Raw genomic sequence first — 72,089 nt, forward strand, 5'->3', positions numbered from 1 at the left:
ATACTGTTTTGTATCATTCAGTTATGTAGTTCTACCGTCAAATTACAACAGTGTTTTGGCATTGATGTGGTTAGCTTGTTAAAACTATTTCTTGCTTATAAGGCTTAATGATTCTTCTGCTATTCGCGATGTTTATGGGCAGTTATATCATCTAACTGACAGACTCGGTGGCATTGTATTGTGAGGTATAACTTCCTCTGAGGTCGCGGACCGAATCCCGGGTCGGACATTGTTGCATTGGATTTTTTGCTGCAGATTAGCTCGGAGTCTGGCATTTGTAATATGTGGATAAGACCCTTAATTATAATTTCATCAGAAGGAATACACACAGAGAAATTTGGTTGCACAAGTTGGGTCTCTGTCTACCCCTCCCGGAATAAAGACGTGAGTGTGTCTTACCTACTAGCTTGTTTGTCAACCATTGATTTAAAAAACACTTCTAAATTGTCCAACTTTTAGGCAAACAGATGGAAATATAAGATAAGGGGGAATTCTAGGGAGACCCCCCCCCTCTTGGTAAATGTATGTTTCAGTATTGTTAAGATGGATATAGGAATGAAATATTTTACGTCTTTTATGCATCATGCAAAATGAATACGATTGTTATATGTAGCGGTAATTTGTAAATTTAGACTTTTGTGAAATATCTAGATGTCAAGTATAGAGGCTGAATTGAGACTGTATGGAGAACTAGTAATTTTGAATAGAATGTATAATAATAAATCAAATTTTACCACGTCAGGAGTTTTGTTTCAACTCATCTATTATAGAATGTATTTATAAATCAAGTCCTAACTAGTTAGTGGTGTTGTTTCATCAACCGTAATGCACCTTCACTAAAAAATCGGGACTTAAAATAATAATATGCGCCCTGTATTCTGTTCTACTGGGTATGAGCCTCCTCTACTACTGTCGAATTACGACTTAATCCACCACACTAGTATTGGATTGGCAGACTTCATATACCCGCAAAATTGTTACAGACAACTTCTCAGATACGCAGGTTTCCTCACGATCTGTTCCTCTACCGCAAAAACAAGCGATAATTCACAAAGAATACACACATAAGTTTAGAAAAATCAGAAGTGTTTTTAAGTTTTGAACCTGCAGACATTCGTCTTGGCAGTCTGTTCCACTAAGTCTATCGTCGCCTACTCAAGGCATAATTACGAAAAAACAGACATTTCACACAACACCCGATTCCCTCCCTTCCCACCACATCCCGGTAAACGTCGAAAGGGAACATAAATATAGTTTTACTGCTATTTTTATGAGCTCATTCGCCGTTACGTGTGTCAGTATTAGATATTTTTTGTTAGTATCATAAAACGCGGCATTGTTATGTACGCAACATTTGACGTGCGACATGTTGTGCAACATAGCTGTATAATATATGGGAGATTTTGTAATAGAACTTACTTGAAATAAAAGGGCTACTGAGTATTTTTTTGGTTAAATATGTACCTTGTTTAGAACCATCATAATATAATAATAATACTTTATCAGCCCTGTATTATATACTGTCCCACTGCTGGGCACGGGCCTCCTACTGAGAAGGATTAGGCCTTAGTCCACCACGCTGGCCTAGTGCGGATTGGTAGATTTCACACACCCTCGAAATTCCTATAGAGAACTTCTCAGGTGTGCAGGTTTCCTCACGATGTTTTCGATCACCGTTTAACGGTGCGAGCGATAATTTACAAAGAATACACACATGATTTTAGAAAAGTCAGAGGTGTGTCTTTGTTGTTTAAACCTGCGGACATTCGTCTCGGTTGTTCGTTCCACACCCAACTAGGCTATCGCCGCTTCTAATAATATTATGATCTGTTTATATGACAAATTTCAAGGAAAAAAGAGTTTTCAATTTTATCTTTGAAATGTTGCCATCAGTGTCCAACGTTTTTTCTTTTTTCATTACTTTGAATGACGAGATGAGCTTACCGTTCGCTTGATGGTAAGCGATAAAACCGCCCATAAACAGTAGAAACATCACCCAGCACCTTCAATTACAAAGTATTAAAAAAAAAACAATATAAAAAAACAATAGGTATTGCATTAAAACGATTTTTGTAAGAGTTACTATCTTTATTTGTCAAAGTTCGCCTTAATTTAATTAATTACACATATTTTCTACATTTTATAATTAATAAAATAATACTTATTGCCTGTTTAACTTAGTCCTCACTAATATATTTTATTGCAATAAATTATAATGGAAATACAATAGTTTGTTTATCGCGGTACCATTTGGTTCTTGCAACGAAATTATTGTTCCATTTTCGAATTCAAATTCAAATAATATTTCGACGTCGAAAATAAATTATTATTTACTTTTAATTTGATTTAAATTATAAATAGTAAAATAATTGAGTGAAATCTAAAGAACTTCACAGACAGAGCGTGACCGGCTGTGACATTCGCGTCGCGTGTTAATTGTGCGTGACGGACCTAAATAAATGCAACTTAATTTCGCTCTCAAGTGCAATATCACGTGAGATGCTGTCAAATCGGCATTTTAAGATAGTCGCTATGCAATAAACCCATATAAACATTTCAAAAGATGTTTTGGATTACAATACGTGGCGGATTTTGACAGCTGTCTTTTGTTTATGTAACAGCGACTGAGTTGAGAACACGCTCTTAAACGTCAACTTAAGCTTATTTTGAATAGTTAGTGGTTAAGATTTGATTAAATAGCCGTCAATAACATCACCGGCTTCCTAGTTTAAACCTTATTAAGAGGCAAGATGGCGGGTTTTGACTCACAGCTGATCGAGTAAATTTGTGTTTTAACTTAGCATAGTTTTACGAATTTTTTATAAGTAAGAATGTTAATGTGTACTCAAGATCTCACTTATAGGTGAGATTGATTTATTAATAGACATTAGAAAATGTATCGATGACGTCACAAAGAAACTCCTATATGGAGCTTGTGGTTTGACTCGCACGCGCACATCACGCGACGTGAATATCACGCCTAACCACGCTCCATGTTCGACGAGGATTTTTTTTTGCTTTGAATGACGAGACGAGCTTGCCATTCGCCTGATGGTAAGTGATACGACCGCCAATAAACAGTAGAAACACAAACACCTTGAATTACAAAGTATTGTTTGGTATTCCACTGCGCTCGCCATCCTGAGACATGAGATGTTAAGTCTTATGTCCACTAGTTACACTGGCTACAATGTTCTTCAAACCGGAACACAACAGTGACTACACACTGCTGTGATTGAATGTCCACGTCGCTACTAGTTTAGTCTCGTCCGTACATAGTTAAATCATAAATATAAGTATACAAAGGTATTAAATAAAACTATTTTACGAATTTTATCACGTTTTTTTATATTTTATTTCCCCGACGTTTCGAAGACTGCAACCTTCATGGTCACAGGGGAGACTGACTGACTGAATCCGTCTCGTGACCAATGTAAAATAGTTTTAATTAATGTAAACATAAGATATAATTTTCTAAAAGTACTATAATTAACAGTTCGCCCCGTGACCAACGTAAAATAGTTTTAAATAATGTAAACATAAGAAATATTTTGCTAAAAGTACTATAATTAACAACATATTTACCTAAATACTGCCAACGTAAATTAATGGAATAATAATTGGTTAGGTTATCACGTGTAAATGGTACTTCGATATACAAAGTTTTTATTTAATCAAAATTAAATCTACATTATTTACAATTAATATTTACAATTTTTTACAATATTAAATATTTAAAATGTAACAGAAATTAAATTAATTTGATATATTTGAATTACAATTCTTAATATTTTCTATTAATTAATTGAATCTATTGCACTTTTAATAAAAACAATTTTAATAACATTATATTAAAAAAAAATCAAATTACATTAAAATTGCGCCACATTCCAAAAAGATAATATAAACTTCAGACGAAAAAGATTTTTTTCTTCATTCAATTTCAATTTATACTTCATTAATTTACATACTTTTTTCAAATATGTTTTAACTATAAAATTAGTTATGAATTTAATATTCTAAGACATAATATTTAAAACAAAGAACATGTTCTTTTTTTAAATAAAAACATCCATGCATTTCGAATTGACAAGTCTAGGTATTTCTGTAACCGAAAACATAATAACGAAGTACTTCGTAAACTTGCTACAGTGTGCTATAAACTTTATACCAGGTGTCTTAAAAGTTAACGATAAGCCAAAATGAAGGTTACAAATAAGGTGCGTTATAAATTTTGGATACTCTGTTTATGTAGAATAAGGGTCACACATTTGGGTACAAACTTTAAAACATAATAGGTATTTTTTATCGCAAATTAAATATATTAGTCTAAAAACAACGTCTGAAGTTTTGTTCTCATTTCAAAAAGTAATAAAAATGAGAGTCAAATATATTTTTTAGAACGTCTTTAAAAACCAAAGGAAATATCTGGAGTGACTTCATTAATATTTTAATAAAACCTTGGCGGATAAAATTGAATATACTTTAATCCCTTTGACGAATTACATGATTTTTATATAATGAAGAAGGAATTCTTAAAATTTTTAATACGGAATTCGGAAAGATAATCTTTAATTTTCTCTTTTACACTATACTAGCATTCGCATGCGGCTCAGCCTGCTTGAAAAAGGTTTTCCGGGATAAAAAGTAACCTAAAGCACTTAGGAGTAATGTAGTTTTCTATTAGTAAAAAAAAATCAGAAGCGGTTTAGTAGTTCCTGAGTTTAGCGCGTTCAAAAAAACAAACTCTTCAGCTTTATATATCAGTAAAGAGTATAGATAATACTGGCCATGAATGAGCGTGATTTTAAATAAAGAATAGGAATTTCTTAAATTTAAAGATGGAATTTCGGAATAGGCAATTTCGTATTTTAAAATATATTTTCTTTTTCGTTTCAAATGTAAAAGAATTATTTGTTATTAAATATTATTTGCTAAATGGAAGCATGTTTTTATTTTTATTAATAATATTATTATAATGGGTATTAAAATAATCACAAACCCTGAAAAGTTTTGAAAAGTAAAATGTATGTAATTATTGTTACCTATTTTAAAGGAAGGAAATATAAAATAAGTATGTATGTGCATTTAATAATAAGCTCTGAGCAAGATCACAATGCACCAAGCTGTAATATTGCTCTATCTAAATTGATTTTTATAAGTTGCAGCAACTGTTCATTACTTTAGCAATTAAGTTGATGCAACTGTCAATTTTATAGTAATTTTGATACTGTTTATGGGTAGCCATCAGGCGTCTCGTCATTCAAAAAAACAAAATATAGTACGTGAAAATAGAATCTAAAAAGGATAGCATTAACAAGTCCCGGTTTCAATGTTAGTTTGGTAAGTGTTTGAACAAATATTGGTTCAAACGTTTGTTTGGTTGGTAGATTGAATCACAGGTTATAAAAATAGACGTGAAAAATAGTTGAATGTAGATTATTTTTGATCGAAATGTTATTGCGACATAACTGATATTTTTTTTTATATTTATGTGTTGTTTTATACAGTATTTTTGAGATAAATTTTCAGAAAATAAATTGGAATATAACTGAAAATACATACTATGAGCTTACTGTAATCAAAGTAAAAATCTAGATTTTTGTGACAAATAATTAACCATTAGATACAGTTTTATATATTTTGTTTAATATTAGCTTGCTTCCCTATTCACCCATTTCGTGGCTGTAATTAAAACTAATCCACTAAAATTGACACTAGAATACAACGTGTACACTAGCGAATAATAAAATATACAGAACATTTTAAAACATACGGAATGTTCCAAAAAATAGGGTTCATTGAAAATCTATAAAAATAACATTTAGACTTGCATATTTTGTGATGTTTGGTGGTATACCGATATTTTTTTTATCAATATGATTTTTTATAAAAATTCTAAAATTATATAACTATTACTACGCTAGTAAATAAGATGATAATATTTGAGATGTGCATCATTCCAATGACCTTAAATCATGCCTAATTTACTAATATTATATTTATATTCTGCTATAATTATAACGTAAAAAATTTCACGTTCTCGCAAAATAATACTAGAAATCTTTATTGGAGATGCTTCTAACAGTGTTATATTTATGGATTTCCACTGAACCCTATTTAATAGAGCATCCTGTATAACGAACACATTAATTAACAATAACCTTAACTAGTACGTTGTCTACTCGTTCCTGTATAAAATAGATCCTAGGCAGATGGTACAGTGAGTTGGAAATCTTAAAAGTGTTATAGAAAATCTTTAAATCATTACTTTTTCTAAAAAAGAAACTAAACGTGTACATTTTATTTTACAATTTCTAATTTATTAAAAACAGTAACTTATTGGAGATATAAAATCGCAGTGATTATGGATAAATAGTTATTCCTGAGAAGGTTATGCACTCATAAAAAAAATAAAAAATATTCCTTATTTTACAAGCATATAAATGAACTGCTCTAAACAACAATAAAAAAACAATTGATTTTTTTTCTCCTCTCTTTATCATCTAGTCTTTACTTTAAACTGATTTTGAAAAGAGCAACACCAGAGTTTCTTGCCCGTTCTTCTCTGGTGAGAACTTCCGAACTGGTAGTAGAGTTAATATTGACGGAATCTAAATAATGTATAACATTTTATTCAAATAAATCATTTCATTTCATAATAGAATGGTACGTTAACACAGACCATGTAGAAAGGACAATGTTTTTTACCATACGCGCATGGGAAAGTGACTCCACTACACCTGATGGTAAGTGGAGTGGTCCAATAGTGACTGACTAGAGATGAGCCCTCGGCAGTCACAATAATGCCTGTTGGAACTGGACATACACAGGCTGATCCCGGAACGCGACAAACATAGGCCACTATGGCGGGTTTTAACACCCTGTGTACGGTTGCTATCCGGGCGGATATATAATATATCATATCAGCAAATTGTATCTACATGACCAGGATTATGCTGTATGTTTATCAACTTACTGTATTTTTGAACAAACGGTCCCATTCGCTTTTTTCGATCTGTCGCATAAATGGACCAATCAGAACAAAGTATTTTTGACGTTTACAAATGAGTTATTTTGATTGGTTCTTTGTCGGAATCGGATTAAATATCGAGATGGAGGTTTTATTTAATTGCTAATAATGACGAGATTAGCTTGCCGTTCGCCTGATGGTAAGCGACACAACCGCCCGTAAACAGTAGAAACACCATCCAACACCTTGAATTACAAAGTATTGTTTGGTATTTTGCGTTCGCCATCCTGAGACTTGAGATGTTATGTCTCATTATGTCCAGTAGTTACACTGGCTACAATGTCCTTCAAAGTGGAACACAACAGTGACTATACACTGCTGCTTGGCAGAAATAGACATTGCTATGGTGCCCAGACGGACCTGACGGAGCCTGGAGAATAGATGTAGTTTCTACGGCAGATTTATGTTGTATCCTTCTCTACTTTATGAACTATCCATGACTCGAGACTTGAGCCAACTATGCCAGTTTCTCATTTCGCTGTACAAGTCGATACAAAATGGCGGGAGCTTTCAGTTGAAAACAATAAATGGTGTAAGAGTTTCTATTTACTATTTTATTGCTTATGCTGTTAAAATAACTATAAAATACGTTTTATTCTCAAACTTTAATTGTGAATTTGTTTCTTTTCGTGTTGAGTGGAGTAGAAACATTGTTGCCGTGGTTGCAACGTGGATTTTAAAGCAAAGGTTTTGTGCGGTCCAAAGAACAATCAATGCATTTATTTTCGTTTCAATTCAAACAACATGACCATTTCTGATCTATTGTAACTTGGTTTAGTAATAATAATATCAGCCCTGTATTATGTACTGTCCCACTGTTGGGCACGGGCCTCCTCTACTACTAAGAGGGATGAGGCCTTAGTCCACCACGGTGGATTAGTGTGGATTGATAGACTTCATACACCCTCAAAATTCCAATAGAGAAGTTCTCAGGTACGCAGGTTTGCTCACCATGTTTTCCTTCACTGTTAAAGCGAGCGATAATTATTCAAAAAGAATACACACATAATTTTAGAAAAATCAGAGGTGTGTGCCTTGGAATTTGAACCTGCGGACATTCGTCTCGGCAGTCCGTTTCGCACCCAACTAGGCTATCGCCGCTATTGTTTCGGTTTAATAAGTTTTGTTTATATTATAGCCCGATCAGGAAAACAAAAACCTCGTCATGATGTGGTAAAACAGGGAACTAATTCATTATACTGACGTTAACTTTAAAATTTATAAGCAAAAGTAGTAATACCAAATCAGGTTTATTTTCCTGGTAAATGTATATATTCTACATCTGCAATTGCAATAGATATAATACTCAGTTGCTAGTGGTATGATATTTTATATCCGCCCGTAGCGAGCACCGTACACAAGGTGTTAAAACCCGCCATATTGGCCCACGTAAGTGTGTGGCGTTCCGGGGTCAGCCTCTGTATATCCTTTTATAAATAGGCTGACGTAGTATTCACTAGCCAGGAGTTAAGATCTCGTCTGTCAACATTTCGACCCCACTCTTATTATATAAGTTCAGATAATAATGTAGAAAGTACTATTGTAGGTAGTCAAGACTAAATGAAACTTTAAATTTGTAGTACGAGTGTTATCTTTATGTCAATTTTTAATCATAAAAAGTTTTCTTGTCAATGTTTCTCCTTGGTGATTCCCTTAGGCATATCACTCCACTGCGTCTGATGATAAGAATGGAGTCCAAAAAGAATATCGATTTATGAGAGGTATTCCCTTAGTCGATGATTGTTATTTCTATGGTTGAAGAATTCATTTACCACCATGGGTTCGTAGTCAAGATGGCTTTCTACAACCGTTAATGCTAAAAAATCAAACAATAATGACATATCGTATCGATAAGTCTATCGCTAAAACATACCATCCTCATACATATTGTTAAAGTTAACGATTGTCAAACTGAACCTTTTTATTGCAGCGTCAACGATTGCAAAAAGACTTCTCTTCTACATCCCCAGAACTATTTTCCAGATTAAAAAGACTAACTTTCATCCATAATCACTGCATAATTAGAGTTCAATATCAATTGGTTAATTTTCATCTAAACCCGTCTATCGTGCTTGTGGAGAGAGTTGCTAAGGTGCAATACAGCGAGATGAGGAGGTTGACAGAGAGTGCGCAAGGCGATGCTGTGTTCGCGTTACCGTGCTGCATCGCTGCTGGGTGCTCGCCTGTTGACAAAAACAATCTATTAGATGATGTTAATAATAATAATAATAGGCAGGCGTCCCGTTGTCTCAATCAATAGCCCAGCAACCAGTCCAGCTAGATCCCATCCATAGACCCAGTATAATTCCTATCTTTTCTGCAATAGTCCCTGCACCTTGCAAGGGCTGTCTTTGGCTGTATTTCCTCCATAAGTACAGACAGAGAGAGTACTCGCAAGGTGTATAAACCCCAACTAGAGTAATGTATCTTAAAGGGGCCTCTACGTGTTGGATCCATGTCCCTACGCAAGCCTTCCAAAAGGACCGGCCTTTATGCCGTGATTTCCCGTAGGAAAGATACAACATAATAATAAATTTATTTGTATTAAAACAGACAAATGTTACAAAATTCAGTTGGTGTACAAGTGTTACAGAGTAGTTAATTGCATTAAATTTGTCACGATAAGAAAATGATCTGCTGATACCTATGCTAGGAGAACCTGTGTTATAGGTATCAGTGAAACCTCCAGCAAAAAAACAAAACATAATGTTATTGAAGTACTCCGATTTAGGTAGTGGTACTTGGGTAGTGTTATTACTGATTCTTTGAAGTAACGGTATTGTTTATTATGACTGCCTTGGTGACGTAGCTTCACATATTAAAATTCTGCGCAAGCGATGCGCGTCAGTGTTAAGCAGGGTTCGGGCCAGTGACAACAGGCTCTTAGCCATAATAGTTTACAGGCTGGATTGCGAATAAATTAGTCAGAGGATTAAACTTCACACAACAATAATAATAATATTATAGTATCATACTAATGTAGTTATTTAAGCTTACTAACATTATGGACTATAACTGTCGGTCTGAAATAAATAAATTATTTCAATAGGGAAGATGGTTGGAAGCTTGCACAAGCCTGGTATCCAGTTTTACTTTTAATGAAATCGGAAACCAAAAGACCGGCCGCCATATTTTAAGACACTGTGAGCTCATTCTGCGTAGATCGGACCAGCAAGAGCAAAAAAAATTAAAAAATTATATAATTGTAAAATGTAGGTAGATATTATAACTTTGACTTTACTGGAGTTTTAGTAATTGATTTAACTTCAGTTGCATTCACAGTTTATTGCTCGTATTTCATACACAACATAACTTCCCTAGAGATTTGAAGAGAAATGAATATAATAATAATAATAATATCAGCCCTGTATTATAAACTTGCCCACTGCTGAGCACGGGCCTCCTCTACTACTGAGAGGGATTAGGCCTTAGTCCACCACGCTGGCCTAGTGCGGATTGGTAGACTTCACACACCTTCGAAATTCCTATAGAGAACTTCTCAGGTGTGCAGGTTTCCTCACGATGTTTTCCTTCACCGTTAAAGCGAACGATAAATTCACAAAGAATACACACATAATTTTTTAGAAAAGTCAGAGGTGTGTGCCCTGGGGATTTGAACCTGCGGACACTCGTCTCGGCAGTCCGTTCCACACCCAACTAGGCTATCGCCGCTAGAAATGAATATGCGAGATACAAAACATTGGCAAATTATTTGTTAAAAGAATTCTCAAGCGTTTGTTAAATTCATAATTAGAAATATTAATTAATAATTTTATAGAAAATGTATTTTTAATATTTATTTTACTTTAAGTATGGAAACGATCATGTTATGTTCGTTGTATTGCCATTTTAAATTAAATTTAAGACGGCGTAAAGCCTTTAATAATTATAACATTATGATTATTTTAAATACATTCGAAGTTTTTTATGCTTTTCATAATGTTTTACGAATATGTAGCCACCTAATTGAATCTTCTTTATATGACACAAAGATAACCTCCAAAATTATAACCTGATTTTTTTTAAACTGCCTGCAAAATTGAATCTAAAACATAATATTTCAAGATTTCGAACTCTGTATTTAAATATATTTTTCTATAATAGACACAGAAAAATTTACTAACAAAAAATATTTGGCAGTTCGCTATTTTTATTTAATTTCTGTTATGTCCACGCGAAACACTAGGGAATTATCTTTACAACATTTACAAGACAGACTGTCTGGGTTGATATAGAATGTATATATATCTAGACTATACGAAAGGCTAACAAAAAATAACTTTGTTGGTGCGTTTTCTAAGCTCAGTTTGTCTAGAAGACCAAAAATCTCTTTTTATCTTCCAATGACTTTCAAATGTCCAAGGTCGATAGCGTATGCATTCTCAACGTGTGTAGCCTGTGGTTTGTATTTGACTATTACTTATACCATCAGATGATCCACCTGCTGATCTTTCATTCTAATTTAAAAAATCCACCACCTTCTTTCGGGACTATTGCGAAATAAAACCGTTTGTAAACTATAAGTACACATTTTCAAATTTTGAATTTAATTCTAGAATGCTCTTGAATTTTAATTAAAAACATATCACACGATCTCCACTAAAGTCATTTATTCCAATTTTAAATTTGATTTTAGAATATTCTAGTAAGTTAATTAACAAACATATACCGCAATACGAGATAGCTGATTCGATACTTTTTAACTCAGCATAACGAGTTTTTCGCTCCTCAATCGTGTTCTTTTTCAAACTGCTTTGATGTTCGGTGTTATTTATTTTTCGATCTCGCAAATGCTAGATTTTCGTTTCCTAAGAAACTACAATTCTCGTGTTCGCGTTACATAAAATAACTTTAAATCCAATTTGTAGGAGCTTTGAGTGAGATTGCAAAACTTAACACTGACTTGCGATTTCGTAACACATTTATTTGATCAGCAAATTGTAGTTTATTATAATGATTTATTTTAAACAATTTTACCCGCAGAGTTTTCAGATGTCTGCTTTGTAATACTCCTAAACTAACATTAGAAGAATAATTATGGTTTTCGAGATAAATCCTTTTATTACTATTGTGCGACCTAATACGATTTTCACTTATCTAAAAGGAGTACTTTACAGAAGTAATGCAGTATATTCCCGCTCTGAATGGTTAATTTCTTACTCCTAAAAGTCAGTCAAAATTTTTTGATATGTTAAAATCCCCCTAAATTTAGAGAGAGAACCCCCAACTGGCAAGTGTTTTTACGCGCAAATCATTTCGAATTACAAATCTATGTCCATTAAAAGCAACAAATTAGAACTTGGAATTACATTGCGGGGTATTGCTCCCTATAATAATATTAGAAGTCTCATAATGCAAAGTAATTACGCTGGCTAAGTCTTTCAAATCGAAACACAGTGCTTGGTCAATGTTTCTTGGTGCCAGAAGTTGCGGTGGTATCTTCTTTAGCCTCAATTTTAGTTTTTCGCGCGGAAACTGAGATTATCACTACTGCCCAGCTTCAGGATGACCTAGGTGGTTATATTGAGGTCACCAGTCCTACAACCCAGTAAGCTGTCCGAAAAGAAGTAACTAAATAGGTTTAATATTTATATGAATGTATAGATCGAAATATAAATATTTTCCAGATTTTATAGCAGTTTAACATTCTTTTTTAATTTTCTGTCGAAGTTTCAAAAACTATGCCGGCTTCATGGTCAGGAAGTGGATTCGAAGCGTCGAAAGAAAATTAAAATAAAAAACCGCGTTAAAATCCGAAAACTCTATTACGATAAATAAGTTTTCTAAAAAAAAATATCATACTAAGTCTTTCATCCTTGATGAAATAGTAGTCTATTTCGTCTACTCGACTGTATTGTTGTAGTATATTGAGCAAACAAACCCAACAGTATAGTCGAGTTTTTCTAGTGAATAAAATGTTTTACCATTAATAACATGCACGTTGACCGAAGCCGCTTCGGCCATAGTGGGCACGCAGCTGTAGTTCCCACTGTCTCCCGGCAGCAGCTTGTCTATGGTCAGCCGTGACGTCAGCTGCTCGGTCCACTCCGTCTTCAGTCTGATCCTCGGCTCCTCTATCTCGTTCTCTTCTACTTCTTTATATTCTATTATATTTGATCCTGGAACAATGTTTAGTTATAATCTCTTTGTCTTTACATATTTATTAAGGACGTGTCCAGGGTTGTTTCTTTAGAAATTACTAGATAGCAACAGGGTTTTACTTAGGTATTCTTAGTTGGAATCGCCGACTAACAATATGTGAGTGAAACAATGTTTTCCATACCAAATTTCATAAAAATCCCTTCAGTAGCTTTTGAAAAAATCGATAACATACAGACAGACACTGGACTTTGGTTTATAATATATATGTCAAAATAGTATAAAAAACGTTAAACATCCCCTTGTTAATCGTTAGCATTATGCCGCTAAACATAAAGCCGATAAATCAACAACACAACTTGAAAATAAGCTTAAAGCAAAATCACGTGTACGCAAAAAATAAGTGAAGAATTTAATTATAATGTAAGTTTGAGTTTGAATTTAGAAAATTTATCATAATTAAAATTAATTTGACGCTCAGCAATTTATCAAATTAAATATTTGAACACAATAAAACATAACAGAACAATATTTTGTTAATATAAAATATTATTGCTTAATATAAAGTAATTATAAAATATTATTGCTAATAATTATTATAAATATGAAAGTGAGTGAAGAGGGTTTGGTGTTAGAAGTGAATGCGTAAACCGTTGTTTAAATTTGAACATTAATTAACATTAAAATAGAGGCTAATTTTTATTACCTCACGTATGAAGGAATTAAAATTTCATTTTTATTCTCTTAAATATTTACTTTTACGACAGCAAAACCTGCTTGATACTAAAATAAAGTTTGGATATAATTTCTTGAACTACTGTTCCGACTTTGGAATTTCTTTGTCAAAGAAAAAGCTACTTTATTCCTGAGTGCTATAAGGTTATTATCTCGGTATATTTTTTAATGCAGATATATTTCTAATATTAATTTACTGTCATATAATCTCGAAATGATCCTGGTAAGAAAGTTATAGCATAATTACGCTTATTAATTAATGTTTTCTTCTTATTTTTTTATTAACAGTCTTAATAAGACTGTACTTGACAACAGTTACTACACTGGTGCTTGGTGGCAGAAATAGATTGCGGTGGTACCTACCCAGGCGGACTCTCCAATATGAGAGCTACCATCAATGACTTTGTTTTCTTTAAATGGTTCTTTTTCTTTTTCTTGTTCCTACACTTAGCAATTTGAAGCACATTACTCCTTAAGCATTGTCCGTGGGAACGGTACCCAAAGACGATTTCACCATCTCTCTACCAACCTACGTAATTTTAGTTTTTCAATTAAATATACAGTTTGCTTTATCGCTGTTGAATTATTTACGAGCGGAGAAACTTTAGGAGTTTCCTCGTTGCGTTTTGTCAGGGTTCCGTACACTAAAGCTGGATACCGGACCTTACTATCGCAAATTAACATTAAGGAATTAAAATTACAGACAACTAGTTTTTGAACATGAACAGTTTGAACTCTAAAACTGAGAGATATAAGAGCTACCGCAACAAACATTGATTCAAGTACCAATAATATTAACTATCACTGACAAGGGAACGTTTAAGTATTGGTAGAATATAATAATATCCGCCACGATAGCGATCACCATACTCAAGGTATTAAAACCCGACATAGTGGCTGAGAGCCGAGTTCCGAACACATGCTCTACACACGGCATACCAACTAAAACTCCATGGTAGCTCTCTTCGGCGTATTTAGGACTACGGTCTTCCTCTGACGGAAATGTCTAAGTCGTCATCCGCAGCCGCCCCTGCACGTTGCAGTGAACTTTACTACTTTATCTTCTATTAAATAATAATAAAGATAAAACTGTCGTACTGAACCCTCAACACGCGGCCTCACTCACGCTCGCCCTCTTCAACTTCTCCCAAGTTTTTATTGTGAGCGAGGAAATCATTGGACTCCTTTGTTTTCTTATGCATTTCTTTGACCTGTGTCTTTAAGGTTCATTTTATCGGGAATCTGTTTTTAAGAGCTAACATTTACTGCACTTGCAGTAGCGTTTGAGTTTAACGTTATGAATAATGTCAGATCATTTGCGTTGGCAGCAAGTTTGAACTGAGAACTGTGAGGTTTTGGATTCGATTACTTGGAAAGATGAAATTGGTGTTTCTTTGATTCTAACGCCTTTCTTTACTAAAATTTTGGTCATGAATAAGCTAATGTCGTTTGTGAATAAACTATTTTAAGTAGGATATAATATTTTGTATCCACCTGGAATGCAAGTACCGTCCACGAGGTAGCAAGCCTGTTGTAGTGGCCAACGTGAGCGTTTCAGGATCAACCTTCCTATGACATACAGTGGAGTCGCTTTACTGATCCCTATAGAAAATAATCTAAACCCGAACGCTTAATATGACTAAAATACATACCCTTATACCAAAATATGGTGCCGAGGTCATGCGGACCCTGGCTCAAGATGCAGGTCAGCGCCAACGAGCTGCCGGTTTTCACATACAGGTCTACAGGACCCAAGATGTGCGCCTTCGCTTCTGTTTAAACAAAAACGGTTTTTATATTTAGACACCAAAGTCGGTTATGACAAATTAGGTCAGATGTAACTTCGATACCACTTTGAAAGTCTATATGGATACTGTTGTAAGTAATAGATATATATCGACGGGTGAAAGGCTAATTGTCTTAAGCGATATTTATTACGACACTAAGTTTCATACATATTTAAAATCAGCACTTTTTTATACTTTTTTTTTTTAAATTTGTTGAATTTTTTCGAAAAAATGTCGGTTAAGTCATAACTCTTCAACCGTCGATATGTTCTAAGTTATTAATAAAGTTGAGTAAAAAGATGTGTTATTGACACGAGTGTTTATTTCGAAGTAAGAAGGAACTAAGCAGACAAAACAACAGAACACACAAATGTTTATAAATATAGAACTCATCAAAATTATATCGACGGTCGAAAGGCTTTATGACTTAAGCGACAAGTAATAAAAAAAAAAAAATACTAGTTTAAAAAAACAAAGAAAAAAGTGCTGATTTTAAATATGTATGTAACTTAGTGTCGCCAAAGTATATAGAAAGAAAGAAGAAAGAAAAAGAGCCTTATTATTGGCGCAAAATGCAGTTATAAAAAATTAAGTAATTTTTTACATTTAACATAACGTGCCAACAATGGGCCACTCATTCAGCTTAATACTGCTCCAATACAGCTGCAGCGCTGGTTTTTTAATGAGAAGCCCAAGTATCGCACGAATGTCCATTCGATATACAAACTGGAAGTATAAATACACAAATAAATAAACAATATTTAACACAAACCAAACAAAAAGAAAAAACAGACAAAAACAAAGTTTTGTTCGCTTAAATCAATAATAGTTTTTCAACAGTCTATATAGTCACAACAAAGGTTACAATCTTCAGCAGCTACTATCCTCATAAGTATCTCTTCCCCTTCGTTTTGGGTATGGTTGGATATAAATTACTGCAAGTTCGTTAGTGGTTTTCTCAACGATTCATATCTACTCCACGATTCAATAATCTCCGATCACGTCATGGACCTTTATGTCATGTGCCGCCATCCTTCCATGATTTTATTTATTTATTTAAGGACCTCCAGCGAAGGATACACGGCATATAATAAATACAATGTCGTAAGTATTTGTACAATTAACAATGTGACGTGCCTCTTCAACGATTTTGAAATATGACACATTGTCCATCGTAGGATACTCTCATACGACCATTTTTTTGAAACGATCCAAATCGCAATGTTCAATCCGATCCGAAGAGTAAACCAAAAAAGAAGTCATTTATAAGCAATTAAAAAAATCTTTATTTTGCTTGGTCCATTTTCATGATAGATTGAAACGATTATATAAGTATTTAAAAAATCTGTTCCGATTCGTTTGGTATCGCGATCGACCAAAAAAACTATTAGGATCATTGAAAACGGCGGTTAGGCAGTTAATCTGCCATGAATGTATCACCACGCAAAACTTCAATTACGAAGCAATGTTAAAGAGATTTTGAATATCTATTAGGTATCCGATTTAATTTATCACATAGCAACTCACGATGATGTTTCAAAACAGGGAAATCAATACTAAAACCTTCTAAACATAAGCTTGCTTTGTCCTTGAAGGGTTAGACAGAGGTACAAATAACCGTCCATTTAGTCGAGCATTATATGTATTTCGTGATGCTATGACTATCCGTACGTTTGTAAATTGGTTGATTACGAGCTTATTAAAACAATCTTTCTTTTAATCTTTATAATTCTTCTTTTAAAAGCAATTTCTACGTCATATTGTTCAAAGTAACTAACTCTTCCGTGCACACGCACATAGCCTCTTTCGCTCATCCGTATATCTCTCTCACTCGACTAGGTTCCATATTGCATTCAAAACGTCCTTCTCGTATACCACCATACTAAATTACATATAAAAAATGTCCTACATGGATGTAAGTATGTGCGTGAGCTCAACGCCACATCAGAAAAAAATCAAAGATTTTTTTTTTCGAAATAAAATTTCACAAAAAGTTGTCCGGTATGAAAATCGAACGAAAGCCACGACTCACAATGATGTCACGAAACTAATATACCTTCAGAAACTCAATTTAAAATTCAAATTATCCACCATAATAACAGAAAGGTTGCGCAGAAAGCTCATTATGCCGTGGAATCTTATATCACACACGATAATACCTTGAATACAGAAATATGTTATATATTCTCATTTTTCTGCGTAATTTGGAACGGTTTTCGTTTTTAGGCAACGTGGAGTTTAATAAGGGTATAGGTAATAAGAGTTTAGTTGAAGGTGTTTTTGGTTTGGGATATTAAGGGCTGTAGATGGATAGATTATCAACTTTAGAATCGGTACTTTCATATAAGTTAACGATCGTAAAATCTGTTTCGATTTGTATGTCTACTCGATTTAAGTTTTCTGAGTCAATTTCGGTATATTTGCATCAGTAGTACTAAGCGATTGTTAACTTGTGTCAAGATTACCGTCCAAGGATATCCATTTTAGACTCCGAGCAAAAGGCTTTGAGTATTCACTCCATAAATATTTTGTGCATGAGTTATATCCAGAATATGCACACAATTACAAATAATTTGAATAGACTGATCCCGGAACGCATCACTTACATGATCTACGATGGGTTTGACATCTTGTGTACGACGGTCTATCTAAACAGGATACAACAGGACAAACATGGATGGAGTCCCCAAGGTAAGCGAAAGCGTGGCCGTTTCAAACAAACCTGGCGATGCTCTGTGATCGATGAAGTGGAAACTTGGGAAGACTGGGAATGAAATCAAATACGAAACTCAAGATTGATCGAAATGAGAGTCACTAAGTACTACTAAGCGAGTTACTAATAAGCGGTGATAGCCTAGTTGGTTGTGGAACGGACGGCCGAGACGAATCTCCGCAGGTTTAAATCCCAAGGGCACACATCTCTGACTTTTTAAAAAAAATATGTGTGTATTCTTTGTGAACTAACACTTGCTTTAACGGTGAAGGAAAACATCGTGAGGAAACCTGCATAACTGAGAAGTTCTCTTATAGAAATTTCGAGGGTGTGTGAACTCTACCAATCCGCACTAGGCCGGCGTGGTGGACTAAGGCCTTATCCCTCTCAGTAGTATAGGAGACCCGTGCCCAACAGTGGGACAGTATATAATACAGGGCTGATGATGATGATGATGAGAGTCACTGTGGAAGTGGCCCCGTCCAGGGGATATAGTATGTAATAAATAATGAATGTACGATGTTCGCTATCCGTGCAGATACAAATACCACTGTAAGTGTATCAATCAGTATTTAATTTTCATTAAACAAACAAATCACGCATTTATCAGTATGCAGAGGCGCAACCAGGGCACCCAGTTTTCGCCAAGTGTGTTCCGTCCCATGATGTGATAGCGAGCCTATTGCCATATCGGGCACAAATTTCTGACTCCAGGTTGATACTGATCAGAAAAAAACAAATATCACTTTGCCCGACCCGGGATTCGGACCCAGGACGTCAGAGCGCTGTCGTATCGCGCATGCAGCACAACTACGCCAACGAAGCAGTCATTAATTAATTTTCTTTACGTAAATATTTATAAAGAAAATACATTTAGCTAAATCAGCGTCTAGAAAATTCGACTCGAGATTGTGTAGCGTCTGCTAAAGCCAAACATAGAGATTAAATATGTTTAACTTACATCTTTATATAGAATTTATTTATTTTGGAGTAAAGAAAATAAAACCACCTTCTAAATAAATTAAAAAAAAAGTTCACATAACAGATATATACCGGTTACCAATTTTGGAATCGGTGACTAACTAATTACCCACCTAGAAATATATTCTTTTGATAAAAAAATATTTTCCAATTCTATTCAGAAATGACCGAGTTCTGAGGTAACAAACACTACAAAAAAGTAACACATCCAATTGATACTCTTCTTCTTGTTTTGTAGTCGGTTCAAAATTAAATGGAATACCAAAAAAACTGACTTCAAAAACCACTACAATGAAAAAATAAACTTAACACTGATGTAATATAATCTTCTTTCCAAATCGAGTTTTTATGTTTATATGAAATTAAATATTTTTTCGAGACGGTGTCTGATTAAACTGAACACCATTTTTATATTTTTGTTTATTACTTAGCTTAGTTGATAATTTAACTTCGACGAGGACAGCGCATTGCGCTCTACGTTCGGCACTTTAAATTCTAAAACATTGAATGTTATGTTTCATACTGGCTAATAATAGCTACTATTCCTTCAAACCGGAACATAACAAAGCATGCTAAATGTTGCTGGTAGGATATATTTTATATCAGATAACGACTACCGTACACAAGGTGTACTTGCAACAGTGCCCCACGTAAGTCGCGTTCCGGTATCAGTCTGTGTAGGTCCCAACAGGCCGACAAAATTGTATCGACTGTCGAATGGTAATCATCTCTCGTCAGTCGATATTCCATTGGTCTCCATTAACCATCAGGTGTAGTGGGTCACTTTACCATGCCTCTATAACACAAAATGTATCGATGCTTTCAGCAGGGCTTTTAAATACAAAAAAACATGTGATCAGCCTGTGTATGTCCGGTTCCAACAGGCCGGCACAATTATATTTTTAAGTACAGATCCCGCTGTACTTAAAAATATAATTGTGTAGGTACAATAGCGCTCTGAGGTCCTGGGTTCGAATCCCGGGTCGGGCAAAGTGATATTTGGGTTTTCCTACTCAGTATCAGCCCGGAGTCTGGAATTTGTGCCCGATATGGCGATAGGCTCGCCCCCTATCACATCATGGGACGGAACATACTTGGCGAAAAGTGAGTGGCCCGAGTTGCGACTCTGCATACCCCTTCGGGGATAAATGCGTGATGTTATGTATGTAGATCCCGCTGTCAATACCGAGGGAAACCTGCGAACGGTATACTGGTTCCCCCCCGGCGTAACGACTGCGGGGCCCTGGAGGAAGAGAGGAAGAGGAGAAATAGGGGGGAAAGGAGGGGGAAGGAAGAGGAAGTAATAGGATGGGCGGAGTGAAGAGGAGGGGAAATGTTCAACGAGTCCCTATCCGACCCCCCATGTGAACTTGGCCGGCACAATTGTATCGACTGTCGAAGGGTAATCATCCCTCGTCAGTCGATATTCCATTGGACCCCATTCTACTTACCATCAGGTGCATTGAGTTACTTGGCGGTGCACATATAAAAAAAATGTAGCAATGCTATCAGCAGGACTTTTAAATACGAAAAACATGTTGCTATTTGTCTTTAAGTTCCGTGTCGACATCAGTATAATAGACATGCAATACAAACAGAGCTTTTAAATGGAACTATTTTCAGGATTTTATCTCAGTTTTTCATATTATTTTCATTCTTACGTATTTCAAACGCCTTCATGGCGCAGTTGTTGGCACGATTTGTATCTGGACTCAAGTTTGAACCATGATTTATTTTTATATAATCATGATACAAACAGAGATATTAATTTCGTCTTCTAAAATAACTATAAAACTGAAAGACCACCCAATTGATTTATGTTTAAGTAGCTCTCAACTAATCAGTATTCAACTGGTAATTAGTTAAGTGATTTATCATTTACAATACATATTAAATAGGAGAAGGTACACAAACTTCGCTTAATGATTTTTTATTTTTACGCGAATGTTAGACATTCAAATAAAATTATTTTACGAATTTTATCGCGGTTTTATATAATTTAATTTTCTCCCGACGTTTCAGAGACTATGCAGCCTTCGTGGTCACTGAGGTGTTGGTCATCTAAAAAGTCAAAGTTACAATATATGCCTACATTTAACAATAAATAGTGATGGGTCAAATAGGTATAAGTACCAATCGATAAATAAATAAACCCGAGTCGAATCATTAGCAAAAAAAAAAAAAAAACATTTAACAATACTACATTTTTTTCAGCTGTTGATGGCTCGATCTATCCAAAATGCTTAAAACTGAATGCTTGCAGAAATTTACGCATTTTATCCTCGAAGGGTTAGGTAGAAGGATTACTAGTGTACCTATTTTGCACCATATGTATTCTATCCCATTATGTGATATTGGACAGTTTATCACCATATCGGTCCCAATTTCAGATTCAGTGCTAATACTGAGCAGAAAAACCCAATATCTCTACCTTACTCGAGGTTCAAACCCGAGACTCCAGAATACAGTCGTACCAACAACTGCGCCATCGAGGCATTCAAAATACGTAAGAATGAAAATAGACTGTATTAATATACCAACGATCTCGTTTACGTAACTAGAAACCTGAAAAAACGGTTATTTGCTGAAAGAAACAGCCTTCATACACTGAATATGAAATTATGAAACATAATCTTTATATTTAAACATTGTATGTATGCCAGGGTTTCTCAAAGCGTTGTACGGGAAACCCTAGGGCCTGGGTTCCTAACTTGGGGGTAACTACCCCTGCGGGGGTAAATCAGCTATTTCACGAGATAACAAAGAACCTAATTATAGAATCGTGAAATAAAACAAAAGACCTAACGTAAAAATTGTAAAGCTATTATGCGATTTATAATTAATAAAGATATTTGCTTATTTTGATAACATGAAGGCAGGGTGAAATTAGTTTTTCAACTTAGATCATAGGGGTAACAATATTGAAAGGTTTAGGTACCACTGCCCTAGGGGTTCCCATTGGTAGGGAGTTTTACCTGACAAGTATTACGTATTGGCTTGATGATTAGGCATGTACGGCATACATTCGCGTTCGCGACTATTTATTTCCTCGGAGAAGAGAAGGGGATTGGTTAAATTAGTTAAGGATTCGCTGTTTTCTCGAAAAAAATCATTTATTCATAGGGATTGGAGTCAAAAGTTTGAGCAACCCTGTATTATGCTATCGTCGGTATGGTTCATGCTTTATTACTAGAGTAGGCAGAAAGGGTTGTAGAATTAATTTTCCATAATGGTAGAGGTGATGAGCCTATTGAGGACAAATTCCAGACCCTGTCAATTGGGAGGTCAACAAATTATACCAAAAAATATTATCCGATTTTGCAATCAAACCCACTGGAATTTGTGCCCGATATGGCGATAGGCTCGCCCCCTATCACATCATGGGAGGGAACGTACTTGGCGAAAAGTGGGTGCCCTGGTTGCCTCTCTGCATAATAATATAATATCAGCCCTGTATTATATACTGTCCCACTGTTGGGCACGGGCCTCCTCTACTACTGAGAGGGATTAGTCCTTAGTCCACCACGCTGGCCTAGTGCGGGTTGGTAGAATTGACACACCCTCGAAAATTCCTAATAGAGAATATCTCAGGTATGCAGGTTTCCTCACGATGTTTTCCTTCACCGTTAAAACAAGCGATAATTCACAAAGAATACACACATAATTTTAGAAAAGTCAGAGGCGTGTGCCCTTGGGATTTGAACCTGCTGACATTCGTCTCAGCAGTCCGTTCCACAACCAACTAGACTATTGCTGCCGGCCTCTGCATACCCCTTTAGAGATAATTGCTTGAGGAGGGTTTTCTTTTGGAATCGAAACCAGATCCTTTCAACAAACCCCGTCAAGTGTCATTATACCTATTATATATGCGAGGATATGTGTATGCGACCTCACCCAGATTCAACTACACATTTTTTATTACCGTAAATGGTTTTTGAAGAGTCAATTCTAATCCCATTAGCGTAGAATATGTTTTTGCCCGCCATTAGCTGCTGAATAGCCGTGTATGAAGGCTACGAAATTAGATGTACATTAACAGAAGCTTGTAGTTAAATACTTTATTCATCACACTAACCTTTGAAGCAATTATTAACTTAATTAGCATTTTTAACTATCGAAGGTTGCCAATAATAACAATATTTTACAAACCGGGACAATAAGGTCGTAAATAGTTAGCATTGTTTTTCAAAGAAAAACAACTAGTTAGGAGGTGATATATAGCGGCGATAGCCTAGTTGGGTGTGGAACAGACTGCCAAGACGAATGTCCGCAGGTTCAAATACCAAGGGACACACCTCTGACTTTTCTAAAATCATGTGTGTATTCATTGTGAATTTATCGTTCGCTTTAACGGTGAAGGAAAACATCGTGAGGAAACCTGCACATCTGAGAAGTTCTCTATAGGAATTTCGAAGGTGTGTAAAGTCTACCAATCCGCACTAGGCCAGCGTGGTGGACTAAGGCCTAATCCCTCTCAGTAGTAGAGGAGGCCCGTGCTCAGCAGTGGGCAAGTATATAATACAGGGCTGATATTATTATAGGAGGTGATAAGGGCCGCGTCGCCATATCAGGCATTAATTCCACATTACGAACCGATATTAAACATAACCTATTATTTTTCCCAACCCGGGTTCAAACCCGAGACTCTAAAGCCACAGTCACAAGCACACGCAATACAATTGACCATTCGAAGCCGTCTCGCTATATGCATATTTACGCAAATTATACTCGCTAAGGAGCATTCAAGCAATATTCAATGCGCTTGTAAAGCTTTAGAATTCAATGTAGGTCGCGATACTATTCTTAGTAGACCTTTAACTACAGGCGAGTGATTTGCTCGTATAATTAACCCTGCCAGTACACACTCGCACTCACGCCTTTTATCCTTGAAAAGATAGGTACCGATGTAATTGGTGCACCAAATTTCCGTCGTGTCTGTCCCGTCCCATGATGTTATAGGGGGAGAAGCTATCTGCATAATAATATCAACCCTGTATTATATACTCTTCCCAATGCTGGACAAGGGCCTCCTCTATCACTGAGAGGGATAAGGCATTAGTCCACCACGCTGGCCTAGTGCGGATTGGTAGAATTCACAAACCCTCAAAATTCCTATAGAAAACTTCTCAGGTATGCTAGGTTAATAGGTTTCCTCACGATGTTTTCCTTCACCATTAAAGCAAGCCATAATTTACAAAGAGTACACACATAATTTTAGAAAAGTCAGAGGTGTGTTTGGGTTTTGAACCTGTGGACATTTGTCTCCGCAGTCCATTCCACAAGCAACTAGGCTAACGCTGCTTTTTATCCCCATATCGGGCACAACTTCTAGACTTTTGGCTAAGAATCCAATATTGCTTTCCCGAACCTGGTATTGAACCCGTGACCTCAGCACTGCAGTCATACCACAATGCAACTACGCTACCATGGCAATCCTACTAGTATTTAAATATATTTTTATTTTTAAATATTTTAAAAAAATTGTAGTAAAAACAGAAACCGCTGAACGGATTTCGATAAAATTTGATGCACAGATAGATCATAGCCTGGAATAACACATAGGCTACCTTTTATCCTCTTAATTGGCTCCCATAAAAATGTTGATTATTTTCCGAGTCTTTAACATAGATGGCGTTAGTGTCGCAGAGGCTCTTGGTACAGTGGTTTTAGACGTTTGTAGCAACAAAGGCTTTACACACGACAGAAGCCGCGAGCAACACCTACTTATTATAAAGTTACTTAACCTTACTGTCACTCAATATCCAAGATAAGGGTTGCGACGTCTAAAGTTTAATAAAGCTTAGTAAAATCTTGCGCTCATTAAGGCCTAACTTCCAGTTGCGAAGTTCCAAGTTGCGCAACTAATGCTCCGCCGAGATGAGTTTCAGATTTTTTCTATCGTGTATTCAGAACGTATTTTCTTATTTGGCATCAAGTATTTTATATGTAGTTCGGTAGATAATATGGCAAATTGGTTAGAAGTTTCTAATGTCAAATGACCTATAGAAAAATCATCGTCCCACTGGAAGCAAAGTAAATGTAGATTATGAGGAGGGGTTGTTATATATGGGCACGGAAAAATGATCCCACTAGATTTGATGGTAAGCGAAATGAGGTCTATAGTGTCGATTGACGAGACATTATCCCTCGGCAATCGACACTATGCTATAACCAATCAGTTCCCCATTGCTGCTATAGACTTTTGTCTATAATATACATCTGTCACTCATCTGTTATTTATTTTTTATAGGTGCACGTCAAAGTAACCGTACTGCACCTAATGGTAAGAGGAGTAGAGTCCAATAGAATGTCGACTGACGAGAGATGATTACCCCCCAGTAGTCGACACAATTATGCCGGCCTGTTGGAACCTACACACAGGCTGATTCCGGAACACGACACACATAGGTCACGATGATGGGTTTTAGCACCTTGTTTAGGGTGGTCGCTATCCGGGCGGGTGTCAAATATATCCTACCACCAGCTTTGTATCTTTGAACCACCGGTTTTCGGAGGCTCACTCATTCCACCCGTAAACGGCTCATTCGGAAGTCATTTTTACGTTGAGAATGAATGAGTTTTCATGTTCCCAGTGTTTCTTCGGCGTTAGGAAATGTTCTTCAAATGAGGTTTAAAAAAATTACACAAAAGGCAGCGGCTTCACTGAGGCCCTGGTAAGGCTGACGCCCGTGGACGGTGACCACTTACCATCAGGTGGCGCGTTAACTTGTCTGCCTTTGCAGTTAATAAAAAAGCTTCAAATAATTTTTAACCAACTCTCATTTGACGTCACAGACCTTTTCGTTTTAAAGTAAAATTAATTTTTAAGTATGAGGATTGTGGCTTCACATTTCGTTTGCACAAAGAGAGTAAATAAGTACTTAAATTGTAGAATTATTTATTCATCCTCTAAAACAACAAAGGAGTTAACTTTGTAGCACGTCTTATTTATCCTAATACCAGGTTAATTACCTTTAGTTCTTTATTTTAGTTCAAAGAATGGAGGGTTAGATAATTGTAATTATTATTTATTACTAGCTTCTGTCTCTTTGCTAATGAGAGAAAAGGATAATAAAAGTATAATTTATCTCTAAATACTCGGTGACTCTGTTGTATCGGTACGATATTACTCTGAGATCCCGGGTTCGAATCGTGGGTCGGGCAAAGTGGTTTTGGGTTTTTCTGCTCTGTATTAGCTCGGAGACTGGAAATTGTAAAATGGCGATACGCTGACTCCCTACCACCGTAAGACAGAACATGCACGACGGGAAGCGTATGCCGCAGTTTCAATTTTTCGGTCCGCGTGCCGACGAATATGGTAATGGAGAAATTGTTAGTATGCTTATCCTTAATTGTTAATGTCTTATTTTCTCCCAGTGGCCGTGGTGTGCCGAGGTTCGTAACCCATTAATGGGTTGCCTTCAGCATGTTCACTTAATTTTTCAAGGGTTGCAAGCGCCTATAGCACTGTGTTTGCATAATCTGAAACTTGTTAGGTTAACTAACGTATGTCATGTTAAAAAAAGTGTGAACCTATTTGCAAGTTCTTGCGCAATATACTGCTGCGAGAACTTCCTAGTCTAAACTTAGCTTTACAAAAAGATTATCCACTCGCTTTGTAGTAAGCCGCTGCCTAAACAGTAGTCACGTCAGCTAGAACTTTGAACTACAAAATGTGTCCCGACAACTGGGTATCCTTAATTTTTTAAACGGTTTTCGACTTGAAATGAGTCAACGCGAGCTGTTATTACTTCGTATAACTTCCATATTTATTTATTTATACTTTATACATATGGTATACAGGCGGACTTCATGCCATGGGCATTCTCTCCCAGTCCGTATTCACAAACGTTACTTACCCAAGGACAAAGTAATGGGATGAAATGTCTATTCTGCAGTGCATTCGGCATGATGGCTTTGTAGTATGTAGGTATAGGACAAAACGGCGCTGTGATTGGCTAATATTGAAATACATTGTAGCTAGTGTAACTGGACATAATGACACATCACATGTCTGAGGATGGCGAGCGCAGTGGAATACCAATACTTTCAAGGTATTGGATGGTTTTTCTACTATTTATGGGCGGTCGTATCGCTTACATTCAGGCGAACGGCAAGCTCGTTTCGTTATACAAACAAAACAAAAAAATAAATCTTTACTTATTAGCTGAACAAAGCAAAAGGAATCTATATAATTGTCGACACTGCGGGCGCACTGTGCGACCTCATAGTATTGTTTGTGATAATGGGTGTAAATTGTAATCCAACTCACCAACTACGTTGAGCTGGAAGGCCAAGGACATCTTGGGTTCGGTGTTCACCTGGCACTCGTAGATACCCGCATCCCGTTCCTGGGGGAACTTGATCTGGAGTGTCCAGTTTTCTGACTTCTCTGGTCTGATCACCTGCATAGCAAAAACAAAATAATTGAGTACAGTTGTTGGTAGTATTTATATTAGCCTAGATAGCGACTATACATAAGGCACAAAGCCGCCATAGTTGTCAATGTTAGGTGCGTTCAATCAAACGCGGGATCAAACTGTAACTAGATAAAAACGGGCATAATGAATGTTGCCGCCATCAATATGGAATGCGCGGGCGCAGGTAGGTCGCGGGGGCGCTTTCAAGCCGTTTGACCGGCACCCGCGCGCCTCCTGTCACTCAGCTCTCGGAGTCATAATCGAGCACTTTATTTGTTTTTACTTCAATTATTATAACGGCATTAAACCTATGTACTACAGTCCACATATATTTTATTTGCAAGTCCGATCAATGGCCTAAATAATAAGGAATTGGTTATGTTTAATTTTGTATATTATTGTACACGCCAGATCTTTCGCTGTCGGCTTCACCCGCGCGAAAACGTTTTCCCGGTATAAAAACCTCGCTATATATTTTTCTGTGATAAAAAGTAGTTTATGTTTGTCCCAGAGTCTTAAACTATCTCCGTAACAAATTTCACTGCAATGAATTCGATAATTTTTGAGTTTATCGTGTTCCGGAGACGCGGTGGAGGATTTTGCTTTATAGTTTGGAGTTGGTTAATTGATAACAGATTAAAAAGAAACAATTTTGGAAAACAGCATTTAAATTGGTTTGAAACTAAGGTTGAAATTCATGTTAAAAATATTTCAATGGACAAGAGTCTGCGCATAGTAGCGAATCTCGCTATCTCTATTTTACGTCCGCAACCTTACAATCCGTGACGTCACGCCTGTCTAAGCGCATTTCTTTTCAAGTTTTAACAGTTACCATTGCCATTTGGTATCCAAGAGTTCATTGTGTTTTATTATTAAGTGGATTATGATGATTATTAGTGGGCTATGGTGTGACTATAGTAATGGTTTGATAAAAAATAGTCATTTACCCTGTAATGTCGACTAGCGCGGGGTAATCTCTTGTCAGTTGTTGTTCTATCTGGACGCCATTTTACCATCAGGTGGAAAATCGACATAAAACTAGTTTTCGGATTTATCTCGTTTTTTTAAATTCAATTCATTTTATTATTAGGAAAAAAGGTACAATTGTAAAATGTAGGTAGATATTGTAACATTGACTGCGGATGACCAACCAGCCCTCCCCATGACCACGAAGGCAGTAAAGTCTTCGAAACGGCTGGAGAAAATTATGATATAAAACCATGATAAAACCAGAAAACTAATTTTATTTCGCTGTCCAACATTCGCGTAAATATAATAAATCATTATCACTTGCAATAGTCACTTTGAGTATGGATAAAAAATTTATTTATTTATTTAGCACTTCATATACAAATGTATACAGGAAGACTTAATGCCACAGGCATTCTCTACCAGCCAACCTTAGGGTGGTGCAGAGATCATCATGGTAGGTGCATGAAAGAAAGCTTGAAATTTAAAAATTCATATAAATAAATAAAAATATATATACATATAGATATATTAGATATATAAATAATAAAAAAAATATTACTATACATAAATATATATGTAATATATAAAGAACTAAGGTGGTGATAAAAAAGATAATAGTAAGTTAACGATTTACCTGAAATCTCTGATCGGATGTGTAAGTTAGTATGCCAGCTGTTAGTATGTGCAGGTCTCTCTTCCTTATCCATGATACCTGGAACAAAACAACGGTATAGATTCGGATCAATACACATCACGCCTGTATCACTGAAGAGATAGGTAGAAATGCAAACAGGGTCTCTACGTTTCGCATGTATTAGGGGGCTAGCCTATCACCTTATTAAACAAAAATTCTGTACTCAAGGCTGATAGTGACTAGAAAAACACAGAATCACTTTGGCGACTCAGGATTCGAACCCGTGAATTCAGAACGGTGCCGCATCGCGAACATAATACATCTATGCTTTTGAAGCATCTTGTTTTTACAGGGTGTTGCACAAAAGAGGTATTAATTTAAATAAAGTATTAAGGATATTTTATAGTTTCGTAGCTGCAAAGAAATTTTTATATAGTATATCCCGCTAACTTTTTTAATACCTTTTTGATACTCACGCCTACTACCAGATTTCATTAACTTCTTCTGTTTTAGTATTTATACGCCGTACATATTTTATAAAAGTTATAAATAAAAATAAGTCAAATACCCTATAATGACAACCAAAAGAGTTGCAGTTGACACAATTAAAAGTTTTTATCAAGTGCTAACACAATATGTAACCGTTTTAATAATAAATAAAAAAAACATTCAGAAACAAAGAATAAAACATTAAAATAAAATTAAAATTTCGTTTTCTATTCTCGGAAGCGGGTAATGTTAATTTAAACTTGATAATCAAAAAGTTTTAGTCACTTGTTTGTAACACTCGTAGAAACGTGGGAGGGAGAAACATTCTGTAATTATAATTTATATTCCTCATTTGTTTGCGCTTGAGTTGAAGACGCTATTCAATTATTCTAATTTCATAACTTATACAGCGTCATGTTGACATTGCTTTGCTAAATGTTACCACATACTTATCTATTTGGAAATAACACTTTACAATTAGTTACTTGAGCCATAGATGTAAAATAAAAATGTCTAAGTTTCGAACAAAATATTAATAAAAAGTAATTTTAATTTTACGCGCCCTAATGCCACTACTACTACTCTAAGAGAATTCGTCACAAAGGCAAGTTTCAGTTAGAAATACACTCACTCACACGCCATATTCGCCTTAAACTACAAAATGATCAAAAAATTAGAAAACTAAAACGAGGATTTTTGGTGCAAATATCTTTACCAATGGATAATTTTTCGCACAATGTCAGCAAAGGTGAAGACGAGTATGTTGTTTCATTTAGTGACCCTGTATAAGTTATTTTAGTTAAATATATTAAGAAATTAGCACAATTACCTCAATCTTAGCAGTTTTAATCTCCAATAAGCGATCGCTACCTTATATAATATAGTATTTCATAGCATAAGGCAAAATTCCCCAACAAATGCAAATACGCCAACAACTTCCGATCCAAAAATGAATAAGAAAGCATGCGCGCACCGACCTAGATATCGGGGATATTTAAATTATAACCCAGATATAACCGGACTATTTCCAATGCTAAAATAACTAATGATCAATAGCAGAAACTTGGTCGCCTAACTAGGCCATGCTGCGAATTATTGAAGGAAATAGAGAAATTGTAACGTTGGGATATACAAACAGATGGATATATATCAGTGGGAAAGGTAAAATTATTCAAAAGGGAAACCAACGCAACATATAGGTACTAATATGTGTAAATACCATCTGCAAATCGTTATAATGATAATTAGATTTTATACAAATTACGAAAGGGCTGCCAGTAGAGATCGGGTTAAATAGACCCTTAGCCACGGGTATACACTAAGAGTCATCACGCATTACGTTACTAAAGGAAACCACATACTCGTCTTTACCTTTGCTAACATCGTGACAAAAATTATCCATGAATAATGAGTATATTATGTATTTGCCAAAAACTCCAATGTTGATTTACTACATTTTTGGTTACTATGGTTTCGTCCGTATAAAATGTATTTCTGATTATAAGTGTGATATAGTCACTGAATTCTCTTAAAGTAGTAGTAGTGGGATTAGTTATGGTAACTCATTGTATGCAGTTACTTTTAAGAGGATAAGAATGTCGTTTTATTTATTAAGAGTATGTTAAGATGTTCTCCTATTTCATACTTTTAAAGACAAAAGACAAAAGTACTAGTACTTTACAATTTTTTTCTTAAAAAGAAAAAGAAGTTAAAAGTCATACGATTCTTCAAGCAAGCATTGACGCTTGTAAAAGGTAATTATAAATGGAATTCAATTAATATCCAGTAATGGTATAAATAAAATTTACTAAAATCGTTTGTGGATAAAATACAACCAATTATGCGATTAAGCTTGTTTCTACTTAATTAATTGATAGGTAATGCAATCATAATTTATTAATATGTTTGGTTAAAGCTTTTTGCGTGCTAAAATTAAATATTGTTTGTGAATTATAATAAGCTAATCCTTATTAAATATTATAATAATATAATAATTTTTGGATGAGAAATGTATTTTAATCTGTTACAAAACAATGTTGTTAAAATATCGCAGTATTTTAAACCAAATTAGTAATTTATTATCAAAATAATAAAATGATAATTTAATTTAATTGTCATAAATAATTATTTATATTGCGAATGAACATTGTAAATATTAAACAGTGTGCAAACATTATAAATTCTGTTTTATTCAATTCGAAATTCAAACAGAATAAGTAACGTATTGATAAGTAACCCAGAACATATTTTTTAAAAGGATTTATAATGATACCTCGATTTTGCAACAATCTGTATACAGTTTATTTGCCCTCTTATAATTAATTTATACAATTTTCGACCTGTTAGCAAAAAATAAAATCTTCATTAGTCTACAATACCTAAACATAAATAAGATTTTATACGATTATAGACCTTAATGTAATATAAAAAATGACCTAAATCCCGTTCCAACACGCAAATAGCCACATAACCACATATTAGAAATATCGATTAATGCGGATGCCTAAATCTAGGTCCCAGACAGCCTTGTCGATAATAGAATAGGCCCGGCAGGGAACACTAACGACTTAACACTAAAACGCAAAGGGTACTTCAGACCAGGGCTGATTTAATCACAAAAACCATTATTTTTAAAAAATGATTATTTGGGTTTTCGTTCGCTTTCATCAAACATTCTTATTTTTTATTATTATCAGCCCTGTATTATATACTTACTGTCCTACTGTTGGGCACGGGCCTCCTCTACTACTGAGAGGGATGAGGCCTTAGTCTACCACGCTGGCCCAGTAAACAACAATAAAAAACAAATTGTATTGTTTTTTTCTTCTTAAACTGATTTTAAAAAGAACACCAGTTTTTCTTGCCCGTTCTTTTCTGGTCAGAACTGCTTCCCGAACCGGTGGTAAAGTTAATATTAACATTTAAAAAATGTATAACATTTTACAGGTTCAAATAAATCATTTCATTTAGTGCGAATTGGTAGACTTCACACACCTTCAAAATTCCTATAGAGAACATCTCAGGTATGCAGGTTTCCTCACTATTTTCCTGCACCATTTAAGCGATAATTCAAAAAGAACACACACATTTTAAGAAAAGTCAGAGGTGCGTTGGGTTTTGAACCTGCGCACATTCGTCTCGGCAGTCCGTTCCACAACCAACTAGGCTAGCTTTCAGACATTCTTGCCTAACCTAAAACACTTACCGCTTTATCCCCGAGCTGTTCAACCCTGCAGTGGAGGAACGCGGTCTGTCCGACCACGGTGGTCACGTTCCGCGGTACGTTGTACTCGAAGTATGGGAACGAGCCGACGCTGTCCTCGCCGTAGTGCGCCGTGCCTGAAACAAAGGGTTGATTTGTAACACTGTGACGGGTTAAAAACTATTTTTAAGACGTTTGTTTCTGGGTAGTATATATCTTTTTTCATTTTAAGGGGTAGACGGAGACACACAAACAATTCAAATTAAAATCAAATCATTTATTTGTAAGCATAGGTAATTTACAGGTGTTACTAAAATACATATTGTTCACTAATTCGCCAGCTTTGTTAGGTTCTACGTAATAGGTAGCAATAAGTATATCAGCCCTGTATTATATACCGTCCCACTGCTGCAGACCTCCTCTACTAGGGAAAAGGCCTTAGTCCACCACGCTAGCCTAGTCTATTCCACACCTTACTAGGCTATCGCCTTACTATTGATAGCTTTGTTATTTACTAAAGATAATTTCAGTTTACGGGCTCTTACTTAAAAAAACCCGACTTGCCTGACCCGGCTTCAAACCCGTGAATTCAGTGCGGCAATCGCACCGCCACACATCTACGCAACTGAGCCAGGGAAACAGGGAACCTGAAATCTAAGTATTTTCGTACCCGTTCTAAATATAAATTGTTTATAGTTTTAGAAAGCTTTTCCCAGAATAAAAGCAGTTGAAGTAAAATAGTCTTTATTACTCGGAGATAGCATAACTTTGTATAAGTGAAAGAATGTTTTAGAGTCATCTCGGTTCTTGAGATTGCTCCTTCAAACAACAACTTTAACCTCGTAACGGATACTAGCTATTATCCTCTACTCCGCTTGCGTTAAAGTTCATTTTTGGAGAGTTTATTTTTATATGGCACAGCAAAGTGACCCCAATAGACTGTCGACTGACGAGAGATGATTATCCCTTGGCAAACGACACAATTATGCCGGCCTGTTAGAACCGCATATATACAAGCTGATACCGGAACGTAACACACTTACGTGGGCCACAATGACGGGTTTAAAACACTGCAGGCTTTTTTCACACACCATCGAAATTCCTATAGAGAACTTCTTAGGTATGCAGGTTTCCTCACGATGTTTTCCTTCACCGTTAAAGCAAGCGATAATTCACAAAGAATACACACATATTTTTTAGAAAAATCAGAGGTGTGTGCCCTTGGGATTTGAACCTGCGGACATTCGTCTCGGCAGACCGTTCCACAACCAACTAGGCCATCGCCGCTCTTACTAGGCTATCGCCGCTCTTAAATAGTACAGCTAATTTAAATAGTACTTATTTTAAAACCATATATTTGGGAGTATAGAATAGAGTGCGACTTTTGTATATAGTCGGCTTATACATTTATGTGACTGTGTAGGTGGCGAGGTTGTATTACAGTACGACTGCAGTCCTGACGTCTCAGGTTCGATAACCAGGTCGGACAAAATGATATAACGTTTTTCTCAGTACCAATCCAGAGCCTAGAATGTGTGCCCTAAGGCGATAGACTTACCTATCCAATCATGACACGGAATACGCACGAAAATTAATCCAGTTGCGCCTCTGCCTACCCCTTTGAGGATAAAAAGCGTGTGTATTTATCTTGAGTTTTATAAAACAATAGTCACCAAAAACAACCGTTACATATAACGTTATTATGTATTTAATACGTTCGTACGAAGCGTTATTCCGCGTAACAATGCCGCACAAATTTAACATGTATATGTAATTTTGTAAATATATTGGATGCTGACAATATCGTTTTATATCCGATGTATCATATTATGTAATACTAAATGTTCCTTTGCTTTAAAAATAGCGTTATTTGAGAATTAAATCATATTATTGCTAAGTTTTATTAAAGCTTATAATACATCTAGATAAAGCTTTAAATGATGAAAGAATTTGTGAAGTCTTCAGTAGTTTCAGAGTTTATCAAAGAAACAAATCTTACTGTTTATAAAATACAGCTTTTGTTCATATCTCCGTTCGTGTTAACATCCATTCTTGGCATAAAAATATGTCTTTAGCACTAAGAAATTATGTAGCTTGCTACTAATAAAATAATTATCAAAATCAGTTCAGTCGTTATTGAGTATATTAATTATAAATCAACACAAAAAACTTTCCTTTATATAATATTAGTTGAGACTAAGTATGGCTCCCGGCTTCGCCCGCGTGAAAAGCCTTTTTTACTACAAAGTCCCTAAATATAGCAATTTGTAGACCTATCTATAAGACACCAATGCAATCTATTTAAAAAAATCAAATAAAAAAAAAAAACATTATTCCCCATCGGAGTAAATAACAGAGATAAAAAGTAACCTATATGTTAGTCCAAGACATGCTATACCAGTTTACCAAATTACATCCAAATCTGTTCAGGCTTTACCACATTTACTTCCAACCAACATACAAACAATTTTACAAACTATCATTTATTTAGTGACATATAATAAAGATTACAAAGAAAACCTTCTAATGAATCACTGTAATATAATTTAGCGACTATGTACAAAGATTCAGTAATCACTTAACATTAGTCTACAAAATAAAGATACAAAAATACCAAGTAAGACCTAAATTCGAGTGAATGGCCTATCTAGACATAATATCCCAGCGCGCCAGTATAAATAAAACATTTATTCTTCCAGGGGTAGGGGCAGGTGACCGCCCTAGATTAAGGCCAAGTTACTGTATCGAGTGAATTCACTAACGGAGAGGAAGTTTGGTTTAAATTTGATTAGTTTTGTTGTTTTAGTGTTGTAAGTACATCTATGTTATAAAATCATAGAATTTAAGTGTGATTTTTGAGAAAGACCCCTTAAGGGATGATGATTCCGCATTGTTCAACTCAGAATTTAATTTAAAATATTTTTTTTATAGTTCATAATTGTTTCATATTTTACGTGCAAATAATGGAAAATTACTTTTATTAATCTGCATTTTCATACTTAAAATTCCATTACAATTTTTTTAAAATAATATATAAATGAGAGAATTATCCGTTTCTCTGAAGTCAGAATATAATATTGTAATAAAGAGTACGAAATAAGTAGGATCGTAAAAAAAAAATTAAGTCACAAAATCGCTTAACATCAATCACACTTATTCAGTTCATCATCAGCCATAGGATGCCATCTGGACATCGTCCTTCCTCAAATATTTCCTTCACTCAATTTCCAACCTAATAAAAATAACATCACCTCACCAAACAAGGAATTTTACGGAACATCCAACTAAATTCGTTTGTACAAATGGAATCGAGAACGACGCAATTAGCAGACAGGTGTGTTGATTAAGAAATTATTCGTCTGGCTCAGGCGTGGGTCGCTTAGACCCTTCGCTCTAGATACCGCGGTGTAGGGTTGGATCGTGACGAGTAAACTGTAAAGAGAGAATTTTTTATTTGTAATAATTTAAACTAGAAATATACAGTCTTATTTATAAAAAATTCGCAAAGCTATGTTTAGTTTAAACACAAATTTACTCGATCAGCTGTAAGTCAAAACCCGCCATCTTGACTCTTAATAAGGTTTAAACTAGGAACTGGTGATGTTTTTGACAGTTATTTAAGCAATTTTTAACCATCTCTTAACGCTAAAACAAGTTAATAAGCAAGACTGATAATGTTTAACGAACAATTTGAATTTAGAATAGAAAAAAAGTAAATATTCTTATTGCCAGTATTAGCTTGATTGTTAAAAAGCTATTCTTAAATTTGAAAATGGAATATTTTTGTCGCCAATTTTCTTAACCTCTCTACAACACGTATCACTTACCATTTCGAGGTCAACTTATAATTTATAATATTTCTCATAAAACCATTCTCAATCAATAGCTAAAAACCTAAAACTACACAGAAAACAATTTTAAACGAAAAAAATAATTACCAACGAATAAATAACGTTATAACATACCCAATAACAGCTGCTCGACGGTAACGGTAACCCTTTACAGTCCTACCACGTCCATTTAACCAAATTGCCAGGCTTAAATCGCGCGTTCACATCTCATTTGGCCTGTTTGTACGATTTTCTTTCCAGTTTAACCCGTGGGATTTTATGACTTACTTACTTAATTTTGGGTCGAATTCCGTTTGTAACTGTAAATGTTGTGGTCTTGCAATTGTGGGTATTTAATTAAAGTAATACAGTTTTCGGATGTTTTGTACCGTTATAAAAATTTACGTGCTAATTATAACCCTATTTTCATATAACTAGGGTATGAAATGGCAAGTTCCGGGTGTTGGGAGTAGGCCTTGACCGCGTTTATCTTATTAAAATAGCTGTTTTAGAATAAACAGACGGAATTATCGGATTTTTTTAATGATATCTATTTTGTTTCTTATAAAATTCTGCTTAAAATTTGTATATATGAAGCGTATTTTTTTGGATTAGAACCAAATTACTGACAGCTCGTTATCGCCATTTTGTGCCGTCATGCAATTTAATATCAACCCTGTATTATATACTGTCCCACTGTTGGGCACGGGCCTCCTCTACTACTGAGAGGTATTAGGCCTTAGTGCACCACGCTGACTTAGTGCGGATTGGTAGACTTCACACATCATTAAAATTCCAATAGAGAATTTCTCAGGTATGCAGGTTTCTTCAAGATGATTTCCTTCACCGTTAAAGCAAGCGATAATTCCCAAAGAATACACATGTAACTTTATAAAAGTCACAGATGCATTCCCTTAGGTTTTAAATCTATTGGACATACGTATCAGCAGTTCATTCTACTCCCAACGACGGCTATCGACGCTTCGTAATGGTTAAATGGGGTGAATCGGAATGGCGTCAATTTGGTGTATGAAGCTTCCATATTCCGTGCATTTTGAAACTTAAATCGAGTTTGTATAATTAATTAATGATTGTTGGCACTTTTCACTCAGTTCACGGTAATTGCGTCTGCGTGGTGCCTAACGGACCTGTAGTGGGAAGGATCACTGCGCAAAATTATAATTAAACATGCTCATAGAGTTGCGATTATGCTTAATTGAACAATGTTATTGCAAACGTGCAATTAAAATATAATAGTGTAGTGATAGTGTGTGATTGCCTAGGTGGCGCAATTGTACTGCGCGGTACGGCTGTGCTCGGAGGTCCTGGGTTCAAATCCCGGGTCGGGAAAAGTGATATTTGGGTTTTTCTGCTCAGTATCAGCCCGGAGTCTGGATATATGCCCGATATGGCGATAGACTCTCCCCCTATCATGGGACGGAACACACTTGGCGAAAAGTGGGTGCCCTGGTGGCGCCTCTGCATTCCTCTTCGGAGATAAATGCGTGATGTTGTGTGTGATAGTGTGTTTTGAACGTATTGCAAATCAAGTCTCATATTTTATACCCTTCGGAGATAAAAGCGTGATTTTGTGTGTGTATGAAAGTGTCTTTTTGAACGTATTGAAGTTCGATTCTCATATTTATTAACGGTTTTTATGCAAAAAAACAAAAGGCGGACTTAATACCATACAGTGGCAAAGGGTCCGTATTCCTATCGCCTCCACTTTCGTACTTTATGTAAAACTACCTTTTGCTCGGGGCTTCAGATGCGTGAAGGAGTTTGCGTGATAAAAGTCCTGCCATATATTTATCCGGGATAGAATGTAGCCTATAACCTTTCCAGGGTCTTATCTCCTACTTTTTATCCCCGTAATTTGCTTCCATGGGAAATAAATTAACTTTATAATCTCGTTTTAATATAGATGACGCTGACGTCGAATATTTTTTTATGAAATCTTGTTGTGCAAAACAAAAGCTACTACATAAGAAACAAATACGAATTTTGATTAACATGTTTACATCGCAGCCGGATTGTAAACATTCGCATTCCAACGGCTTCTATACGTAATAGGATCGGCCTGGCAAATACATTACAATTACTAATGTGTTTTCGTTTATATACAGACGTAGTATTAATACGCGACTGCCGCGTTGTGGTTTTTTTGGTAGGCGTCTCTGCAGTCACATTGGGGGATATTGGAATCCCTCGGCTTTGCGATTGCCAGGATCGATGAGTGGGGAAGAAATGGGGAAATTTGGGTACTTTCTAGAAAGGGCGGATAGGAAATTCTCACAGGCATCAATGTTATTGGCACCAAGAGGTAAATATACACTTAGTAGCAGAGGCGGCTTTTGGGGGAGGCGAACCGGACAACCGCCCGGAGCCTCGCGTTTACCGAGGCTTCGCGCGGTGCTCGCAGGACCTTTTTTTACGTTCTTACCGACGAAACTGTTAAAACAGGGGAACGTATTTTTACTCTGCCCGGGGCCTCGCGTCTGTTTCTTTTTGGTTTCGCCTGGGGCCTCGCGTCGTTTAGCCACTGCTTAGTAGTGTGAGTAGGGCTGTGACAAACGTACCCCGTTCATGGGCGTGCAGTCGGTGTGAAGATCGAACGTACAAGAATTGCCTGGCGGTGGGTAAGGGAGGGTGGCCTATGATTGTTGTAGTTAGGTCTAATAATCTATATATATAAAATGGATCCCTATTTCCCTTGGTCACGCCATCACGCGTGAACGGCTGGACCGATTTAATTATTTTTTTTTTGTTGTGTTTGTTATTGTCAGGAGAAGGTTCTTATAAAAGAAAAAAATCAAAAAATTGTGCGGAAACCTAGAAAATTTAAGAAAACTAAACGAAAATATTAATTTTATATAACTGTCAATTGTTTGAAATAGCTGTCAGCGTTTGACAGAATGCGCGCTGCTTTATAGTTAAGACGGGACAACGTCTGTCGGGTCAGCTAGTATAAAAATATCAGTAAACTTACTCACGCTTTTTATCCCCGAAGAGGTAGACAGAGACGGAACTAGTGCTTTTCATTTTGAACCTGCAGTCTGTGGCTTGGCTGACCGTTCCGTACCTAACTAAACTATCACCCCTTTTTTATAGAAAGAATTTCGGTAAATGCGGTATTAAAGGAATTTTGACACAAAGAACCCTACCTTAACCATTTGTACCCGCCGAGATATCGTTTAAACTAAATCGTCGACCATCAGCCTGTTATTCAGGCTAGGCACAAGGTTTGCTGACCCCATCAATAACTGTAAGGCGCTGCGCAGACGGAATGAAGAGATGAAATTTTTATTACGTATATTTGCAGTTTTTGTATTTTTATTTTTTTCATCTGAGTAGTTCTCTATAGGAATTTCGAAGGTGTGTGAAGTCTACCAATCCGCACAAGGCCAGCGTGGTGGACTAAGGCCTAATCCCTCTCAGTAGTAGAGGAGGCCCGCTGCAAGTATATAATACAGGGCTGTTATTATTATTATTATTATAAGATATATTTTTTATTTGCCCAGATAGCGACCATCACACACAAGGTGTTAAAACCCGCCATAGTGGCCTACAAGTGTGTCGCGTTCCGGGATCATCTTGTGTATATCCGGTTCCAACAGGCCGGCATAATTGTGTCGACTGCCGAGGGGCAATCATCTATCGTCAGTCGAAATTTATTGGACACACTCCACTCACCATCAGGCGTAGTGTGGTCGCTTTGCCGTGCTTGTATATAAGTATATAATCTATATATATAAAAATGAATTGCTGTTCGTTAGTCTCGCTAAAACTCGAGAACGGCTGAACGGATTTATCTTATCTTGGTCTTGAATTATTCGTGGAGGTCTAGGGAAGTTTTAAAAGGTGAGAAAAATTCGAATAATTACCGGGAAAATCCTCAAAACAGCATTTTTCTATTTCCCATACAAAAGTTTTCTAAATAAAATGGAGAGTCAATTTGTAATTTATTACCGCTGCATAAAGTTCAAATTCGCGTGCGCGTTGGAGGATCTAATATCGCGTTCTGAAACTCAACAAAATGAAAGTGAATCGCGAACGCGACAAAATTGCATAGTCTCAAAATACATAGTACATAAATAGTGGTCGGCTTCGAGAAACTCAATTTTAGCTAACTTCAGTTGTTAATATAATATATAACTCAAAGGTGACTGACAGTGATATATCAAGGAACAGCCCAAACCATTGGACGGATCGGGCTAAGACTTTACATGCATAAAGCTACTATGACGTAGGCATCCCCTAAGAAAGGATTTTGATAAATTCTACCCTTAAGGGGATAAAATAGGGGATGAAAGTTTGTATAAATGTTCTTAGATTTTTACTGATTGAACTGAAATTATAGATTGGGGATAAAATTAGTTTGAACCTATAAGTACCGGGAAAATATGTAGCAAGACTTTTATCAAACAGTGGAATTTTATCCTGGAAAACACCTTCACGCGGGCGAAGCCGCGAGCAAAAGCTAGTAATATATAAATACGTGAAGAGAAAACTGAGCACCGCTGTTTTAAGTATTTTGCGCGCACGGAGGAATGTGAGATTTGGCATGGTTAAAGTTCATATAGAAGAGTGTAGAAATAAAAAATCATATATGTGCTATAAATATATTTAATTCACATCTAGTACTAGTAATAACTTAACCTTTTATTGGTCACTTGTTCCTATTCACGACTTCTATAACTTCGTCTGCGTGACAGAAAGGGCATAAAAGTCCTGCTGTATATTTTCCTTGGATAAAATCAACCGTTATTTTAAGTTAGACATCTATCAAAATTGTACTTATATTTTGAGTTAAACATTTATCAAAATGGCTTTCCATTCCATGAAGTAGTTTTACGGTATGCGTGTACAAACATACAGACAGACAAAAAATCTAGTGGTTAGCGTTTAGGTTACCTTATTGAATTCAGTGTTAAGATATTCTAAAACAGTCCTTTTGTTTACGAATCTTGACCAGAGAATCGAACGAAGGACCTTTTCATCCAAACTATTTGCCACCACATGACCAAGAAAACCATAAAGCCCATGGTCTTTTTTTCCTTGTCAGAAACAGTGTCTTTTGCCTAAATAGGGTCAGTTGATTGTCGCAAATATAGTTTTAATTGGCCTTTAGTTTTACTTTGGTTTGTTTGTTTATTGCTTTGATTGACGAGACAAGTATGCCGTTCGCCAGATAGTAAGCGATACGACCGCCCATAAACAGTAGAAACACCAACACCTTGAATTACAAAGTATTGTTAGGTATTCCACTGCGCTCGCCATCCTGAGATATGAAATGTTAAGTCTTATGTACCGTAGTTACAGTAGCTACAAAAAAATACTATAAGTCATAATTTTTTACTATCTAACTTGGCAATAACTATGTCACTCGCCAACCTGAGCCGAAATTCAGTATGATAATTTATACGTCAGGCATAAATCGTGTCAGCCATAAACTACGTCCATAGATGTCAAATTGACTTGAATGACTGCCTCAGTGCTTCATATTGCGTACACAATACCACTGGCTTGCTGAGGATTTGAGTTTGATTCCCGTGTCGAATAAAATATCACGTTTTCTGATCAGTATTAGCCTGGAGTCTTTACAGGCATGGCTGTTTCTTTTTTGTTGTATTAATTGATGTCAGGCGAAGGTTCTTATGAAAGAAAAAATTAAGGAAGTTGAGCGGCCCATTAGAAAATTTAAGAAAGCTTGACGGAAATATTAATTTGATATAACTATTAATTGTTTAAAATAACTGTCAACGATTGACAGAATGCGCGCTGCAAAGTCATAGTTTAGACGGGTCAACTAGTTTTATAATAGATGGTACACAGTATTTTCCTTGGTCATAGCATCACGGGTTAACGTCTGGAGCAACTTCGCTAATTCTTTTTTTTGGTGTGTTAATTATTGTCAGAAGAAGATTATTATGAACGAAAAATATAAGGAAATTGAGCGGCACATTAGAAAATTTAAGAAAACGTAACAACAGTATAATGTTACATAACTGTCAGTTGTTTGACATATTTTTTTTAGAAAAGTCAGAGGTGTGTGCCCTTGGGATTTGAACCTGCGGAAATTCGTCTTGCCAGTCCGTTCCACACCCAACTAGGCTATCGCCGCTATGGACAGAATGCGTGCTGTAAATATCTTTTAATACAGATGGATCGGTTCATAATTCAATATTCATAGTTAAGAGAGGACATCAGATTAGTTAGTCTATTACCAAATTTGCTTCCAAACACTCGTAAAACCATATCACATCTTATCAGAAACATTGCAATATCCTAGATAAGTCTGTATTACCTGAACGGCTAGAATTTCTACAGATGCTCTAGTACTTTTCTAAGCTCTAAGAGGCTTAGCTTAAAGCCGTTAGGTCAAGTGGTCCGTGCAAGGCTTCCTTAAGCCTGTTACATTAATAATGATTCTATGCTTTAAACTCGAGCTTAGTAACAGCAGTTTTGCAGTTGAAATGCTAAGTGTTGTTCTGTTTAGCTGACAATTATAGTTGGTTCTTTGTTTTGTATGAAATTGAAGGTATGTGAGGAAGTCTTAAAACAGAACGGAATAAAAACTTCTTTATTTTGGTTTGAATTGAAAAAATATTTTTTTGTTGGATAGCCCATTTATCGCGGAGGGTGTAGGCTACATAACATGCTATTACTAATAGGAGCAGAGCATTAATTAAGAATGTTGCAAAAACTTTGGAATTTATTCCTTTTGAGAGCGTAAACGGTTAAAGTTACGCAACAATCATGTATGACGGAATTGTTCTTAAAAGTCCTCCGTCGCATCTATCTGTCTTTCTGAACGTGTTAAACTCAAAAACTTAGTAATGGAATTTGGTATGTAGATAATTTGAGAATATGGAAATAGTTTTCCCGGAAAAATATATGGCGGAACTTTTATCTCAAAAAACTCTTTTACGCAGAAGCTGTAAGCAAAAGCTAGTATATTATATGCCCTATTATTAAACCGAGAAGAAAATAATAATTTTGAAATTTATGACACTAATGCAGCTCTTTAACTATTACCAAAGGAATTGGTTAATTTTATATTTATTGTTAATTTTATTTCTTCAGTCGAAGTTTACATTACTTTGTACCGCTAGAGCAGTTATGAAAGGCTTCTAGATTGTATAACACGCTTAAACACAAAATTGCATGCGATATGATACTTCAACTCCGAAGCCCATTTTGTAACAATATACGTGCGAATGTATTTTTACACTGAGTTATGGTTTTAGGTGTTTACGTATATGAGGAATGTAGAATGGCGGTGACTTGGTTGCGTAATTGTACTGCATGCGCGGTACGACAGCGCTCTGAGGTCCTGGGTTCAAATCCCAGATCGGGTAAAGTGGTATTTGTTTTTTTTTCTGCTCAGTTACAGCCCGGAGTCTAAAATTTATGCCTGATATGGCAAGTGGCTCGCTCCCTAACACATTATGGGACGGAACGCACTTGGCGAATAGTGAGTGCCCTGGTTGCATCTCTGCATATTCCTTCGGGGATAATTGCGTGATTTGGTATGGAGATAGTTTAAGACTCTGAGAAGGTTGTAGACTTTAATAATATATAGCGGGTCTTTTATCCCGGAAAACTCCTTCACACGTAGTGTTGCCCAAATGCAAGAACAAGACGAGACTTAGCCAGTCTTGGTCTTGGTCTTGCGCCAATACACCTGATCTTGGTCTTGGTCTTGCGCTCCCAGTCTTGGTCTTGGTCTTGGTCTTGCAGCAAGAGTCTTGCAAGTCTTGCAATTACCTATTAGTCTATTACTATTTATTAAAGTTTACTTTAAATCTTAGAAAAACGTATTAGAATTGGAACATTGTGAGCTTGAATTAACATAGCCATAGTAAAGATCAAGCAGATTAATAAATAACTGAAGATTTGATAAGAAATTTGAAAAATCAACTGACCTATATGTCGTTTTCCATGGAAGTAACTGTTTCTTAATAAACATTTATGATTTATAAGCTTACATTTGCTAAAACATGTAAAAAAACAAATTAATTACAATAACTTGACTGTATTTTAAAGAACAATACTTATCTGTCTAGAAAGAGATTGAACCTTCAACTTATAAGAAATTTAATAAAAGAGTTTTACGATTTATCATTGTATCCCAAAGTAAAAATGAAAAATTATTATTAATATTTCCCAATTGGGACCCGAGTGGGGCCAAAGTGGGAAAATCCCAAAGTAAAAAATGAAAAATTATTGTTAACATTTCCTAATTGGGGCTTGAGTGGGATTTAAGTGGGAAATCCCAACGTTGAAATAGTAAATTATTGCTAATAGTTCCGCTTGAATAAATCTAACTAAGATAAACGAAAAAACAGAAACAAATATTAAACATTTAACCGCAATATTAGTAATATCATCTAGTTGATTCGATGTACATCAAATAAAGCGACGAATGTAATATTCCCGCTTGGACCAGTGGTAACGTGAACGACTGATGATCAAGAGGACCCGAGTTCGAGCCCAACTGACGACAAGGATGCATTCAACCAATAGTTCACTTTCTAATCGAAATATAAAGTTATAGTACCATCAGAGTCCGTAATTCAAAAATTATTTTTTGATTTTTTGAAATTTTAGATTTTTTATAAATTTATATTGGGATCTGATGGGGATTTCCCAATTGGGCCCCATTTGGGATTTCCCAATGGGGGCCCATTTGGGATTTCCCAATGGGGGCCCAAGAGGGCTTTGCGTGACATCCCAAAGTGGGCCCCAAGAGGGAAGCCCAAGAGGGGCCCCATTGGTCGCACTTTTAAATTTCTAGTCGGGCTATCCTTACCATTTTATCCCAATCATAATACTACTTGCGTGATCAGTATAATGTATTCATTTTCATTCTAAGCACTCTGAAACTTATTTATTCTTTGGAACACCTGTAGGTACTCTTAAAATTCGAAATTATTTTGCATGAGTATACCTACGCCCTATGGCGGCAATCAAAAATAGTGTCAAATGTTATGATTTCGGCGTGGCGGCAACGATTGTTTTAGATTTCAAAAGAAGCCGCCGGCGCGTGTATCATAACCATGTACTTCCGAAAAGCGGCAAATTTCTTTGAGAAGTAAGTACAAAACCTTTGATGCCGCATTATCAAAGTGCCGATGGTTAAAACATAGCTATGCATGCACTCAGTTTGATTTTAATAGATATTTTTTATTCGCTATGTTTATGGTATTAGTCGTAATGCGCATAGGTCCAGTTTTTCATATTCTTTGATACAGTTTTTGCGTCTCATAGAATTCCTAAGCGTACCTACCTATACACCGAACTGTTACACCTAACTACTCAGTGAAATAGCGCTAAGTCCTAGCTGCAAGACGCAAGAGTCTTGCAGGCTATGTCTTGTTCTTGCTCAAGTCTTGCACGGTCAGTCTTGCTCTTGGTCTTGCTAAAAATACGCGGTCTTGTTCTTGGTCTTGGTCTTGCAAAAACGCAAGAACAAGACCAAGACTGCAAGACCAAGACTGAATTTGGGCAACACTATTCACACGGACGAAGCCGCCAGCAAAAGCGACTACCAACAGTAGCAAATAGCAACATAAGTAGTACTACCAGTACTTTAAATTAAGAAGTACGAGGAGTTTCTTCACTCCAAGATATCAGATGTTAATCTCATGAAATAGACTAGTCCAGAATACCTTCGTATTCTACTCACTATCTATTTATCATTTCTAAAATGATAAAAAACAATAATGTCAACGAGTTGCTAATATGACTGCAAATAAATATATTATGTATGTGGGCGCGTAGAGATATTATAAAAAAATAAAAAATAAAAATGCTTTATTCATCACGTAGGCGAACATAGTTGCACTTATGATAAGTCAAGGTACATGAGAATATTCAATTATTACTTAATTAGATTAGCTTATATAAACAAAGACAATAAAATAAATGAAAAATATACTTAGTAAACAAAGAAGCCAGCTCGGGCTGGCAGGGAAGAAGAAATAAAATTATGTATGTATGTATTTTTAAATAAGCAATAAGGGAGAAACGCGTCGCGATCCTCACCGGTGAGGACAATAAAAGCCCTAACCTAGCTAACCTACCAGCCTTTCACTAACTACCTAAGCGATGACTACCCGAAGAAGAAAGGCAGAAAGAAACTCCGGGCTTTATTTTTTGTCATCAATTGTCTATTCATTTATAATATTGTTATTAAATATATATATTTTTTTTTAATAAGTCTTTTCTATACAAAGTCTGATTAATTATATAAGCTAATACACGCACATCACCGTAAAATTGCGGAGAAAATCCACATAAAAGTATTTAGCAATAACTAAAAACTAACGAAAAAAACAATAATACTAAAAAATTATAAAAACTATGAAACAGTCAGTGTACAGCGTGCATACGCCTACATTTACAAACATAATATTTTCATTTCATATTTTGTCGCAGATCTTGGTCAATATAATTAAGATTATAAATTTTAAGGCTGGTGCAACAAAATGATCGGTCGGTCGTCTATTATACATTGATAATTCAATGAGTCAATATAAAATAAAATATGTCACATAAATTTAAAACTGTTACCCAGTATAATGTCAAAATTGTAGAAAGGTACACATGAGACGTTTATGTAGTTAATTTATAATATTGGCGTTAACATAGGGTTGGACAGGGTGTGCAGGACTGTTTTTCCAAACCGTCTGATCATCGAGGTAATCCTTTACATTATAATACCCCTTTGACATTAATTCGCGCTTAACATGACACTTAAATTTGTAGCCGGGCAGATTGGTTATTTCAAGAGGGATTTTATTATAGAATTTGATACAATTCGCTAGATAAGATTTATTTGTTTTACAGAGCCGGAAATTTGGAACAACTAGTTTATTCTTATTTCTGGTGTTCAAACAGTGCAAGTCACTGTTTTTCATAAAAGTACCTAGGTTCTTACGGACATACATAATATTCTGAAAAATGTATTCAGCTGGCAAAGTCAGTATATTCACCTCCTTAAACAGTTCTCTAAGGGAATCGCGAGACCGAAGGTTATAAATTGCACGAATCGCTCTTTTCTGTAAAATAAAAATGGTCTGCAGATCTACTGCAGTACCCCACAGAAGAATGCAATAAGACATAATGCTGTGGAAGTAAGCGAAATATACTAACCTTGCCGTAGCCACATCAGTTAAATATCTGATCTTCCTAATAGCAAAGACTGCAGAACTCAATTTACTCGAAATTCTTTGAATGTGGGGTCCCCATTGTAATTTCCTATCGATAGAAACCCCAAGGAAGACTGTAGAGGGTACTAATTCTAGTTTATTCCCGTCTAAATCAATATCAGTTCCATTAATCTTGTTCAGTAACGAGAATCGAACACATTTAGTTTTTGCTGCATTTAATAGAAGATTATTGGCAGAAAACCAGTCAGAAATCAATTTAAATACTTTATTTGGCTCTACAAAATTTCCTTCCCTTCTATTTAGTTTAAATATTAGTGAAGTGTCGTCAGCGAATAATACAACTTCAGCCATTTTGTTAATAATGTACGGTAGATCATTAATATAAACTAAAAACAGAAATGGTCCCAAAATTGAACCCTGGGGGACCCCAATCCCAACTGTGGACCCTGCAGAGGAAACGTTGTTGATAAAAACTTTTGTTTCCGACCCGATAAATATGAAGATATTAGTTTAAGCCCCACTCCCCTGATGCCGTAATAGTGGAGCTTTAAAATGAGGGTTCCATGATCAACGCAATCGAACGCCTTGGAAAGATCACAAAATACCCCTAAAGCATCCTGCGATCCCTCCCAGGCATCCAACACAGCTTTAACTAATGCACGTCCTGCATCTTGCGTGGACCTACCCTTTGTAAAACCGAATTGCCTGTCATGTAGAATCTCATTTTTATTAAAGAACACCAGCATTTGATTAAGCATTAACTTTTCGAATATTTTACTTAAAGCTGGTAAAATAGAAATAGGCCTATAATTGGAGGGGGGTGTTGGAGCAACCAGTTTTAAAAATTGGTACTACTTTACTTATCTTCATAAGATCAGGGAATATGCCGTCTCTTATGCAGCAATTAAAAATATCAGAAAGGATTGGGGCGATGCTAACTATCACTGACTGCAACGCTTTAACAGACAAGCCCCAAAGATCTTCAGTACTCTTCATGTTTAAGCTCCTGAATACTTTTATAACATCATAATGAGTAACACATTCAAATTCGAAATTTGGAATTGATAAATCTAAATATTGTTTTAAGAATGACTCAGCTGCCTCTGGTGAGGATGGCAGACATTTTGTCGTCTCAAATGGTATGTTATTGAAAAACTTTTCGAAGTAATTAGCCACAGAATTATTGTCTGAAACTAGTTCGTCATTAATGTTTAATACAATCTTGTCATTACACTTAGTTTTGCCAGTTTCAGTATTAATTATTCTCCAAGTTGTTTTAATTTTATTATCCGATTTTTTTATATTTCTACTAATATAAGCAGGTTTGGCATACCTACATACACTTTTAAAAATTTTAGAGTATGTTCTTACATAATTAGTAAATTTGACATCAGGTGTAAAGGACCTTCTGTCATATAATTCGTATAGAACATCTCTACTACGCCTAATACCTTTGGTTGCCCAAGCACTGAAAGATATTTTATTTTTTAGTGTTACTGATTTTACACTACATGTTTTATTGAATACATTTGTCACACTATTTAATAATGTTTCAAACATATTATTTGGGTTGTCCGAGTCGCAAGTCAGCATAGGCAGCACGGAATTAAGTTTTGTGCTAAATTTCTGCAAATTACGTAGGGATAGTGGTCTAAATTTAATAATGTTTTTACTTCTTTGTTTTACACAATTAAGTTTGACCATTTGACAAGTATGGTCTGAGCGAACACCGGTTAATAATTCTTTATAGTCAATTTTAAAATTTGAGATAACATTATCAATACACGTGGCCGAAGTTGTAGTTAGTCTAGTTGGCTCGAGAAAGTGACAGTTAAGATTAAATGATTGGAGCAAAGTCAAAAATAAACTTTTGTCTGTTGTATCTATCAGTAAATCTATATTAAAGTCTCCGCAGACTAAAATCTTACTATGCATCTTAAGTTTTTTAGAATATCCTCCATTTTAGAGATAAAAGCTAATATGTTGGATGAAGGAGGCCTATATACACACAATATGATATAATCACTAGTCTCTGCACATGAGACCTCACACACTCGTTCAACAGAAAGTTTTGTTATATCTTGTCTATCCTTGTAAGAGATACCATCCTTGATGAGGATCATGGTGCCATGGTATTGTACCTATATAGTTGGCTCGCTCGCACGCCCGTACCAAGATGACGCTGACGTCACTGTCAGTCGTACATCCTATACCCGTTCCTTATGTGTTAATGTCATAGCGTCCATTAATGTTTCAATATTACGTCCTATCTAACAGCGGCGATAGCCTAGTTGGTTGTGTAACGGACTGCCGAGACGAATTTTCGCAGGTTCAAATCCCAAGGGCACACACCTCTGACTTAGCTAAAAAATTATGTGTGTATTCTTTGTGAATTATCGCTTGCTTTAACGGTGAAGGAAAACATCGTGGGGAAACTTGCATACCGAGAAGTTCTCTATAGAAATTACGAGGGTGTGTGAAATCTACCAATCCGCACTAGGCCAGCGTGGTGGACTAAGGCCTAATCCCTCTCAGTAGTAGAGGAGGCCCGTGCCCAACAGTGGGATCTTAAAGGATTGGTAAAGATACATGTAGCTAAAATATTAATTACTTTTCCATTAGATAAGTAATTCTAACTAAATCTCCATGAACTACATTCGCGATCGAGAAAACTAAGTTGAATTAGAAATTTGACAATATTCTGTATTCGATATCATGCTTTGCATTACATTTGACTCACATTAAAAACTTTACCAACGCAAATCAGAAACGAAACGGTCGCAGTAAAATCTTGCGAAAACTCTCAGCAATAAATGTTTGGGAAAAAATTATAAATCACATTTCTCCAGCCGTCGAAATTTATTAAAACTTGAAGCACGTGCCTTTACAGTCATGGAAACTTCTAGAGGTCAAGGACTAATGGATTTTTTTAAGATAAAAAATTCAGAAAGCGCTGAATGGTTTTGGATGATTTGGTAAATATATCATGTTCTAGTTTGACAACATGCATGCCCTTTATGAAGCGGTGATAGCCTAGTGGTGGGGAGCAGACTACCGAGACGAATGTCCACAGGTTCAAATCTCGAAGGCACACACCTCTGACTGTTCTAAATATTATGTGTGTATTCTTTGTGAATTATCGCTTGCTTTAAAGGTGTAGGAAAACATCGTGAGGAAACCTGCATATCTGAGACGTTCTCTATAAGAATTTTGAGGGTGTGTGAAGTCTACCAATCCGTACTAGGCCAGCGTGGTGGACTTAGGCCTATTCCCTCTCAGTAGTAGAGGAGGCCTGTGCCCAGCAGTAGGACAGTGTATAATAAAGGGCTGATATTACTATTATATTATATGCCCTTCATCCCTAAAGGGGTTGGCAGAGGCGCAGCTATGGTACCTCCTTTTCCAAGTGCATTCCGTCTCATGATGTAACAGGCGATCTTATCTCCATATCGATCATCAATTAACTATAAACCTATTCTTATTTAGAAAATACACAATCTTTTAGAATTTTAAGCGGGTAAAGTCAAAAGAAACAACTAGTAAAACATAAATCTCGCACTTAAAGCATCTCGAGCAAAATCCCAACATGATTTTTACTGAAAACTATCATAAACCATATTAAACTTCCATTATACTTTAATAATACAGTTTAACGGTCGATTGGCTCCAGCGAGCGTTGTTCACATAAAGTCTGCCTGATGTCCTTCAACTATATTTAATATCCTACTAATATTATAAATACGAAAGTTTGTGAGGATGGATGTATGTATGTTCGTTCCTCTTTCACGAAAAAACTATTGAACAGATTTGGATGACACTTTACAGTAGTATTAGTTATACATTAGAATAACACATAGGCTACAATTTATAATAATTTTGTGTACTTTGGTCATAATATAACGATTCATACAAGTAAGTTAGAAAAAATATGCTATCTTGGCGTACGCTGCCTAAACTGTTGGAGGTAGACAAAGATGATGTACTGTAGGATTGTTTGTCTTAAATAGTTTTAAATAAAAGTCCGCGACAGCATATACCGATCGTTTAAAAGCCATTATGATCAAAATAGTCAGTCATAAATATAATTAAATCGGATCCTTTTTTACAATGCCCAAGCCGGACTTTAATCTCTTTCACGCTCCTTCAGCTGTTATTGAAATAAATAATTCATTTATTTAACACTGCAAATACCAATGTATACAGGCGGAGTCAATGCTGTACTGTAGAGAAGTATATAAATTTATTATTATTAATAACTACAATAATTTCTTACATATTGTTAGTACTTAATCAAAAAATAACAAATTAATATGCGCACCGCTGCTCCATTCTACGTGAAGTCGCTCAGCAACGAATCACAACAATCCTACCTCCTAGTAATCATTTGAAGAATGCTATTCGAGCTGTCCCGCACCCTGCTCATGAGAGATACACACTTTTCGCGATAATAGTGACTATATAAATAGACACCCATACTGACACCCTTATTTATAAAACTTTCGCAAAGCTATGCTTAGTTAAGATACAAATATACTCGATCGGCAGTAAGTCAAAACCAGCCATCTTCTCTTAATAAGGTTCAAACTAGGAGCCGGTGATGTTGACAGCTATTTAAGCAATTCTTAACCACCTCTTAACACTAAAACAAGTTTATAGGTAAGACTGATAAACTATATTCAATCTCAAATTTGACTTAGCTGTCTCTCAAGCTACATTTAAAAAATATCGACTCCAAGACCTCCCACAGCTCCCTTCCCACTTTACATTTTAAAACTATATAACCCCACTCCAAGTAGGATGGGCTGACAACGCAGTCCTTGGTGAGCTCATAAAAGCCTGTAAAGCAAAGTACTGGTTCCATAAACAAGCAGAACTTTTATAATAAAGACGAGGAGAGCGGCCTACATGGCGGTAAGTGGCCTCCTGTAGTAATAGCATATGCTTTTACGCGGCTTAAATATTAATTCTGCTTTGATGTTTTGTAATGTAGAGTGCGTTCGGGGAATACCAGATGACGGGGTAATTTTGTTTCAAGATAACTGCTTAATTATTATCAAAATTAATGGAGTAACAAACAATTGTTTTGATTAAAATGAGGCTTTCTGGATCTTGTTCGTATTTTTTTATTGCTTTCAATGACAAGATGAGCTTGCCGTTCTGTTGATGGTACGCGATACGACCGCCCATCAACAGAAACACCATCCAACGTCTTGAATTACAAAGTATTGTTTGGTATTCCACTGCGCTCGCCATCCTGAGACATGAGATATTAAGTTTTATATCCAGTAGTTACATTGGCTACAATGTTCTTCTAACCCGAACACAACAGTGACTACACACTGCTGCTTAGCGGCAGAAATAGAGAGGTGGTTCCTACCTAGGCGGACTCTCACATATAAAAGACCTACCACCAGTAAATTATAAAATGTGTTTGGGTGTCAGGGTTAACGGCCTTGGATAGGCATTAATGCCTTTTGTTTGTGAATATTAACATTACGTATAGACTTATCCTCTTATTCATAGACGTTTTTTATTTAAGGACAGAGTGATGCTGTGATTACAAGTTTGTTTCTCAATGCTGACGGCATGGCAGCCTTTTCTTTCGGTGATAAAAGACTTGAGTTTGATATGTGTGTGCTATTCTAGAGTTCCCCATTTCATAAGAAATTTAACAGTGCATAAAATGAGTATATAAGAACGCTAGGCACTAGTCTCAAAGCCAACCCAATTAGACGTATTTGAATTGTTGGTTCTAGACTTTATACAATTACTAGGTACAGAACAGCTTTGTAATTACACTGAATTCTGACCAATTGCAGAGTTGAAATGGTGGTTTGAAATTCTAAAAGGGATATAATAGAAGCAAACGGTTGTTCCCCTAAGAGTACACAGAAACGCGTCTTACATAACAGTAATTGATTACCAAAATTATTTTTTATATTTCTCGTATGACTTGGTTATACCGGCCTGTATGATTGTAATAAACCGATGAAAAAACTAGATGTAATAAAATGAAAAAGGCACGAATGAATATCTTTGTGACGTCATATGGAATTGCCATGCGTGAAAGAAAGAGATAAAACGATTACCCCCGTACATAGTATTATTTGAAATATGATATTTTTCAAAAATTTTACCAAATTAATTGTAGATGTAACAAAAGACTTTCTATTTCTTAGAATTTGTTATTGCGAATAAAATAATAGTAAATATCACACGTCCTAAAACACCCTATTATACCACAGTGTCGTTACTCTACCGTTTTACAATAAGTTAACAGATTTTATATTTGTTTTACTAGTTTCTATGTCCCTACCAATTTATAAGTCTTCATCGAAATAAAATTTTGTCGCGACTCATACATTTTTCAAGGATCAAGGATAATATCATGCTTTTAAACTTTTAATCACGAATCTTTTTTTAAGTATTATTAGAAATGAAATATCCGTAAAAAAAAACATGTATTTTTAAAAGATTAAGTATGTCATTAATTGCCACATTAGCTGTTATATAAAAACTCAAACTTCTTGGCGTAAAAAACAAACCAACGTGTATTTATATCGGTAAGGATACTTGTGATCCCTTCCTCGACTGCTATTAATAATTTATAACCAGACCCACGTGATAAAACTCCATTAAATATGTAATATTTGGATTCAGTTCGAAAACACACGAAGTAACATAATGTATAATTGTATTGGGGTGGTTTTATATTTAGAAAATATGTGAACATTACGTATTTCCGAAATAAATTTATTTAACACACACACTGGTTTTACTGGTGCTAAGTCATATGTGAGGGTCCGCATGGGTAGGTACTACCTCAATGTCTATTACTGCCGCTAAACAGCAGTGTGTAGTCACTGTTGTGTTCCAGTTATAAGGATATTGTAGCCAGTGTAACTATAGACATAATAAGACTTAACATCTCATGTCTCAGGATGGCGAGCGCAGTGGAATACCAAACAATACTTTGTTATTCAAGGTGTTGGATGGTGTTTCTACTGTTTACGGGCGGTCGTATCGCTTACCATCAGACGAAAGGCAAGCTTGTCTCGTCAACAAACATCTTACCAAACGTATATATCTATATTGTGAAACGCTCTTTTGCAATAATTAATACAATTTTACACAATTCTTGACTACCTGCAACAGAGAATAATAATAGAACAGGCGTGTGTGACACAGCTTCTTTTCTGCCAGTCTGCATGGCCAGCCGAATGTTTGCGGAAACGCTCGATGTCATCGGCTAGGCCAGCGACGCGTTACAATATTATAGTATTAATACATGGAAAAGATATTGGTACTTCTTATTAAGCACACTTACGAAAGAGTGTGAAATTTGGCACAATTAGGGCTTATGAAGAAGATTGTAGGAAAGTAAAATGTATGTATATCGTATTAAATAATAATCCCATTCAAATTCTGGCAACTAGACAACTAGTATATACTAACAAACCTAATCAACGATTACGATGATCGATATTTAACATTGTATATTCTATAGAAACAAACGTCCATACAAACTATTTGTTCAAAATCTGAACTAAAATGACAACCAAAACGTTGCTGTTATAACCTAATTATTCACTTGAACAACGAATAATTTTACTTATTTGAGTAATATTTTATCTACAAATTCAAGTTTACACTTAGACTAGAGTTCTTATATCATGAGTGCCATTGCGTATACAACCATAACCTGTCAATATTGACCATACTAAAGTCAGTTTGAATGGACTGTAGTTCAACTCAGTAAACATAGTGAATAATCGGGACGCGAAATCTAGTACGTAGTACTTATTTATCTTGACTAATTGACTAATTCCTCTTACCAAATAAACTCAACACTAAAATTACAAGGGGAACAAAAGCGTACCCAAATGTATAAGAAACAAAAGGGTATTTTAGTTCGCGCAGATGTTATTAATGTGTTTCATTAGTGAACGGATGAAATTGTCTGGGAGTGGTACAAGCGAGCGTTTGATGCTTAATAACTATTACAACGAAGCTTAGTCTTTGTTGGTAAGATCTGGAAAGAGATGATTTCTTCTTTCTCTAATACTGAGAGCAGAAGTTCCCAAATTACCACATTGCACTGATTACTGAAATAGCCCACGCTCTTCAATGGAAAGATGATAAATTCAGAAGGCTCACCAAGTATTATAACTAATATTATAAAAGTGATTTTGTTACTCCTTCATGCTTTTATGACTCTAAGCGGTGATTAGAAATTTTGCATATATATTGCCATGAGTTCAGGAGTACATATGGTCCCTTTAACTTAGAAAAAAATACTTCCTAAAGGATTGAATTTAATTTACTAAATCTCCATTAAAGGCCCCCATTACATATTGTAACGCCTCCCAGAGGAGTGCGCCTCCAATTTCGAAAAGCAATGGCCTAGAGAGATCAGAAACATCTGAAGGTCTTAGTGGTGCGTCGCTTCTTAATACTTATCGTCATTAAAGACATAGGATGATTCTTCTGTTATTGCGTTTAGGGATTATAGGGCATAATGACTCATCAACCACCCGTGCTGGCTTGCAGAACTACAATTCTGTGGTACCTTCCATCTCGGCGCGAACAAAAAGGTTCAGAAACTCATATCTGTGCCGCACCATCATCTGTGGAATGGTTTGTCAACATACGTGTTCCTTCCTTAGAGTTTTCAAGCGGTGTGAAGAAGTAAATATGCAGGCCAGCGTGACTGGCGTCCGGGGACGCTTGTACCTTTGTCGGACGGCATTTTCTAGGAATCAATTCGCTTAACATCAGGTGAAGTGGAGTCCCTATTCCAAGCTCAGATAAAAAAAATAATAATAATATTGGCCCTATATTATATGTCTCACTGCTGGGCGCGGGCCTCCTCTACTACTGACAAGGATTAGGTCTTAGTCCGCCACGCTGGCCTAGTGCAGATTGGTAGACTTTACACACCCTCAAAATTCCTATAGAGAACTTCTCAGGTAGGCAGGTTTCCCCACGAAGTTTTCCTTCACAGTTAAAGCAAGCGATAATTCACAAAGAATACACACATAATTTTAGAAAAGCTAGAAATGTGTGCCTTTGGATTTTAAACCTGCGGACATTCGTCTCGGCAGTCCTTTCCACACCCAACGAGGTTATCGCCGCTATAAAAGATACTTTACTGCAACTGATAATTAAAGCTCAAAGAAAATGTTAAATAGAAAGACACATTGTATCTCTTTATCATCTTCAATAAAATGCAGTCAGGCAACACATGAGCGTACTCACTACCGTTAAAATTGAAACCGTATCTTGGCCTTTGTATGTTTCGATGCAGCGATTGAATTTTAAACGATTCAAATTGAATCTAGCATCTGAATACAAAGTGGCCGTTTAGCTTTGTGATGTAAGATTGTAAATCAGGGATATCGATGTGTTTTTATGAAGATCGTACGTGAAAAATAGTTGTGTAGTTCCTAGCTGGTGTGTTTAGAAAGGCCGGCATAATTGTAACGATCAGGTATCACTCAAGTACTATTGATTTCGAAGTATTAAGAGGTAAGTAAATCCAGCCGTCAATCATTGCAAAAGAACAATTTATATTGTCTTGTTGGCTTAGAGGTGGTTTATGGTCTTTAAACCGGAAATTCCAGGGTTCGATTCCCCGGTTGAACACAAGTTTGCGTAAGTTTATCTAACATAGTTAGCCCAAGACTGGATGTACTTACTACTTAGAAGTAGTAGAAGTTAAAGTTTATTAAAACTATGCCAAATTGTTTCTGGAACATGCGTGGAAACAAGTATTATCTCAACTCCACATAAAAGTGCTGGTAGCAAGATATATTTCATATTCGCCCGGATAGCGACTACTGTATACAAGGTATTTAAATCCGCCATAGTGGTCCACGTAAGTATGTATATTCGGTTCTAACAGGCCTGCATAATTGTATCGACTTCCCAGGGGTAATCATCTCTCGTCAGTCGACATTCTACTTTCCATCAACTGCAGCGGGGTCACTTTGTCGAGACCACATAAAAATAATAAAAGGATGTATAAGTGAAAAAAAAGTGTTAAATTACAAGGATTCATTATGGAATTGGTTAAAACCTACTTAGTCATTGGATTTGGTAATAATTTAAACAGGCCCTAAAAGTATTCGCTTTACAATATAATTCTGGAAAGCTGAACATTTGTCAGGATTAAATCCAGGTTGTAAATTCTCGCTTAGGCGCTAATTAAAATACTTTTTTGGGTCTATGAGTCCAAATTGTATTTAAAACTTGTGTAAAAAGGTGTAACTTTAAGAGTAATGATAGCACAGTGATTATGTGTATTAAAATCATTTATATCTAAAAAATGAGACGAGCATGCCACTTGTCTGATGGTAAGCGATATCATTTACCATTAACAGTAGACCATACAGAACTATTTGTTATACAGGCACTGCAAAGTGGCCCTGCACCTGATGGTAAGTGGAGTGGAAATGTCTGACGAGTAATGATTACTCCTTGGTAGTCGATACAATTATGCCGGCCTGTTGGAGCAGGATATACACAATTATATAACTCAAAGACGAGAAGAGCTTGCCGTTCGCCTGATAGTAAGCGATGCGACCGCCCATAAACATTAGCAATCATACAAAACTATGAATTACGAAATACCGCATGGCATTCCACATTCATCATTCTGAGACAAGTGGTTAGGCCTTACAAGTAATGATACTACATTGTCCTTCAAATCAGATCAAAACAGTTCATAAACACTGCATTAATGTATAATAACAATTTTAATATTATAATAAAATCTACAATTATTGTCCTGATCCTTATTATTTACATGAGTTGTTAGCGCCTTAACCAGCATCTTCAGGAGCTCTAAATTGGCCGTTAGGTCAGAAACCAGATGCAGAAGGCAGTATTGCTGGACACGGCACGCATTGTGAGGAGATTCCTCGGTTTAAATCACTTCCACCGGTGGTATGGTTCTTGAGCCTCGCCATCATAGGATGGTAAATTTTGTTTAATATTTTATATGCATTTATATTTTTAAGATCTATATAAAAATACCTCAAAAATGTAGAGAATTATAATTTATGACGCGTGCACAATGCAGTAGTTAGAATCTCTAAGTATTAATTTGTATTGCTAATTTTTCGTCCTGAAACATGTGTGAGAATGTGCTCCGCCAACTTATAGGAATGCTAGCTAGCTAGCTCGCGGTTTCCCCTGGGTGAAATAGTATTTCCGAGATAATAGTTCTGCTATAATTGTCCTCAAGTTAAAAAGTAGCCTACGTATTCCCTAAGGTCTCAAATTATCTCCATACCAAAGTTCATCGAAATCCATTCGGTAGTTTTGAGTTTATCGAGTGCATACAGACGGGGCTGGGCCTTTGTTCTATAATACAATAAAAGCAAAAAGGATTTCCTACTATTTATTGACAGTCATGGCTATGTGCTGTATTATCATAATTAATATAAAACATCTATTAAGTCCCCGTATATAGGTTAGCAAAATTCCCCAGCAAATAACAGTGTTTGCACATGCGACCAATATTTGTTCAGTTAATGTGATTTGGACAAACATTCCAAACTCGCGTTCCGAATTAATACCGTTTTCTGCATGAAGTCCACCACAAAATGTGACTAAATATGTTATATTGACATCCTATATGTGTAAGCAAATTTGAAATGAATGTGACTAAAAAATATTTTTTCGGGTTTTATTTCGGTTTTTTATACTTAAAAATTTATAATTGCAAAATGTAAGTAGATATTCTATGTTCTATGTTTTTGGGCTTCTTTTTCCCCAGTAGGGCCGTTGTAGGTGTAACGCCGGCTATGGGTCTTGCTAGCTCAACTCCTAGAAGCGCAGGATCTGAATGTAGGTAGATATTGCAACTTTGACTTCCCGGAAGACTTTACAACTCAGTCCGCTCCGTAACCATGAAAACTGCAAAGTCTTCGATAGATTATTTTTTTCTTTTTAAACAAACAAACAAACACAAATCACGCATTTATCCCCGAAGGCGTATGCAGAGGCGCAACCAAGGCACTCACTTTTCGCCAAGTGTGTTCCATCCTATGATATGACAGGACCTCAAAACGCCGCCGTACCACGCATGCAGTAGGTACAACTACGCCGATGCAGTCACCCAAAATTGTATTTTTAATAGATTAATAATAAACCATAAGAATTTGTTTACCAGTTGTCTCTCTGCCTACCCACTACCCAGCTCCATGACATTCCGCATAATGCTTCTAATATGAAAAATAAACCTGTACCGCAACATCATTAATTAGCAACAATGTAGAATATAGTACGCGTCGCTTAATAGCTTACGCTCCTCGTGTGTTGTCGTTAGTAATATCATAATGTTTGGAATAATGTTGTCTTTATTATGTTCCAGTTTCAGCAGCTTTTATGAATTTGTTGTTGGTATATGTCCGAAGCGACGATAGCCTAGTTGGGTGTGGAACGGACTGCCAAGACGAATGTCCACAGGTTCAAATCACAAGGGCACACATCTCTGACTTTTTTAAAATCATGTGTGTATTCTTTGTGAATTTATCGTTCGCTTTAACGGTGAAGAAAAACATCGTGAGGAAACCTGCACATCTGAGAAGTTCTCTATAGGAATTTCGAAGGTGTGTGAAGTCTAACATTCGCACTAGGCCAGCGTGGTGGACTAAGGCCTAATCCCTCTCAGTAGTAGAGGAGGCCCGTGCTCAGCAGTGGGCAAGTATATAATACAGGGCTGATATTAATATTATGATTATATGTCCGGAAAGCAAGCATTGTATACAAGAGGGTCTACTTCGAAAAACGAGCGTCGAAACGTCGGAGCGAAACGAAGAAACGACGAACTTCGAATTTATCTCTACTACCAAATTACTTCGGATTCGTCACCATTCTGTAGCTTACCTTGGTGGTAGGATCAATTCCCCGTATTTTTTTTTTTTTGAAGAAATCATTGGATCTTTTTCGTCGCAGATGGTTATAAAAAGTATAACTATAAGTTCTTACAAATTCCATGTCTGAAATATTGCGATGAACAGATCTGATCCGTCGTCGAATCCGTAACACTTCGTAGTAACAAAACGTGCAATCCTTCATCTGAAACTACGGATTTCGTTTTTCGAAGTAGACTCTAAGATGTTGAACCTACGTAGTCTATCTGCCATTTAAGAATCAACCCTAATTTCAATCTTCAATCCGATTCCGCGAATGAACCAATCACAATAATTCATTTGTAAGCACGTCACAATATACTTTGTTCTGTATGGTCCATTTTGAGATAAAAACCAATTGGGATCGATTATTAAAAATGGTTGTAAGTGTGTTGTGTTCCGTGATCAAGCTGTGTTTACAAGGTCATTTTGATAGTGCGTTACTAAATAAAACCACATACTCGTCTTCACCTATGCTGACATTGTGCCAAAAATCATCCATTAATAATGAATATTTTCACCAAAAATTCTGGTTTTAGTTTTCAGATGTTTTGATTATTTTGTAGTTTAATGTGAATATGGCGTGTGCCTGAGTGTATTTTTGACTGTAAGTATGATGCTGCTGCAAGGAATTCTCTTAAAGTAGTATTAGGGCGCGTAAAATTATAATTACTTTTTATTAATATTTATTTTGTTCGAAACTTACACCTTCTTATTTTACTTCTACGGCTCAAGTACTTTATTGTAAAATATTATTTCCAAGTAGATAAGTATGTGGTGTCATTCAGTAACGTGATATCAAAATGACCCTGTATAATATGATTTCAGATCAAATTATAAAAAAGCGATAAATTCCAAAAACTAGCTTTTATTTCGATGTCTAACATTCGCGTAAATATATAAAATCAGTAGTCAAACCGGACTTGCATGACTGTGTCGTTCGACGAGAGATAATCATCTCTCGGCAGTTCACACTATCTGGATCCTATTCCTCTTTTCATGAGGCACTGAGTGGGGTTAGTATGGCGGGCTCGTATTATACACCTTGTGTGCGGTGTTCATTATCCGAGCGGATACAAATATCTTACTACTACCTACGTCTATTTACGAGCATCATCTTTTTATTTGGTAGGTCTCTTATATGTGAGAGTCCGCCTGGGTAGGTACCACCGCAATGTCTATTTCTGCCGCCAAGCAACAGTGTATAGTTACTTTTGTGTTCCGATTTGAAGAACATTGTAGCCAGTGTAACTACTGGACATAATTAGACTGAACATCTCATGTTTCAGGATGGTGAGAGCAGTGGAATACCAAACAATACTTTGTAATTCAAAGTGTTAAATAGTGTTTCTAATGTTTATGGGCAGTCGTATCACTTACCAGGCGAACGGCAAGCTTGTCTCTTCATTCAAAGCGATATTGCTATGGTACCTACACAGGCGGACTCTCACATAATATGAGAGGACCTACCACCAATCATTTACATGTAAACAAAAAATTTAACTACACATTCCTCTTACCTCTTCTACGTACCTCATTTCTTTTTATGGTAATTAAAAATTCTTGATCTATACCTAATGCTATGTACCTTTGTTACTGTTTTGTGCTGATATTAAACTAGACTCAGCATTTATCACAGAGATATGATTAGCTGTAACAGCATCATCCGAGCATTTAATTATCTCATTTGGATTTAATTAATCAGTCCAGTCATATTCCGCGGGTGGGCGAACAAAGGGAATCTAATCATGGAATACTGGCCCATATAGATGTATAGTTAGCCACAAAAGTAGCTGCATTAGTTCAAAATTGTAATACGCTTTTATTTTCTTAAAATTATTTTCTTCACATAAAAGGTATCTACTTTAGTTCACACAAAAAAATCAAACTCAACGTATACAAGTGATTTTGAAGATTTGAATTTGTTAGTTATTATTATTATTAGATAAATATTAATATTATATATACAGTTGTCGACGTAGTATAATTATGTAGTCATTGCAAAGGTACTTTGTTAACATTTACCGATCTCCATTAAACATTTTGTTACAAACCATATATGTTTGTATATAATATATGAATTCCAAACCGGCTAGAGCGATTTTAATATTAAAAATAAGCTATTTCTCATATGAGCTCAGCTGGCGATCCTGTGAAGTCTCATAGCGATCTGACTCCGGACTTCACTTGGCTATACGTAATAGGGTAGTTTCCTATATTTGATTTAGTTTATTATTTTATATCTAGCAGAAAATAATATGAAAAAGAAATTCTTCTGCGAAATCAGCATCAAAATTGGTTGAAAGATAAAGCAGTTATTCATATTTCAAATATCGTTTTGAGCAAAAGTGGAGGCGTGGTGGGGTTATCGTGCTGTCCTTTTCTCACTCACGCAGCGTTATGGCCGGTGGCATTGAGTGACGTCATATTTTAATATTACTGTAATTTGACAGCTTCCTTTTCCACCAAATTTCAAAGCTTTATAACTTATTTATTATTGCGTGTATTCTGAAAATTATTCATCCGATAGATTTTGAGTGAAATATATTTTTGAAAAAAACAAAAATATTTATAGAAAAAGTCGTCAACTACCTTATTAACCTGGCTATAGTAATTATTAGTACTACCCGTGTAAACCCGGGGGATATCACTAGTTTATAATACTAATCAGAAACTATTATACGCTTTCACCCTAAATGATATGTAGCCAACACGCTTTGTAATAAGGGCCATTATTGATACCCATATTTTGGAACACTCTGTATAGCCTCGTACTAAAATTATCACACAGTCCGATGTCAAGTTTGCGGCTATCGGCTCCTCACACTATAATTAACCGAAACAATTAGATAACCTAACCGTCCATTAACTATGAGGAATTAATTAATAAATGTAATCCTTTGAATCTTGACTGTAATTAGCCATGTTCGCGTTTAGATTTTCGTAAGCTTTAAAGGAGGTTACAGTCACATATTATGTGGAGTTGTGTTTACATTTAATGATGAACAAAATGATCCCTACGGACTATACTAAGGGCTTATTGTGACTCTTTTTGTTTTCAGGTGTAGACGAAGATATACAGTCTTACTTAAAAAAAAATCGTAAAGCTATGCTTAATTTAAACACACATTTAGTCGATCCAACAAGAAATACCCTATCCGTCTTATTACAAAAAGCGAAATAAACCTTAGCTTAAACCTGTACTAACAAAACCAGGCTTATCTGAGAAACCATGGTTTAAATTTGTCCGTATTACAAAACTCATAAAAACCGTAGACTTCTTAGTACTGCCATCTGAACTATGGCCTATATATAAACCACAGACAAATACAAACAACATTCCTTCAATACGATATCATTCAATCGCAACGTTCCATATACACAAAAATGAAAACGTTTTCAAACAATGTTAATGATTAAATAATGTTTAGGAGTATTAAAAATATTAAGACGTGGTTATTTTGCTCCAAGATAAATAATAGTTGTAACTTCGATTGCACTTTTTTTTAGGTTTCAAGTTTTGACTAATGTTGTATTAGCTGGTAATACATCTAAATGCGTGTTACGAAACGTAAGCTTCCCGCGCGTTATATGAAACCATAACAATAAACAAAACTATTGCGGTAACTTTTGCAAATAGCTTTAGAATTTATTATCAGTGTATTATTATATAGAATAATTGACTATTTGTACTATTGTGATGGATAACCGAAAGAAAAAAAGATCTGAAAATTGGAGTACTGAGGAAAAAGTAAGTAAACAAAAAATCCGCCATATAGTTTTTAATTTGTTAAATATAATAGATGGATTTCAAGCTAAACGACATTTAAAATGTTATAGGATGTACTACGCGAATTAATTGCACAATCACGCCATATTATAGAGAACAAAAATACAAAAGCTTCTTCCAACAAGAAAAAGACTGAAGAATGGTAAAACATAGCACAGAGGTATTTCGTTTTTTTTTTATAATTATAATATTATTATAATCAGTTATTACCAAGCAAATTAACAAAGTTTGTTAAATATTTTCAGGATCAATGTACTCATGGGAAAGAATAGGTCTGATGGTGATGTTAAATTAGCGTGGAAAAGAATGAAGCTTGCTGCTAAAGCTAATTTGTCCACCCATAGAAATCACCAAATGCAGACAGGGGTGGTGAAAAGCCTAAGTCACCTTCGCAAGAAGATCTAGCGATTATGGCTATTGCTCCACATGATTTTATTGTGGAATTCAATAACTATGACAGTGATGCTAACAAAACAGCTGTTAGCACAATTGATTTTTATTTATTATTGTAAAATACTGCTTAAATTAATATAAAAATAATAATTTAACAATATAATGAATATTTTTAGGTTCAATTACAACCCCTAGAAGTTAAGGAAGTAATAGCTGGATCTAGTAGTGCTTTTACTCCTTCAAACATGCCCCTTGAATACAATGATGTGGTAGAAGTGATAATAGACCAAGGTAAAAATTATATTTAATTAAAATCTTCTTTAATATATTATATATTGTAACCTGTAAACATATTACGAATATTTAAAGGAAAATAAAAGTACGCATATAAAACATGAAAATGAGACTTTATTTTAGTCTATATTAATACAACTAAAATACTTTCAGATGCCCCAAATGAAAATGTGACGACTGCCGTTACTACTGACGAAAAAAAAACAACATTCATAATAAAAAGGGCCTTCAAAATATGTAAGCAAGATTACCTTAAGTTTATATTAATCTTATTATTTACTAAGAACAAATTAGTAATAAAGGATAAATATTTGATTTTTCAGAAAAGTAGCAACACAAGAAAAAATATTAGAGAGCAACACTCAATTTAAAAAAAAACAACTGGAAATGCTAGCAGAAGAACATGAATACAACATTAAAATTGCGCAAAATAAAAAATAAAAAAACTAGAGCTAGAAATAGAATTATTAGAAAATACGAAGAAATCTAGTACAGAGTAATATTAAATGGTAAATGTAACATATGAATAATAATATACCACTATTATATAAGTTTTCAATGCTATGATTATATAAGTGTCACAGTAATACACATATTAGTTATGTCTAATATCATTTTCTTTTCAGGTATAAAAATATAATTTCAAGCTTATTACAAAAATATATTATTTTAATTAAAAGTGTCTTTCAATAAATTGCCTTCTTCTAATATTTCCGCGAACATTGTTTTCTGTGGCCAAAACAACTGCGTGAGATTGCCTGTTAACTTCGTCTTCGAGCCCACTAGAAAACACATCTTCCTTCATATCAATTGCGATATTGTGCAATACAGCACATGCTACAATAGTTTTTCTTGCAGTTCCAATGTCACAGTAAAGGCCTCTTAATAAACAACGGAACCTCTGCTTCCACAACCCAAAACATCTCTCCACTGCATTTCTGGTGTTAATGTGAGCACTATTGTACCGTTCTTCTTGGGGTGTTGAGGTATTCAGTAAGGGAGTAAACAAATACGGTGTACATGCATACCCACTGTCTCCAAGCAAAATGCCTGAGAAGGCACCAGCCTCAAATCTCTGCTTTAGTCGACTTTCTCTAAAAATTCGAGAGTCATGGACACTGCCGTGCCACCTAGCAACAATATCTATTATTTTTAAATTTGCATCGCAGACTACCTGGAACAATAGTTGATTATTTTAGTATCTAACACATACATATGAATTGACTATACATATTATCATTTCATATTATAGAGCATAGTCACATTTAAATTATAGTTTTCCACTGTATCCCTGCAAAGCATAAATAATAACAATCTGACCTAGAATTTTTATTATTTATTGTATAATAGTCACACTAAACAAAGACATTCTATCCCTAGTATAAGGTTGTAAAGTCAAATGTACTTTAGGGATGGTTCTGCATACAAGTTATTGTTTAGTTTAGAAGAAAAATATGAATATAAAATCAGAATACCTGGACATTAATAGATGGAAATCCTTTGCGATTGATATATATTTGACCACCATCTTCACATATTTTTTTTACCCTTATGTGAGTACAGTCAATTGCACCAATTACTGAAGGAAAATTTGCAATTCTATGGAATTTTCGCATTGCTTCCTCTTGTTCTGCCAATGAAGCAGGCATTTTTATAAATCTATGCGATATTCCGGCTATGGCTCCTGCTAATTTTTTGCATATTTTACTTATAAAGGGCTGTGAGACTCCATGCAAATCGGCTGTATCATCTTGGATCTATATTAAAAAAATTACAAAATATTGATTTGGAACTTGGGTATAATTTTTTATAAATGATTATGAGTGTATTGTTAAATGCAAATATAAGCTTTGTTCATGACTTACCTCATGTCGAGCCCAGCTTCGCAATGCGCAAACCACTTGGATTTCGGGAGACAGCGGGCATCCACGGGTGTCTCGAGTTAATGGGTCGCTTAATAAATCTACTATTTTCATTGCAAAAGATTTAGTAAATCTATACTTTTGCCTGAAATCTTCATCAGATAAATCAATGAAGGGATTGACTCAAACACGATTTCTATTAGGTCGGCGTGGCGTTTCCAGTAGCTCAACGGCTTCAATATCCTCAATATCGACTGAATCTACCATGTTAATATCCATTTTCGTGTAAAAATAACACAAGACAACGAAACAGACGCTAATTTAAGAGATAATCTGACACAATCTGACAAATGATTTGAAATTTGATTTGACATTTACGATTTAGACCATCATCAAACCAGGGGCGCCGAGGTTTAGCATTAGACCATCAAATAGTCCATGGTTTATCGTTAAACCACTTTTTCTAATACCATTTTTATATAAACCGTACTTTGTATAGGTTTAAACCAAAGTTTTTAGTTAAACCTCGTTCTGTAATAAGACGGTATAGGTTTTGATTCCCTTGTATAATAGTTATTATAATATTATCAGCTCTGTATATATTACAGAGCTGATAATATTATAATAACTGAGCCACTGCTATGGGCCTCTTCTACTACTGAGAGAGATAAGGCCTTAGTCCACCACCCTGGCCTAGTGCGGATTGGTATACTTCACAGACCCCCAAACTTTATATAGAGAACTTCTCAGGTATGCAGGTTTCCACACGATTTCTTCCTTCACCGTTAAAGCAAGCGATAATTCTCAAAGAATACTCACATAACTGTAGAAAAGTTATAGCTGTGTGCCATTGAGTTTTGAACCTTCGGACATTCGTCTCGATAGTCCATTCCACTCCTAATTTGGCTATCGCTACTTCAAATCACATCAACAAAATACATATGATTGATATTCAAAGGAAAATTTTGGAGTTGCTTCGAAACCCTCTTACCAATAGCAAACTATTTAAGTGTCAATACAACTGAAATCCGTTTGATAGAACAAGATAACAACGTCTGCGCGTCGACTAATAAATCCAATTTTCCAATAGTTATAACCACTCGGTAAAGTGCGCTAGTTCAAAGTTCCGTAATCGAAGTACTCAGCAAGTGCGGAGTGGTGAGAGTACTCGCGTCAAGAACAGTTGTTTCTCTTCCGTTCTGAGACTTCGAAACTATTTCTAAACGTTACGATCTGAATGGACAGTGGTTTGATGTTCTTAAGTAGATATTTTGATAGTGTCTTTTTTTTACACACACTCACGCCTTTTGTTCCCTGAACCTATTCCGTCATGATGTGATAGGAGGTGAGCTTTTTCCCATATCTGGTACAAATTTCAAACTCCGGGCTGATACTAAGTAGAAAAACTACCGAGGTAGTATTTTTTTTAAGCAGTTTGACCGGGAGACGCAGCATAGGCAGGCCCCCCACGAGATGGGCCGACGACCTGGTTAGGTTCGCCGGAGCCCGATGCATGAGGGCGGCCCAGAACCGGTCCCTGTGGCGCTCAATGGGGGAGGCCTATGTCCAGCAGTGGACGATTCCCGGCTGAAATGATGATGATGAACGCTTATAACCTCTACTGATTGCCTTGATGGAGTAGTTGTTTTGCGTGCGCGGTACAATCGTTATACGGTCCCTGGATTGAATCCTAGGTCAGGCAATATTGGGTTTTTCTATCCCCACATGTAAAATAAAACAAAAAGCATAATAGAACGATGACTTCGCAATTGATCCGCTAAATCATATATCAAAGGTGCGTTTATATTCTAATTAAGCCAAAGTTATTTGAAGAGTGTGAACACGCGGCGAAACTTAATCGACACTTTGTTAGCTCACTCGCTTTAATCGCTTTGTCATGAAGATTCTCGTGATCGACAAATTTCAGATTAATTTGGCTAATTATAGATTTAAGACATCAAGCAAATCAAGTATCTTGCGTGTGTGACTTGAAAAGTAATATCACTTGAAATAGCTTGTAAACTTTAATTATAGCATCATGATTCCATTCCAGTGGTAGTCGGAGGTGTAACACATACAAATTATATTAGGTCCTACATATTCAGCAAGCCTAATTCCTCAGTTGGACAAACGTTCGCTCTGTAGAATGAAAGCGATTAGGGAACTCCATCATGGTATACTCCGTATGTGGTAAGAACAAATTAATGATGATCACATTTAATTTCCTTGAAAAAAATAATATCTTGGTGTCATATATGTTGCTTATGTGCAGTCTTAACATACGACTTACTAATAATCTCTTCTATAAAAATCCAAACATAAATTAAGAAGGCAATAGGAATAACTACGCGTGTATTCAACGACGTCGCTTATAAAGTTAAAACTAAATTGGAGTCCACACTCTGTGAAGACAAAAATTAAACTAACATGACCTCTAGACGTTCATCTCTTTCCAACCACGGATACTTCAATGAGTTAGAAAGAGTAAGAATCAGATATCTCGTCTTCAGTGTTGTGTGTGCCCTCCATTTTTTCTAACTTCGTGACACGTCGTAAAACTGTCTCCAGGTTCCCTCCACTTTTGTTACACCGACACATTGTATCCGTTTTTCCTTCCAGTTTCCCGTTTGAGAAATTGCGTTTATTTATTTTCTGATTAAAATCTCCAGAATAAAAAGTAAAGAGACTAATTGGCTTCGTTTGAAAATAATTGCAATTTTCTTTTAAAGTTTTCGAAATAAGTAGCTTTCGTGTTTTAATGGGAGGAATTGGAAGCATTTTAAAGTATTAATGATGTGAAAAGAAAATTATTAGTATTTTCTGTCATCAAAACTGTACTTTATTTTACGGTGAAAATGTGATTCCACAACCAACTAGTTTAAGAAGCGACCGAGATGTAATTATTTAGAGTTACTAATTGTACGAACCAGCATTTAGCCACTCGAAAGTATGATTGATATTGAGATCTGTCTCAAGCAATATGGTATTTAAGGTTATATTTTTATATTTTTATCAAATCTTTATGCATAATAAAACCTAATTCACAAAGAATTATTACAAATTGGAAAAAATCAACAGGTTATAAGCATTTCAAATTAGGTAGGAGTAAGTGTCAAGAAACAATAGAGACGCATTACAGACATATGACGTCATCGATAATTATAATGCACGCGAAAGCGGGATAGCACGATATCGCACCCACTATCGTTAATTGTAATAGTTGAAATACTACTCACTGTTTTATTTTCGAAACATTCTAATGCTGTTTTCTACGATCTTATTTTTAGAATAATTGGACAAACAGCCTGTGGTAAAATACTAAACAAAAAAGTTTTGACCCGGAATTTGAACGCAAAACCTAAGTTTTCCATAGCATCTATACGCTACTAAATAATGGAGACATCACCATTATGTATACACGTTAAAATCTCGATGCCCCCTGGTCTTGCAGAAGTTCATGGGCAGTGGTCACTTATCATCAAGTGAACCGTATGCTTGTTTGCCACTTATAACAAAAAAATGCCTTCTCCACGAAATTTATTCCAGATCTACAACTACTGAAAGCTTAACTATTAAGCTATCTGTCCAACTTTTAATACTTCAATTATTACAATACCCATTTTAAATTGAGAATTCTTTTACGCAATATAAGGGTAGCTTTGAAAGCTTTTGCATCTTCGTCGAAAATGGTTGAGAGCTTAAAGGTTTTCTAACGGAATTATAGTGAAAGCTGCTGTTTTAAAGAGCTTTTGAGGGATCTGTAGTTAAATGGCAAAGGAAGCCTTTACATTTTCATCTCTTCATATGTTCAATTTTGACTTCGTTTTGAATGCTCTTCTGCAATGTTTTGGTTATATAATATTTTAGTTTGGTGGTAGTGTAGACATAAATTCATATATAAGCTCACGGCTTTGCCCCCGCAGTAAGCAAAATTGCAACTAGTAAATGCATCGCATATTCGTCCCATAATTTTATAGGGGTTGATTTTATAGTCGTATCAGGTAGGGAAGGTATAATTATTAAATAAAAAGAGATGGATGTATACTGTATATACATTATACGTTTTCTATGAACTCTAGTGTGGTTTGAGCTGTTTTAATTTTCTAGGTAATCTTTAGCCTAGCACGTGATCGTATGATTGATTATGTTCGGGCCACCATTATTATCTCCGTGGAAGTCCGGATGATTCAGTAGTAAAATAATTATCAGTCTTAAATGATTAAGGCAACAAGTTCAGAGATAAAACGTATCGATAAGATAACGATCGTTAACTTTTGGAACTACGCTCTTGTATAATTTATATGTTTACGCGAATGTTAGACATCGGAATAAAACTACTTTTCGGATTTATCGCGGATTTTAATACTAAAATTTTCTCGTGACGTTTCGAAGACTACAGACTTTATTATGACGAGTGGATTGAGGTGTTGGTCGTCTGAAAAGTCAAGGTTACAATATCTAACTACATTTTACATATATCGATGGCTTCTAAGTAAACTATCGTATCTGGAAAATAGTGATATTCACTTTTTAGCGTTGCGTTAGTATAGTACTGTTTATTTATTTATTTCATAGCTTTATTGTACACCATATACAAAACACTGTGCTTAATATTAGAACAATGAAGGCTGAAAGGAGGTATAATTGGCGGTCTTATCGCTCGACGCAATCTCTTACAGTACAGACAAACAACTCATGTTTAGGACAAAACACAATTTATTCACAAGTCAAAACACAAAAAAATATTGATTAACTTTT

General features: G+C 35.6%; 1 protein-coding gene and 2 long non-coding RNA genes across 3 annotated transcripts; 1 reads left to right on the forward strand and 2 right to left on the reverse strand.

The window, feature by feature from the left end:
• Positions 1–8,105: 8,105 nt before the first annotated feature.
• On the reverse strand, positions 8,106–35,115 carry LOC115444132 (zwei Ig domain protein zig-8). The gene is made up of 7 exons (XM_030169794.2): positions 35,079–35,115; positions 33,069–33,202; positions 29,375–29,452; positions 27,621–27,753; positions 15,520–15,639; positions 12,958–13,152; positions 8,106–9,216 (listed from the first exon to the last, which is right to left on the reverse strand). Exons 1-7 carry the CDS (start codon positions 35,113–35,115, stop codon positions 9,083–9,085), a joined length of 831 nt encoding a protein of 276 aa, XP_030025654.2. The 3' UTR covers positions 8,106–9,082.
• A 30,036-nt stretch (positions 35,116–65,151) lies between these two features.
• On the forward strand, positions 65,152–65,882 carry LOC119191332. Its single transcript, XR_005113421.1, has 2 exons — positions 65,152–65,466; positions 65,623–65,882. It is a non-coding gene; the product is annotated as an uncharacterized LOC119191332 (long non-coding RNA).
• Positions 65,883–65,908: 26 nt separating this feature from the next.
• Positions 65,909–67,386, reverse strand: LOC119191339. Its single transcript, XR_005113426.1, has 3 exons — positions 67,335–67,386; positions 66,945–67,226; positions 65,909–66,643 (listed from the first exon to the last, which is right to left on the reverse strand). It is a non-coding gene; the product is annotated as an uncharacterized LOC119191339 (long non-coding RNA).
• Positions 67,387–72,089: the final 4,703 nt, after the last annotated feature.

Source organism: Manduca sexta, chromosome 5 (genome assembly GCF_014839805.1).
Source record: "Manduca sexta isolate Smith_Timp_Sample1 chromosome 5, JHU_Msex_v1.0, whole genome shotgun sequence".
NCBI lineage: Eukaryota > Metazoa > Arthropoda > Insecta > Lepidoptera > Sphingidae > Manduca > Manduca sexta.

Excerpts from the sequence above, each read along its gene's own strand:
- LOC115444132 (XM_030169794.2), bottom strand. The coding sequence starts at position 35,115 with ATGGATGTTAACACGAACGGAGATATGAACAAAAGCT. Across the intron at positions 29,453-33,068 it reads AACAGCTCGGGGATAAAGCG|GTATCATGGATAAGGAAGAG; the intron begins GTAAGTGTTTTA and ends GTTTTGTTCCAG. Across the intron at positions 13,153-15,519 it reads CACCATATTTTGGTATAAGG|GATCAAATATAATAGAATAT; the intron begins GTATGTATTTTA and ends ACATTGTTCCAG.